The following is a 72089-nucleotide window of genomic DNA, read 5'->3' as shown; positions in this document are numbered from 1 at the left end:
CTCTGCAGGTGGGGCTCACGAAGCTTTTGTTTTCAGGCATAGAAACCACACTCTTCCAGGCTATTTTTTTTTTTTTTTCTTATTTGAGAATCAGTGGATTTTTTTTTTTCTTATTTGAGAATCAGTGGATTTTTTTTTTTTTTCTTATTTGAGAATCAGTGGACAGGCTATTTTTTATTAAAGCAGAAAAACAAACAAAAACCCTCTACCTACTGAAAATGTTCTCATGCCATAAGAAAACCATTTTTTTTTAAAATCACATAGCAGATTGTACTGTGTTTCCCCAAAAATAACACCTATCCATAAAATAAGCCCTAGCAGGATTTCTAAGCATTTGCGCAATAGAGACCCTACCCTGAACAAAAGACCTAGTGATGGGCGTGGCTATGCGGGGTATCTGCACAACCCATGCATTTTGTCGCAGAGAGGTAAAGAAGACGAGCAGCCCTTCTCATCTGCCCCATGAGAGCTCCATTGCTCAACATTAGAGATTGAGGCCAATGGTTCTAAAGGAAATAGAGTCACAAGAAATTCAGGATGGAATTCGGGCTTTGGAGAGTTATGATGATGTTCTAGAAGAAGACAACTTAGCCATATTTGAATAAATATAGATTGTTATACCATACTTAAAAAGAAATAACACATCCTCTGAAAATAAGTCCTAGGGTGTCTTCTTGAGGAAAAATAAATATAAGACCCTGTCTTATTTTGGGGGAAACTTGGTAGTGCCAGAAAGACCTTCCTAAAGAGAGCTGACCCACAGAGCCATAGTTAGGTGAACCTCTATTAAACCCGTCTATTTTACAGGGCTGTTTATCAGTATGAATGTGTTAATAACACAACTGCATGTGCTCACAGATAGGTGAATAAAATTAATTTCTGAGCTGCTGGGGTTTTCTAAAAATAATTATTATATTCTTGCATGTGTTTTCAAATTTGCTGGAGGATCCCAAGACAATATGGAGTTGAAAGAAAAGGGGGCAGCCAATGCTCCTTTTCAATTACATTGTCTGGTTTTCTGAGTAGGTCAATGAGTCTCAGAATTTATCTTTTCATTTGGGCTTTATTTCTCACATTCACATTCTACTTTAACTTTTTTTGCAAAAAAAAAAAAAAAGTTTTAGGGAAATTATTGATTCCATAAAGCAAACATCAGAAAGAGACACAATCAAAGTTTTGTCACCAATGCAAGAGAGAGTATCTGGACAAGAGGAAGAAAAATTAGTAAGTTTACACAAAAATGAAAACACCTCCCTCACTGTCAAGTCCTCCTCTCCCGGGCAGCTCTTGAAGGTCACCTTGCCACAGGCTAAGATAGACTCTTGAACAGGGTGATACATTCTTTTTTTTTTTTTTTTTTTTAACATACCAAACATCTGTTTCAAAGGTGATACATTCTTAACACCAGTCCAGGTGAGCCCAGAAAGGAGCAAAACAAGACATAAACTAGGTTCTCAAGAAGATCCCACTAGGCCGGGTGTGGTTGGCTTACACCTATAATCCTAGCACTCTGGGAGGCCAAGGCGGGTAGATTGCTCAAGGTCAGGAGTTCAAAACCAGCCTGAGCAAGAGCGAGACCCCGTCTCTACTATAAATAGAAAGAAATTAGTTGGCCAACTAACATATAGAGAAAAAATGAGCCACGCATGGTGGTGCATGCCTGTAGTCCTAGTTACTCGGGAGGCTGAGGCAGGAGGATTGCTTGAGCCCAGGAATTTGAGGTTGCTGTGAGCTAGGCTGACGCCACGGCACTCACTCTAGCCTGGGCAACAAAGCAAGACTCTGTCTCAAAAAAAAACAAAGAAGATCCCACTAAATTTTAATGTACTGCACTTTCTCTTTGGGGCCAAATCCATTTGTGGATTGCAACTTCCAAGCGTATTTGTGTCTTTCCTTTCCAAGCACTAGAGGCAACTCACCAACATCTAACCACAGACAAAACTTGAAAATACTTAGCTGTGACCCAACTATGTGCCGGAGTTCCAGATGATCTTTAAAATTAACCTGTTCTCCGAATTCTCTTAAAAGGTCAGTTTCTTATACAACTGACCCGCCACTGTGCAGCAATGGCGCCATCTACAGAAATATGTTGGGCGGAAAAAGGACAACTGGGTAGGAGCTGGAGTCTGAAGTGGGAAAGGGAATGGAATAATACATATATTTTTTCAAGTGTAGCACTTCACTGTCTAATTTCTGAAAGATTTTGGTAGGATAATAATGTTATCTTTAACATTTAAAGGGCAGCCTGGTATTTTTCACTTTCAAGAGTTTACTTATTTTTATCTTTTTTTTTTTCAGAATATTGTGGGGGTACAAACATTTGGGTTACACGAATTGCTTTTTGTAACAGTTTGAGTCAAAGTTTTAAGTGTATCCATCACTCAGATAGTGTGCATTGTACCTGTTAGGTGTGAATTTACCCAACCCCTCTCCCCCACACACACCTGCTTGATTTCTGTTGAATTTAACTGCCATATGTACACATGAGTGTTTATCTGTTAGTTCCAATTCAGTAGTGAGCATATGTGGTGTGTGTTTTTCCATTCTTGTGATACTTCACTTACAACGATGGGCTCTAGTTCCAACCAGGTTGTTACATGTGATATTAGTTCACTATTTGTTTAATCGTTGAGGAATACTCCATGGTGTACATATACCACTTTTACTAATCCATTCATGTATTCATGGGCACTTGGGTTATTTCCACATCTTTGTGATTGTGAATTGTGCTGCTATAAATATTTGAGTGCAAGTGTCCTTTTTATAAAATGTCTTTTTTTCCTTTGGATAACTACCCAGTAGTGGGATTGCTAGATGAAATGGTAGTTCTACTTTTAGTTCTTTGAGGTATCTCCATACTACTTTCCATAGAGGTTCTACTACTTCCCATAGAGGTTGGTGGTTGAGTCCCACCAACAGTGTATCAGTGTTCCTTTCTCTCTGCATCCACACCAGCATCTGTTATTTTGGGATTTTTTGATAAAAGCCATTCTCACTGGGGTTAGGGGATACCTCACTGTGGTTTTGATTTGCATTTCTCTGATGAATAGAGACACTGAGCATTTTTTCTTGTTTGTTGGCCATTAGTCTATCTTCTTTTGAAAAGTTTCTGTTCATGTCTTTTCCCACTTCTTAGTGGGGTTGTTTGATGTTTTATTGCTGATTTGCTTGAGTTCTTTGTAGATATTGGTTATCAGCCCTTTATCAGATGTATAGCATACAAATATTTTCTATTATTGTCTATTTGCTCTATTCATTGTTTCCTTAACTGCAGGAACTTTTTAATTTGATCGGGTCCCATTTATTTATTTTTGTTGTTACTGTGATTGCCTTTGGGGTCTTCTTCATAAATTCTTTGCCTAAGCTGATATTTATAAGAGTTTTGTCAACCTCTTCTTCTAGAATTCTTATAGTTTCATGCCTTAGGTTTAAATATGTCATCCATGATGAATTAATTTTTGTGAATGGTGAGAGGATAGGATCCTGTTTCAGTCTTCTACATGTGGCTATCCAATTTTCCTAGCACCATTTATTGAATAAGGATTTTTTTCCCCAATGTATGTTTTTGTCTACTTTGTCAAAGATCAGATGGCTATATGAGGATACTTTTATATCTGGGTTCTCTGTTCTGATTCACTGGTCTATGTCTCTGTTCTTATGCCAATACCATGCTGTTTTGGTTACTATAGCCTTGTAGTATAGCTTGAAGTCTGGTTAATTGACTTCAATTTGACTCCCAATTTGTTTCTTTTGCTTAAGGTTGCTTTGGCTATTTGGGGTCTTTTCTAGTACCATACAAAGCATAGAATTATTTTTCCTAAATCTGTGAAAAATGATGTTGGTATTTTAATGGGGATTACATTTAATCTGTAGATCACCTTGGGTAGTATAAACATTTCAACAATGTTGATTCTGCTGATCTGTGAGCATAATATGTTTTTCCACCTGTTTATATCCTCTGCTATTTCCTTCCACAGTGTTTTGTAGTTCTCCCTGTAGAGATCTTTTACCTCCTTACCTAAATATATTCCTAAGTATTTTATTTTCTTTGTTGCTATTGTGAAGGGTATTGAGTCTTTGATTTGGTTGTCAGTTTGATTATTGTTAGCATATAGGAATGCTACTGATTTGCATACATTGGTTTTGTAACCTGAGACTTTGCTGAATTTATTTATCAATTCCAGGGGTTTTCTAGATATAAGAGCATATCATCAGCAAAGGGTGATAGTTTGAGCTCTTCTTCCCCCATTTGGATACCATTTGATTTCCTTCTCTTGTCTGATTGCTCTGGCTAGGACTTCTGGCACTATGTTGAATAGAAGTGGTGATAGTCAACAACAATCAAATTGAGAACCAAATCAAAGACTCAATTCCCTTCACAATAGCAACAAAAAAATTAAAGTACCTAGGAATATACTTAACCAAGGACGTAAAAGACCTCTACAGGGAGAACTATGAAACACTGAGGAAGGAAATAGCAGAGGATGTAAACAGATGGAAATCCATACCATGCTCGTGGATCGGCAGACTCAACATCATCAAAATGTCTATACTACCCAAACTGATCTACAGATTCAATGCAATACCTATTAAAATCCCATCAGCATTCTTCACAGATATAGAAAAAATAATTTTACACTTCGTATGGAACCAAAGAAGACCCCGAATATCAAAAGCAATTCTAGACAACAAAAACAAAATGGGAGGCATTAATATGCCAGATATCAAACTATACTACAAAGCTGTAGTAATTAAATCAACATGGTATTGGCACAAAAATAGGAATATGGACCAGTGGAACAGATGTAAGAATCCTGATATAAAACCATCCTCATATAGCCATCTAATCTTTGACAAAGCAGACAAAAACATAAGCTGGGGAAAAGAATCCCTTTTCAATAAATAGTGCTGGGAAAACTGGATAGCCACCTGTAGAAGGCTAAAACAGGACCCACACCTTTCACCTCTCACAAAAACCAACTCACGCTGGATAACAGACTTAAACCTAAGGTATGAAACTATTAGAATTCTAGAGGAAAAAGTTGGAAACACTCTCCTAGACATCGGCCTAGGCAAAGAGTTTATGAAGAAGTCCCCAAAGGCAATCACAGCAGCAACAAAAATAAATAAATGGGACATGATCAAACTAAAAAGCTTCTGCACAGCCAAAGAAATAGTCATGAAAGTAAACAGACAACCTACAGAATGGGAGAAAATTTTTGCATCCTATGCATCCGATAAGGGACTGATAACTAGAATATACTTAGAACTCACGAAAATCAGCAAGAAAAAATCAAATAACCCTATTAAAAAGTGGGCAAAGGACTTGAACAGAAACTTTTCTAAAGAAGACAGAAGAATGGCCAACAAACATATGAAAAAATGCTCAACATCTCTAATCATCAGGGAAATGCAAATCAAAACCACAATGAGATATCATTTAACACCAGTGAGAATGGCCTTTATCAAAAAATCTCCAAACAATAAATGCTGGCGTGGTTGCGGAGAGAGAGGAACACTCCTACACTGCTGGTGGGACTGCAAACTAGTCCAACCTCTGTGGAAAGCAATATGGAGATACCTTAAAGCGATACAAGTGAATCTACCATTTGATCCAGCAATCCCATTGCTGGGCATCTACCCAAATGATCCAATGACACTCTACAAAAAAGACACTTGCACTCGAATGTTTATAGCAGCACAATTCATAATTGCAAGGCTGTGGAAACAGCCCAAGTGCCCATCAATCCAAGAATGGATTAATAAAATGTGGTATATGTATACCATGGAGTACTATTCAGCTCTAAGAAACAATGGTGATATAGCACATCTTATATTTTCCTGGTTAGAGCTGGAACCCATACTATTAAGTGAAGTTTCCCAAGAATGGAAAAACAAGCACCACATATACTCACCAGCAAATTGGTATTAACTGAATAGCACCTAAGTGGTCACATAGGTACTACAGTAATAGGGTATTGGGCAGGTGGGAGGGGGGCGGGGGGCAGGTATATACATACATAATGAGTGAGATGTGCACCATCTGGGGGATGGTCATGATGGAGACTCAGACTTGTGGGGGGAGGGGGGAAATGGGCATTTATTGAAACCTTAAAATCTGTACCCCCTATAATATGCTGAAATAAAAAAAAAAAAAAAAGAAGTGGTGATAGTAGGCAACCTTATCTGGTTCCAGTTCTAAGCAGGAATGCTTTCAATTTTTGCCCATTCAGTATGATGTTGGCTGTGGATATGTTGTATATAGCTTTTATAATTTTGACTTTGAGGTAAATTCCAACTATGCCTATTTTGAAATGGGTATTTTCTGTTTGCTCACCCAGAATTACCCACCCTGCACCTCTGTGCTCCATGGCTAGATCAAGAAGCTCCTTTGATGTTCAACTATGTTTTGGGAATCGAGCCCATTAGCAGATCAGAGGAGGAAGGAGTCAGGTCAGTATATTTATGGTCATGGCACTGTCCATGAATGGTAGCATGGGTTGACTCCATTCCTCTACTTGAGGTTATATCTCCTTTTTTTTTTTTTTTTTTTTTTGAGACAGAGTCTCGCTTTCTTGCCCAGGCTAGAGTGAGTGCCGTGGCGTCAGCCTCGCTCACAGCAACCTCAGACTCCTGGGCTCAAGCAATCCTCCTGCCTCAGCCTCCCGAGTAGCTGGGACTACAGGCACGAGCCACCATGCCCGGCTGATTTTTTATATTATATATATATTAGTTGGCCAATTAATTTCTTTCTATTTTTATGGTAGAGACGGGGTCTCGCTCAGGCTGGTTTTGAACTCCTGACCTTGAGCAATCCGCCCGCCTCGGCCTCCCAGAGTGCTAGGATTACAGGCGTGAGCCACCGCGCCCGGCCTATATCTCCTTTTAAGCAGTTCTCTCTCTCTACTTCTCTCTCTCTCTCTCTCACTCACCTTTTTTTCCTTTTGTCCTCCTTCTCCTTCTTCCCTCTCTCTCTTCCTCTTCCATCTTCTTGTCTCTCCTTTTGGTCCAGAGATGGGAAGAGTGCTTTGTTGTTATTAGCAGCTAGGTACAGTAATCCTTTTGTTTTTCTGTACCAAACTCACTCCTTTGTAAATAGTCCCTTTACTTATCACTCCTCAAATTACTCAGTTTGAATGTGCCAACTGTTTCCAGACAGCATCCTGAATGATAAACATAGCCTCATGAGGTTTGCCATACAAACATACTTTAGAAATTACTTTTGAAGAAAGCTTTGTGGGGACTTCTAGTAAATATATGGGAGACAAGGGTGAGTAAATAATCTATTTTTAATTTCTAAAAGTTTTACTAATCCAATTTTTCCTCTTTGTAACAGGCTTTATTTATGGTTTTATAAAAGCAATATCTTATTTCATCTCTATGAGAATACTAAATAAAATGTATTTTTTTTCTTTTTCTTTTTAATTTTTTTAATTTTTTTCACCCAACATGAATTAAAGTGTACTTCTAAGTTTGCTTTTGTTACTTTGAATTATTATATTATTCTAGATTTAGTTTTCTATTTATCTTAGTCTTATTCTTTCATTTTTCAGGGTTTTCTAAAATGTCTAATGATCCTTTAAGAATGCAGGAATGAAGGCCGGGCGCGGTGGCTCACGCCTGTAATCCTAGCTCTCTGGGAGGTCGAGGCGGGCGGATTGCTCAAGGTCAGGAGTTCGAAACCAGCCTGAGCAAGAGTGAGACCCCGTCTCTACTATAAATAGAAAGAAACTAATTGGCCAACTGATATATATATAAAAAAATTAGCCGGGCATGGTGGCGCATGCCTGTAGTCCCAGCTACTCGGGAGGCTGAGACAGAAGGATCGCTCGAGCCCAGGAGTTTGAGGTTGCTGTGAGCTAGGCTGACGCCACGGCACTCACTCTAGCCTGAGCAACAAAGTGAGACTCTGTCTCAAAAAAAAAAAAAAAAAAAAAGAATGCAGGAATGTGAGGCTAACCAAAAACTCTGTATACATAGGCTGAAGCTGGCTGGCTTTGATTTAGGGTGAGTGGGTGTGGATTCAGTCATCATGCTTGGGCATCCCAGTATTCCAGAACACTAGGGTGCCTGACAATATTCACACTAACTTCTGTAATTTGCCCCAGACTCTTCCTTTAATTTCTTTAAAGAAGAAATGTATGTGTATGTTTGGGTAAGGTGTTAGACACTAAGGGATAAACTCCTACCAGATGGCTATTCTGTTCACGGTAGATGACCGAATAGACAGGGAAAGATAACTGTTCTGAAGGCATATCATTAATGTTCTCCCATTTTCACCTCTCTTGCTCACTCTCCAATGCAGTTATCATCTAAAAGATTCCCAGTCTCTCTAGCATTCAGTTGATGTACATAATTCCTTCTTCCTCTTGTGGACTGCTCTGGGCATAGCCTGTGACTTTCTCTGTTTTTTGTCTATGTGTTTGTTTTTCATGATTACAATGTTCATAATCAACATCCAGGGGATTTTTTAATGAAAACATTTCTTAAAAATCCTCATTCACTATGACTACCCTCACTTTTTCATCATTTTTGTGGGTTTGTACATTTGTTATTCTTTTAGTATCATTCTGGTAGGATCTCAGTAGGGAGGAGAGATAAATATGTTTACACAGCCTGCCATCTTAAATAAGAAATCATTCCTAATTATTTTTGAACCTACTCAAGCTGGTGAAATTTAGAGAACATCTGTTACACTTGAAATATCTACTCCCTACAGAGAAGAGATATTGAGAGTTTCTCAGATGTTCTTTTTCCTTGAAATCCCTTTATTAAAAATCTTTGCAGTTCATTAAAAGTTAATTTTACAAATAGTTTATTTATATGTAAATTTTCCTGAGTTAACACAGTTTTGTAAACATAGCAAAAGCCAAGGATTCTGGCATAGTGACCAGAAACCACAGAAATCAGAACAAATAATTTCATTTACTTCTGTCATCTCATAATTCTAATGATTCATATAGGGCCATTTTGTCATTTTATCTCATTTATTTCCAATTTTTTTCTTACTTAGATAAATCATAATCTCAGTTCTGGAAAACGAAAGTTTTGGCGAACAAGAATAGAAAGTGGGCTGAGATCTAGGCCAGTAAAGCTACATCTGTTTTTGAAGCTTATGGATTCACCTGATTTTTATGATTTTCTTTCCCCTCTTCTCTCATTTACCTTTTCAGCCTTATCTGGTTCAGAGTAGAAAGGATATTCTTGATCTTGAAATGGAAAGAGAGTGTGTAGGTTTGACACATAGCAGAGCTCCAAGAATATTTGTTGAACAAGAGAATGAGAACCACATACTGTCATTCTACATCTTTTAATGTATGGGTCTGTTTGTTTTGTTGGTTTTTTTTTTTAACATGTCAAGGACTCTTGTACAAATGCGGCATTTGAAAAGTAAGTGAAGTGCCTTTTTACTCTACTAACAGTAATAATTTATTAATTATTTAAAGAGCCTGCTGGTCTTATAGATAATGGAATTAAATGACTCCAGGTTAAACTTTAGGACAATAAAGCAGAAAATCATGATAAGCCTACTTTGGTGAGCTAAGACTATAAAAATAACTCTTTATGGAGTGATAAAGAAAGGAATTTTATTTTTATAGACTAAATGGGAGTGGAGGAGACCAGGTTAAACATTAGGAAGAACTTCTTGAATGTGTAGCTTTCACATTTTATTAGAATTACTTCACCTGCCACACATGGCAATAAATATTCTTTGAAAATATAGATCATATGGATATAATATCTGTTATTTGCCCATTCCTCTATTGGCAAGTGCTCAGAGTTTGTTTTTGGTTTGTTTGGTTTTTTTCTATTTTTGAATTATTGTCTCTATTTTTGAAAAACAGTACACACAATTTTAAAGAATGTATTAAATACATTTAGAGAAGGACTTTTGATAATGTATTTTTTTTCTTTTAAAACTTCCCTGTTACCGAAAGAAGAAACAATCCATAATGATAAAGTGGCCAGTCTATGAAGGAAGACGCAAGAATGCTACATGGGCATGTACCTGATAAGACAGCCTTAAGACATCAGCAAAAGCTTGCAGCTGTAAAGGGGGAAACAGACAAATACCAACTGCAGTGGACGACTTCAGTACAGCTCTCAGTGACTGACAACGTAAACAAACACGAGATCCCAAGTCAGCAGTGCTGAGTGATAGGGAGGTGCGTGCACTCTGTTTGCACAGCTTATCTGTGCTCTCTGGACTTGCTCTAAGTCTGTGGTCCCCAACCCCTAGCCCATGTGGTCTATTAGGAACAGCAGGAGGTGAGCGGCGGGAGTTTGAGAGAAGCTTCATCTGTATTTACAGTCGTTCCCCACCGCTCGCATCACTGCTTGAGCTCTGCCCCGCCCCCCACTTCCACGCTTACCCCCTGCCGTCCATGGAAATATTGTCTTCCATGAAACCAATCTCCAGTGCCAAAAAAAGGTTGGGGACTGCTGCAAGTGATCCTGGATGTACTACTTCCATCTTGTTATGAATTATTTCTGAGACTGCCCAACCTTAAGACTTGCTAGGTATGACAGTACCCAAATCATGATAAGAAGTTTTGTCTATGTGGTCACTGGATGGTAAGTCACTTGTTCTTTCTGTGGCAGATGGGAGGAATTTGCTCCAGAAATCTAGGGGTATACACTGCAATTCCTTAATTAAGACCTGTCAGAGGCTTCACGTGGTGTCTTTATCAAACACAGATATTTTAGTACTACAAGATTGTATGGGTCATATAATCCCAAACAACAGGCTTCTTCTTCTTCTTTTTTTTTTTTTTTTTTTTTTGAGACAGAGTCTCACTTCTGTTGTCCGGGCTAGGGTGCCATGGCATCAGCCTAGCTCACAGCAACCTCAAAATCCTGGGCTCAAGCAATTCTCCTGCCTCAGCCTCCTGAGTAGCTGAGACTACAGGCATGTGCCACCATGCCTGGCTAATTTTTTCTATATATTTTTAGTTGGCCAATTAATTTCTTTCTATTTTTAGTAGAGACAGGATCTCACTCTTACTCAGGCTGGTCTCGAACTCCTGACCTCAAAGGATCCACCTGCTTCAGCCTCCCAGAGCGTTAGGATTACAGGCTACCTACCGCCCCGGAAACAGGCTTTTCTTATGCTGCATTGGATCTTCTAAGTTATATGGTCCAAATGACAGGCCACTTTTATCACAACCTAGATCTATTGCAGAGCTCTTTCTAGCCCTGGGACATGCTCACATCTAGCGGCCTACCATTTAACCAATAAAAGGGTCAAAACAGGATTCCCTAGAGCAGAATATCAAACCCATAGAGGCCTATCAAGCATTGCCCTTCTTTGTTAGTGGTAGGAAGTCCAAACATAACCAATGTGAAGTTTCACCCATGTGGCAGCCTCTAAATCTTTTTAAGGTTTATCTCTGTTCCCTCTCACTGTTTCCCACACATGTTCTATCAAAGTAAAAAGTCCTCACCATTATTTTTTTTTTGCTTTATCAAATCTAAGTAATATAATGTCATAAATATAGAGGACCAATATGATCTTCTGTGGACTATGCAGACAGTTCATGTCCCTTTGGACTATACTGTGAAGGAACAGGCAAATAAACGCAATCTTGGTTAAGACAGTGGAATTTCTACCGCTGTCCAGCCCATGTGAATGTGAACTGCTGCTGATTCTCCTTTTGAATAGGCACTGAAAGCAATGCATTTACCTGATCAATAGCTGTATACTGCTATTATCTGCTCTAGTAAAGATACCACATCCAGGCTGGGCGCGGTGACTCACGCCTATAATCCTAGCATTCTGGGAGGGCAAGGCTGCTGAATCACTCAAGGTCAGGAGTTCGAAACCAGCCTACGCAAGAGCGAGACCCCGTCTCTACTAAAAATAGAAATAAATTATTTGGCCAACTAAAAATATATAGAAAAAAATTAGCCAGGCATGGTGGTGCATGCCTGTAGTCCCAGCTACAGAAAGGACTGCTTCTGAGGCAGAAGAATTGCTTGAGCCCAGGAGTTTGAGGTTGCTGTGAGCTAGGCTGATGCCATGGCACTCTGGCCCGGGCAACAGAGTGAGACTCTGTCTCAAAAAAAAAAGATACCACATCCAGTATAATACAACATTTGGAGCCACTATTGAAGTTTGTGGTAGTCTCCTGTCATTCTTTATGATCCATCCAGGTTTTGCATGGGTCAGATTAGTGAATAAAATGGGGATATGATGGATATGTATATACTGTATCATTTAAATATTTGACAACAGCATCAATCTCTGTTGATCACCCTGGGACAAAATATTGGTTTTGATTTACTCTCTTGGCTGCTGGTGGTGAGAGGAGGGTTTCCAAAGGTTTCCACCAGGCTTTTCCTACTATGGATCTTATTCTTCAGGTCAAGGAACCAGTAGGAGGAATTGGTGTTTTTACATTGCAAAATGAAATTCCTTTATGTACTTTTAAAAATCAAAGTATAATTTGCATATGATAAATTCACCTTTTGAAAGTATACAAGTCAATGAATTTTGACAAATGTATTAAGTAACCATTACCAGAATCAAGATATAGCACATTTCTGTCATCCAAAAAAGTCTCTCGTGCCTCTTGCATTCAATTGCCTAGACTTAACTAGCCTCAAACAACCACCTGCCTGTTTTATAGTCCTATAATTTTGCCTTCTCTGGAATTTCGTGTAAACAGAATCATATAGTCCTTTCTGCCTAGCTTCTTTCACTTTGCATAATACTTTTGAAATTGATCCTTACTGTTGCCTGTATCAATAGTTGGTTCCTTGTTATTACTGAGTAACATTCAATTGGATAACGTTTTTTCTTAATATTTTTTTAAATTTATTTCAAGATAGTATGGGGGTACAAACATGTTGGTTAAATCTTACAACTTTGCCACACCTAAACCATGATTTGAGGCATGCCTCTTCCTCCTTACAATGCTCACTGCCTCCCTTAGTTGTGAGTTTACCCACCCCCAAATCCCCTATCCCTGAAGAATATTACTACCATGTGAGCACCTTAGTGTTGATCAGTTAGTGCCAATTTGATGGCAAGTACATGTGGTGCCTATTCTTCCATTCTTGTGATACCTCACTTCAGACGATGGGCTCAAGTTCTAGCCAGGAAAACATAAGAGGTGCTAGATCACTGTCGTTTCTTATAATTAAGTAATATTCCATTGTATACATAAACCAAATTTTATTAATCCACTCATGGATTGACAGGCACTTGGGTTGTTTCCACATCCTTGCAATAGTGAATTGTGCTGCCATAAACATTTGGGTGCAGATGTCTGTATTATAGACTGTCTTATGCTCTTTTGGGTAGATGCCTAATAATGCTATTGCTGGATCGAATGGTATTTCTATTTTTAGCTCTTTGAGGTATGTCCAACAAAGGTTGCACTAATTTGCAGTCCCACTAGCAGTATAAGAGTGCTCTTGTCTCTCCACATCCACGCCATCATGTGTTGTTTTGGGATTTTTTGATAAAAGCCAATCTCAATTGGATAACTTCACCACAATTTGTTTATCCATTCGCCAGTTGGTAAACATTTGGGTTGTCTCCAGTTTGGGTTTATTATAAGCTAAACTTCTCTGAGCATTCATGTACAAATATTTGTATGAATGTATGTTTTAATTCGTCTTGGGAAAATATCTTGGAGTATAACTTCTGGGTTGTAGAATAAGTGTACAATTTATCAGCAAATTGTTTCTAAAGTAGCCATGTCATTTTATGCTCCCAGTTGAGAATTCCAGTTGCTCAACATCCTTGCCAACACTTTTAACTATTCTATTCAGTATGTAGTGGTAGTAGGTATATCTTACTGTTGTTTTGTTTTACATATCTCTGGTGACTACTGGTTATTGGAGATTTATATTATCTTTTTAGGTGAAGTGTTTGTTCAAATAACCTCATTATTGAATTATAATAGTTCTTTATAAATTATAGATATATGTTCTTTACCAGATATGTTTTTGCACAAGTTTTCTTATAATTGGTGGCTTGTATTTTCATTTTCACAGTAGTATCTTTTCAATAGCAGAAGTGATTTATTTTGATGAAGTTAATTTTATCAATTTTCTTTTAGGCTTCCTGCTTTTAGCGCCCTACGAAATCTTTGCTTAACCCAGGGTGCAAGCATTTTCTTCTATGTTTTATTCTAAACATTTTATAGATTTAGCTCTTATGTTTAAAACTGTGAGCATTACAAGTTAATTTTTATATGTAGTGTAAGAATCAAGGTCCTATTTTTGGTACTTGAATCCAATTATTCCAGTACCTTTAGTTTGAAAGGTTGTCCTTTCCCCATTGAATTATGTTGCCACCTTGGCCAAAAGAAATTGATCATACATTTGTGCATCTACTTCTGCTATTCCTATTATTTTGCATTTAGCTAGATATCATCCTTAGACCAATGCCACATTCTTTTGATTTAGTTTACTATAAGCCTTCTATTAAAACATTAATATTATAAGCCTTGCAATTGGGTTCCTTTTAAAATGGTCTTAAAACTAGTAATTAGTCTTTAATCAAACTAATATAAATAATGCTGGTGTCCTGACCCATACTAAGCTACAAGTAAAGGGGCTTTCCTTCACAGCACGGTGGAAAGGGACAGGAACTGCCTGGATATTCCACACAACATCGTATTATTTTGTAGAGTAGAGAAAAGTTACAGACCTATTTTTGGCATAATGATCGACAATGAAATAAAAAGCTTAGAGGTCTGAGCAGTGAAACATACCTTTTTACTGCTTTCATAGACATTTTAAGCAAATGCTAACGAATGAAAGACTAGTTTTCAGGGCCAGGTGCAGAGGCTCACGCCTGTAATCCTAGCACTCTGGGAGGCCAAGGCAGGAGGATCGCTCAAGGTCAGGAGTTCGAAACCAGCCTGAGCAAGAGCAAGACCCCATCTCTACTAAAAATAGAAAGAAATTAATTGGCCAACTAATATATATAGAAAAAATTAGCTGGACATGGTGGTCCATGCCTTTTGTCCCAGCTACTCGGGAGGCTGAGGCAGGAGGATCGCTTGAGCCCAGGAGTTTGAGGTTGCTGTGAGCCAGGCTGACAACGCGGCACTCTAGCCAGGGCAACAGAGTGAGTCTCTGCCTCAAAAAAAAAGAAAAAAAAAAAAAGACTAGTTTTCTGTACCACTCGCCAACCCTACTTCCTGGATCCAAAGAAATATTTTCAATTCTCACTCTAAGTACCAAATAGAGGAAAATCAGATGGAATAAAATGACAGCCTATGACAGAGAAAAAGAGGGGGGAAAAGCAAATGCCTGAGAAGACAAAGGGGTTAAAAGACTCAAGGGACTGTGAAGTCAAGGAGAAGAGAAACAAAGGCAGTAATTAGGATTCCTTTTGCACATGCAGGGTGAACTCTCTATGGGCTCATAAACTATGTTACACCTATGTCCGGACTTAGTGTCCAGATGGGACTCAGAGCTTCTTTGGCTAATAGTATGAAATTCTCAGTAACAGACTGGAGCATATTTCTCTTCTGAAGTTTTATACACAGCGAAGGGATTATATATCTACAGGACAAAAACAAATGTGCTATGACTACTTCTGTATCTAAAATGGTTTCAGTGCAATGTGAGCAACATTTTTTTAAAAAAGCTTTCATGAGATACCTGGAAATCTGACAATAAATATTTAGGATATCATAGAAAATCTAAATGTTTTTAGATCAAGCCCTGCAATATTTAGGAATTAAAAAAAGAACTCTAACCTCACCAATTAAATGATCGATAACAGTGTTGATTTACCTCTGTTTCATGAAGTCACATTTAGAGCCTGTGTACACCAAATTTAGAGTCATAGGAATATTTACTGATTAAGTAAGTATAACCAAAATCAGTGAACCCAATTAATTTTTAATGGTTTGATGATACTCATTGTTTTGTTACAGGGTAACTAGACATAATAGGTAGATCGTTTACAGAAATATCCCATAATTAGTCCACTTCAATACAAACCAAATGATCAGTTTCTCTTCACTTTGTTAATTTTCTGGCATCGGCCAGGCGCCGTGGCTCACGCCTGTAATCCTAGCAATCTGGGAGGCCCAGGAGGGAGGATCGATCGCTCAAGGTCAGGAGTTCGAAACCAGCCTGAGATAGACCCCGTCTCTACTATAAAAAGTAGAAAGAAATTAATTGGCCAGCTAATATATATATAAAAAATTAGCCAGGTATGGTGGCACATACCTGTAGTCCCAGCTACTCGGGAGGCTGAGGCAGGAGGATCGCTTGAGCCCAGGAGTTGGAGGTTGCTGTGAGCTAGGCTGACGCCACGGCACTCACTCTAGCCTGGGCAACAAAGCGAGACTCTGTCTCAAAAAAAAAAAGAATTTTCTGGCATCATATTGACAATTTTTCCGAATTCTACACACTATTTCATTTTTGTCTTTTTCATTTGTGCTTTATTGATGCATGTAAAATTAAATGCGTATATCTTGAAGGTCCTAACAGCCTGAGTTCTTTGGTTCTTAAATATTAAAGCTTTACCAGTAAAATATCCTGAGAGTTCTTGAGCTTCTCTTCCTTTCTGTTGACTGGCAGGGAGAATAAGTGGTGGAAAACTGGAGGCAGAGGAAACATTTGGCCTTGAGGCCGTGACTGGACTCTGGGTCTCAGATCCTGAAGGGGAGCGACTGGGTGCTGTGACGTAATGTAGCCTCTGAATCCAGGACATTTGAGAGCCTGAGAGAAGACTGAAGCGAGAGGGCGTGTGTAACGGAGGCTGAGGAAAAGAACACGGTTTCAGGACTCTGTTGTTGTACCTAACCCGGCTCTTGGGGCTCAGCCTTGGGTACTGTAAAATATAATGGTCTTGGAGTTGATTCATTCCTCCATCTATTAACTACACAGAAAATCCTTTTCATATGAGAAAAAGTCTTTCAGCTCACGCCTGTAATCTTAGCACTCTGGGAGGCTGAGGCGGGCGGATCATTTGAGCTCAGGAGTTCGAGACCAGCCTGAGCAAGAGCGAGACCCCGTCTCTACTAAAAATAGAAAGAAATTAATTGGCCAACTAATATATATATAGAAAAAATTAGCTGGGCATGGTGGCACGTGCCTGTAGTCCCAGCTACTCGGGAGGCTGAGGCAGGAGGATTGCTTGAGCCCAGGAGTTTGAGGTTGCTGTGAGCGAGGCTGACCCCACGGCACTCACCCTAGCCCAGGCAACAGAGCGAGACTCTGTCTCAAAAAAAAAAAAAAAAAAAAAAAAGTCTTTCATCCCACTAGTGAAAATAAGAGGTTTAAAAATATAAATAAAAATATAAATATTAGGGATAATTTGGTCTAAATATATTACAGTCAGTTAATAAATGAGGCTCCCCAAACTCTCTTCTTTTGATTAGAGAAACCAGTCACAAAACAGGCATGAGGGGCGGGGCGGGCAGAGCTGGGGGCAAGTCTCAGAGAGGAAAAGGGGACGGGAAGAGGAGGTCTGAGACCCGAGGAGCTGCGACAAGGCTTCAGAGATTGAAGGTGTGTAGCATAAAAGACCTTTCCCCGCTCCTGTGTCATGTTGTCCTCGCAATGACTGTGTGACGTGGAGGAAGTATCAGCTCCAGTTTGCACAGAACACGTGGGCTTAACAAGGGCAAGTGACAGGCCGGTCCTCACGGCAAGCCGGCAAGGTGCGGGGCGGGCTGCCAGCCCCGACTGAGGGCCCAAGACCCATCAGTCCACGCGACCGTCACTGGTTCTGTCTCTTCTTATTTTTTCTTTTTTCACCCCAGTTAGAGTGCCATGGTGTCAGCCTAGCTCACAGCAACCTCAAACTCCTGGGCTCGAGTGATCCTCCTGCCTCAGCCTCCCGAGTAGCTGGGACTACAGGCATGTGCCACCATGCCCCGCTCATTTTTTCTATATATTTTTAGTTGGCCAATTAATTTCTTTCTATTTATAGTAGAGGACTCCTGAGCTGGAACACTCCGCCCGCCACGCAAGTCAGGATTTTAAATAGGGAACACTCATAGGATATCAGCCCTTGGCCCAGTGTTCAAACAGCTTAGAGAGAACGGAGGACTAACATGGGAGAAGAATCTCAAAACCTGTCCTTCTGCTCCATAATTATGAAAGATTTAGTCATAGTCATACGTAATCACCTACCACGTAATGACCTGGCGATCTTAAAGACATGAAATGAAGATATGAAATGTTTGATATTGGATTACCCATGCGTCTAGCACAAATGTCAACGATCCATTGTCTATTCTAGCAGGAAATGAACCAGAATGTCTATCAAATGAGAACGACAAGCACTCACTGTATTCGATCATCATGTGAACGACATGGAAAGGTCCCAGCACACAGCAAAGAGAGCCACCACCGTCACCATCATAATGACAGCTCGCTTCTCCTTCCTAAACCCACAAAGGAACACTGTATTGGTTAACCCCTCCTTGGCAGATGTGTTGGATTGATAGCAAGGCTATTAAATAAAGCTTCAGCCTAGCCCACTCAACCAAAATTTTTCAAAGAAGTTCCCTATAGATTATTGTGGGCTGATTATCATCTTTTTTTCATCGACATTCCCTTATATTTCTCACATCATACACATCCTTATGGTGTCTGGCAGTTACAGATGGTTGGCACAGATCATGTAATTAATTCTCCCAATGAGCTATTTGACAATTACAGAAACTGAGGCACAAAAAAAAAAGGTTAAGTTACATGCAGATGGCTCGTAAAAGATATATTTTGGATGTGAATTTAGGCAGTCTAACTTTAGAGACTAAGCTCTTAGTCACTTTATTTTAAAAAGCCTCAGGCCTGTGGTAATCAAATATCAATATTTATGAAATATGGGAAGCCGTAAGGATAGAACGCAAATCCAACACTTTATTATATATCTAAATAATCTGATTGGCCGGAAGTTCAAGCTAAGTTTTTCCATTACTGCTGTAAAGGAGATTCACGCCAACAAGAGATCTACACATTTGCATGGTGTTTTAAGATTGGAAAAACCTATACTCATTATCTCTTAATCCAAAATGGTAGCCCTTTCTTCTGAGGAAGAAGGAGAGCTAACTCAGCAATAGGGCCAGGGGCCCACACACTGAGAAGGAAGATGTCTTTGTACAAACTGGGCACAAGAGGTCACTGCACACTTGAAGAAATGAAACAATCCTACCAACTCACTAGACTTCTCTATACAAGGCTTTGTTTTTGCCTTGTTTTTAATAGTCATTCGGTGTAGATTATAAAATAAATCGTATGAACTACAAATACCATAGCAGCAAATTGCATTTTAAAATGTCCATGATAATTGCAAGGCTGTGGAAACAGCCCAAGTGCCCATCAATCCAAGAATGGATTAATAAAATGTGGTATATGTATACCATGGAGTACTATTCAGCTCTAAGAAACAATGGCACATCTCATATTTTCCTGGTTAGAGCTGGAACCCATACTATTAAGTGAAGTTTCCCAAGAATGGAAAAACAAGCACCACATATACTCACCAGCAAATTGGTATTAATCGAACAGCACCTAAGTGGTCACATAGGTACTGCAGTAATAGGGTATTGGGCAGGGGGGAGGGGGGCGGGTATATACATATATAATGAGTGAGATGTGCACCATCTGGGGGATGGTCATGCTGGAGACTCAGACTTGGGGAGGAGGGGGGTAAATGGGCATTTATTGAAACCTTAAAATCTGTACCCCCATAATATGCCGAAATAAATAAATAAATAAATAAATAAAAATAAAATGTCCATGAACAGATAAAATCAGAAAAGGAAGCCCTTAGGCAAAGTTAAAATATTTCAATAATAATCATTTAAAATACGATAGCATGCTCTGATTTCCAGATGGTTTTCATGCATAGCATCTCGGGTATTTTAGCATCATCCTTGGGTGGGAGGAAGCCGGATGGATGTTGCTATTCTCCCGTGTGCATATGGAAAAGAAGGGGCCCTGGAAATGAGACTGATCTATGTCTTGTGTCCGGTGTGTGACAGAGAGGAGGGCACGCCCAGGACAACAGGGTCCTGACAGCCGCCCACAGCTTTTCCTACTATGTCATATTTACATAAAAATGAAAAATGTATCTATGTTCTAAATGCCAAGTTCATCTTTCTACCTACAGCTGTAACTTCCCCTTTGATATGAAGCTGGTGATCTTGGTCTTCTGCCACACAGAAAACCTCAGGACAGCCAGGGCCTTAAATGTGAATTAGTGATGATGCTCTGACAAAATCCCCTAGGCGTCCTGAGGTCCCTGGCAACTGTCCCTTCTAGCACAGCTACTTAAAAATATTTTAAACAGAGGTGACTATTTCAAGAAACAGACCTGACCATCTTGGACATTTCTTTTCCATGAATAGTTCGAAGCACTGAACCATCCCCCACTCTTTTCTTTATCCAAAGTTCATAACCGATTTTACTGTACAGGACAAGCGTCACCATCAGAGGCAGGAGGAAGAGGATGACAAGGATGAAGGTGGTGTAGATTTTCTGGTGCACGGGGCTGGTCCACTCTTCCAAGCAGCAGATGTGTTCTTTTTCATATAGGAAGTCATACTTAATCTTTACAATAAGAATACTTCAAGCCAGGCGCAGTGGCTCACGCCTGTAATCCTAGCACTCTGGGAGGCTGAGGCGGGCGGATTGCTCGAGGTCAGGAGTTCGAAACCAGCCTGAGTAAGAGCGAGACCCCGTGTCTACTATAAATAGAAACAAATTAATTGGCCAACTAATATGTATAGAAAATTAGCCGGGCATGGTGGCGCATGCCTGTAGTCCCAGCTACTCGGGAGGCTGAGGCAGGAGGATCGCTTGAGCCCAGGAGTTTGAGGTTGCTGTGAGCTAGGCTGACGCCACGGCACTCACTCTAGCCTGGGCAACAAGCGAGACTCTGTCTCAAAAAAAAAAAAAAAAAAAAGAATACTTCAGTTAAAATAACCAGTAGTCAGCACCAAAAGAACAGAAAGCAGCCAAGTATTCCTGTAATGCAGCATTTATTAAGCTCTTTCAAATTTGCCACTGGTACATATTTCAAATGAGATACAATTTTAATTATTCTCTTGTTGTGAAATGTGGTTTTTCTATTAATATTTAACTGCTGAATGTCTTAAGAGTTTTTTGCTATCTTTCCTATTTTAAAGGAATTGAGCTTCATTTTTTATCTTTCTCAACTTTTATTTTCACTAGTCACAAGTTTTCAATTGGCTAAAAAAAGCATTACACTTACCCAAATATATATATATTTTTTTTTTTTTTTTTTTTTGAGACAGAGTCTTGCTTTTAAATACAGCATGATGTGAAACGTCCATCTTTACAAGTTTCTGCTGCTGCGGTACTGACCACTGGGGGGCAGCATCAAGCATTATTTTATAACTTCCCTGCTCGGTGTTCTATGGGGGAAGATTTAATGCCAGGCAATGTAACTTTTAACCTAGTGAATATGGCAACTAAAAGGAGTGGAGCAGGACCAGAACCCACGGCTGTTTGATTCCACAGTGCATGCTCATTTTCAGTGCACCAAACTCTCTCTACCCTTCTATATCTCCCAGGATGTGAAAACCGGCTGTTATAAGATTTCTATTACCCTTAATAGTCTGCGATCTCTCTGGTTTGACATGAAATGTATTTCTCTGAAATCCAGCCACAAGAAGAACAAATGTAGTTTTGCAAAGACCGGTACAAACAATAAGCATTTATGCGAGTACTTTAGAATTCATCATTACAAATCCTTAGTCTTGAGATAGGAAAGGAAACAAGTACAACTTCTGCTAAATCTTCTTAAAGGTGCAGACTGAAAAGGCAACGGCAAAGGTCAAGTTCATTCACTGACCTTGCCATGATCCCTGAGCCGATGGAGAAGGCACATCTCCGGCCCTACCGGGAGCTGGCAGTCTGGAAGCTAGTCCACTGTGGGGGACATAAACGTGCTGGGAGCCTCAGTGGGAGATGCCAACAGGCTAGCCCAGATCAGGAGCGGTAGACAAGGAAAATCCCATCCAGTCTCATCCTGAAAAGCCTCGTGCAGGGCTTGGGCTCAAGAGCTCAGAGTCCCCATTAATTGACTTGGTCCAGATACTTCTGTGGCCAGCTCTGTCACACACGTCTGTCTGCCCTGAGTGGCTGCCTCTGGAAGAACTTCCCGTTAAGCAGTTGAGCCTTCCCAAGGAGCCTGGTGGCTAACAGGGCCACAAATGTCACCACTGCCCGGTCACACTTCCGCAGATGCAGTCAGTAAGGAGACAACCAGCGCCCATGGATCCAGCAAAAGCAAGATCCACGCAGTGTCAGCTCCCGGTCCCCAAAGTCCCACGGGAAGACACCAGACCTGGAGGGCAAGGTGACCGGCAGCGTGGGAAACAGGCTGTCCTGCCAGGGAGGAGACACTCAAACTACAGCCAAGCAATTTCTCAGGCTTGCACGACAGCCCATGGCTCCAACTTTAAGCAGGGGCACGGCGGGGAGTCCTGCACCCCAAACTGGAAGACGGGGGTGAGAGACAGGGATAAGAAAGTGCCTCCCAGGGACTCCTCAGCGGGCCTTTTCCCTCTTGTTCTAGGAGCCATCTCCAGGCCTTTGAGTAGGAGGGACACCGCCGTCCCCACCCGCACACCCTGCCATCATGGGGCACACGACTAAGGCCTGGTGGGGGATTTCCCAGCTTGGGTCACATGACTGTCCTGTAGGCAAGAAAGCAAGGCCAAGCCAGCTGGGATCCCCACAGAATTCTCTGCAGTGACCAGGAAGTGTCCTCTCTCACCGCCTAAGATAGGATGTTTTTTTTTTTTTTTATTTTTGAATTTATTTTGGTAAAACACATATATAACATAAAATGTATGATTTTATCCATTTGTAAGCGTGTAATTTGGGGGCATTAATTACATTCTCAGTGTCATACAACCATCACCACTATCTGTTCTCAAAATTGTTTATAACCCCAAACAAAACTGTAAGCGTTAACCAATAACTCCCCATTCCTCATCCCTCTCGCCCCTGGTAACCTCTCATTTCTTTTCTGTCTTTAGCAATTTGCCCGTTCTAGATAGTTCATGCAAGTGGAAGCATACAATATTTGTCCCTTTGTGTCTGACTTATTTCATCTACCATAATGTTTTCAAGCCGCATTCACACTGTAGTAAGTATCAGACCTTCATTCCTTTTTTATGGCTGAGTAATATTCCATTTTATATGTATATATACACACACATGCATGCACACATACACCACATTTTGTTTATTTATTTATTCATTGATGGACATCCAGGTTGAGATAGGAAATTTTTTTTTTTTAATGTAAGCCTATAATTCCTGGGGTCATCTTTCACACCTGGACAAAAGACAGCCCAAGAATGCAACCACAATACAGAGGAAAGTGAAGCTGGCCACCAAAGAGAGTGTATGAGCCACTGTGGGAGAACCTAAATCCAGTGCCTAAAGCCAGCCCTATCCCTGAGCTTTTCAGTTCCAAAGGCAAGATATTCCCTTTTTTTCTTAAGATAGTTTAATGTGGGTTCCTCTCCTTGCAAACAAGAATCCTAATAAATCAACCACTGGTGAAAGAACATGCTTAGCTATGTTCTAGAAAAGCACATTAGAGAGGGGATTTTTTTTTTTATGCCTCCTAAGTGCACAATGAAATTTTTCAAACTTCCTCATTGCTAAATCTGTTCCTGTTGTTATTTTAATTATAAACTGCTGTTGCCCTATGTAGACAAACTTTTATACAAATCCTGTTGTTGTTACTGCCACTCTCCCACCTCCCAAGAAAATTTAGTGATTTTCCTGACGTGTGGCATCTTTTCTTCTCAAAGTGTGCACATAATCCATTCTAGGGAAGCTCACCATGAGTCTAGCCCCACGGCACAGTTCCTGACTTTACTTTCAAGTCACTGTTGCTATTGGTTCTCTCTTTGATTGATTGATTGATTGATTGATTGATTTTATACTCCTTAACTTTAAAAAGACTATTTTTCATCAATAGCTTTCATTATTCCTGTTAAAGGATTTTTTTAAAGCCCCATAATACTGTTGGTTTTACATGTGTAATTTTCTCAGGAACTTTAAAATTTCTGAAATGTCATAGAAAAGTGAAAATTATTATAATAACAAATATAACCGATGTTTTCTAACCACTAACTAAAAAATAAAATAGAACTGAAGAAGTTTCAGGTTAAACCCACTGCTCTGAACTGGCCCCCAAAATTAAGACCTTTTCACTAAATAAAAGTTCAACAACTTCCTGGCCAGGGGCAGTAGCTCACGCCTGTAATCCTACCACTTTTGGGAGGCTGAGGCAGAAGGATCACTTGAGGCCAGGAGTTCAAGACCAGACTGAGCAACATAGCAAGACCCCCGGTCTCTACAAAAAATGTAAAAATTCGCCGGGCTTAGTGGTTGTACACCTGTCGTCCCAGGTACTCAGAAGGCTGAGACAGTAGGATTGCCTGAGCCCAGGAGTTTGAGTAGTGAGCTATGATCATACCACTGCACTCCAGCCCAGGCACCAGAGCAAGACTCTGTCTCCAAAAAGAAAAAAAGAATTCAACTTCTTTAACCCATTTCATATTTATCAGCTCTCGATCTCAAAAAACTCCCCAAAATATTTCATTCCATGTACAGTGATTGCTTTCTTTTCTTCCCTCCCTCCTTCCCTTCTTTCCAGTAAAATCCCTTTTCTAAAATTCATATAAAGTCATATGCAAAACTCTTATTTATGAAAAAGAGAGATGGGAATTGTTTTGCTACAGCTTGGGAGCATAAGCTACTCCATCACGCACCCACACCAGCCATCCTGGCTCTGGGTGAAACAGACTGAAAACCTCTGTTGTGAGGTGTGCTAATTTCTATGAGGTCATTAAATATGAAATGTCCGATTTCGAATCAAAAGTTTAATTATTCCTCAAGTATTTTTGAGATACTTGTATTTTTCAAGTATTCTGACCCACTGCTATTTTTTAAATGTAATGTATATGTGGTAGGCTCTGCGCTATTTAAAAACTTTACATCCATTATTTCTTTTAATCTTTCTAACAGCCTGAGTCTTGGTGCTGCCAGCATTGACGCTAATTCAGTGGTTCCCAACCTTAGCTGCAAATTATAATCTTTTCTAACTTGGGGAACTTTGGAAAACTCAATATCACTTATCTCAATCAGAGCAATTGAATCAGAATCTCTAAGGGTGGAAACCCGGCACCTGTGTTTTTAAAAACTCCCCAGGAATTCTCAGAAGAGCCACTGAGAAAATTAATTTTCTATATTTTCTTACCCGAGTACTCTTCCAATGTAGTATTATAAATGCATTTGGATGAGTATTTCTCCTGATGACGACCCCATTGCTTAGAATATTTTTGGAACTCCTTTTTTGAAAATGTTTTTAGTTAATTTGCCAGCCACCACTAGAAAATCCTTTCACTGCCCACAGCAGGACTTCAGGGAGACTCAGAGAGCTCTGTGCCCAGCTGGGGAGACCTGCCTTCCCTTGGTGTGCCTGTACCCACGGCAGGAAGAAAGTGGGCACGGAGCCCTGTGGGGTCCTAGCCAGGCCACTGCCCCATGCCCTCCCCCAAACATTCCCTACTCACCTTACGGATGCTTAGAGTCATGAAGGAGGCTAGAATTAGAACTGATTTTCTACCTTCTTCTTTCCCTCTCATCTCCCACCATTCCCCACATACAAACTGTATACTCTTGAAATGCCTTGCACGGTGTTCTTGGAATACAACCATCTTCCTCCTTTCCTCCAAACTTCAGACTGATCCCTGTTTCTAGAACACACGCCATCCCTCTCTGCTGGGAACAGTCTCAATTTGTCTTTGTGACCCAGCTCGAATATTACCTCCTTGGGGAAGCCTTCCTGACTCTTCCTCACTCCTACAACAGAGTAGATCCTCTTCTACCAAATTCTATTTTTGCTCATTTGGGGTATCTCCTTATTCTCTGAGGCGCAGAGGGCATAAATAGCTTCATTTTTCTATTCCCAAGGTAGAGTGCTTTGCCATATTGGAGATCCCCAATAGCTTTGTAAAATAACAAATTCTGAATTAATTTTCAGCTCAGATTACATTCTCTTGAACTCCCTTTTGTCAATTGATTGAGAGTTTTATGATTATTATCCTATCCTATAACGTACAAGCTCATTCTCTTTCCATAACTATCTCCAGCCCTCCTGTAGGCTCTCTCCTCTCCCTTGAACTTCAATTTTGGTATAGTTCACTTGATATATAAAAACATTATTTATTCTATAAATCTGGTCCCAGATAAACAGAGGCCACCTCCAATTAAACAGCCCTAATAGAATTAATACCTTACATTTTTGTGACATGACCCATTTTTTCCAAAGCACTTTTACTAACACACTTTATTCTCACACTAACCCTACAAAATACATGAGCAGCATATTACTTTTATTAAGTATTTAGAAGCTGGAGTGGCATACTCTCCATGAAGTAGAAAGCAAGGAATAGAGAAAACTTGAGAAAAACCTTGGCAGGGAACAACTAAGCCCTCCGTAGGGGACATGCACTAGTGGCCTTCCCAGCATCATTCCCAGTATGGCTGGGGCTAAATCTCTGCCTCATTCCACTTTCAAATCTCTCTAATCCCCAATATTTTACAGCAAAAGTGAGGCCCATGCATGCTGAATTAACATGTATTCGAGCCAAAATGGTAATTCAGGTCTTTTGATTCCTGGTATAAGCTCCCACTTAGCTTAGTTACTTTCATCTCTTCAAATGAAACTAAACACACCCAGCAGTACAAACATGCCTCATAAATCTGCTTTCACAAACATTTAGAAACGAAAACACTTGTGCCTTTTCTTCAAAAAACAATTCTGTATAACGATCAAAAATCTTCCCATTAATTTTATGGAGTCAGTTGCAAAGGGCAATTTTACTCAAATGCAATTATATTACGCAATTATTAAATGCAATTGTTATGTGTCCAGAGTACATAAGAAAGTCTCTAACCCATAAGTCAATTTCCAGCTTTCCGCGTGATGTGTCATTTTTCAAGTCTGTGCTCTGTACCCAATGTTTAATGCTTTTGAGAAATATTTACATTATGGATGAGGGGGGAATCCAAGATTTCAGCATCCTGACCTGCTAACATTAAACACAGTGCAAGTTAAGGAAAGGAAAGCAAGGCCAGGGAAATAACCTGAAGATCTCAAATTGGGGGTGGTAGGATGAAAGAAACACCCTTCCAGGAGTTTAAAAGGAATTAGCAATGGGGTGAAAATGGCAGAGCTTGGAGGCGCAATGATCCATTTCTCTCACCTATCCAACCGTTTTCCGGGAATTTTGATGTTATCACAAGAATGTACCCAACTCTGCAAATGGGGGTACAACCAGTACTTTCTGGCCAAGGTGTAGCCTTGTAAGCCTTGTAAGCCTTAGTGATGGTGACAATGCTTGTGGGGTTACAACAGGAGACTCTCCAGCTGTGTCTCTTTGGGAGGACTGATCGTTCGGGAAACATGGTGTCTATTTTGTTTCCCATCCTCCACGTACTGCTCCTACCTCGGTGACTCCAAATGGCCTCTCTGTAATGTCTGCCCTCCCTTCTAAGGACAGAGAATTTCATCTCTCCTTTATCAATCAAGAGGGCACATGTTTTCTGTGTTCCTTCTTCCCGAAGGACTTGTCAATACAATTTTTAAAAAGAACTAATCCTTCAAAAGTTTTTAAGCCTATATGTTAACAGATGCTTGTGGGTACAAGAACCTGCCTGGAAGCCACGCCAGTACCAGGGAAGTGACCTGGAGGCTGGGGAAATGAAGGGAGGAGATTTTTAACCTTATTTTTTATTATTTGAAATATTTCAATCTTGCTTTTATTAAGAAAGATAGAAAAAAAAATGCAGAGAGGAGTGCGACTTCCCACCTCGCCGCCCCGGGCCTTTCCAACCTAGGCGTCCCAGCGACACGGAGGGAACGCAGGACCGAGCGGGGGCGGGAAAGCTCTCCTCCCCGCGAGCGCGGCCACCGAGTCCCGGAGCAGGCGGGGGCGGGGCGAGCGCGGGGCGGGCGGGCGGGGGCGGGGGCGGGGCGAGCGCGGGGCGGGCGGGCGCGGGGCGGGCGCGGGGCGGGGCGAGCGCGGGGTGGGCGGGGGCGGGGCGAGCGCGGGGCGGGCGGGGGCGGGGCGGGCGGGGGCGGGCGGGGGCGGGGCGAGCGCGGGGTGGGCGGGGGCGGGACGAGCGCGGGGCGAGCACGGGGCGAGCGCGGGGCGGGCGGGGGCGGGGCGGGCGGGGGCGGGGCGAGCGCGGGGTGGGCGGGGGCGGGGCGAGCGCGGGGCGAGCGCGGGGCGGGGCGAGCGCGGGGTGGGCGGGGGCGGGGCGAGCGCGGGGTGGGCGGGGGCGGGGCGAGCGCGGGGTGGGCGGGGGCGGAGCGAGCTGGGAGCGAGCGCGGGGCGGGCGGGCGGAGCGAGCGCGGGGCGGGCGGGGCGAGGGCGAGCTCGGGGCGGGCGAGGGCTGGGGACGAGGAGCGGGCGCGGCCTCCCTTACCCCCGCCCGTCGCCGGCGATGTTCTGGAGCGTCGTGACGGGACGCAGAAGAAGGTGTCGAGCAGGTCGCTCAGCGCCAAGGAGCAGACGAGGCGTCGGGGACGGTGCGCGGCCTCGCCTCGGGCCGCCAGCGCGGAGAGGAGCGCGCCGCCAGCGCCGGGGCCACCTCCCGTGTCATCTTGTATCGCGCAGCCCTGGGGCCAGGCCGCTCCGCGGTGGCGTTGAGCGCCTGCATGCGTCGCCCACGGGGCCCGCCGCCGCCCCTGCCCCTGCCGCAGCCCCTGCCCCTGCCCCTGCCCCTGCCGCCGCCCTTGCCCCTGCCCCTGCCCCTGTCCCTGCCGCCGCCCCTGCCCCTGTCCCTGCTGCCGCCCCTGCCCCTGGCCCTGACACTGTCCCTTCCGCCACCCCTGCCCCTGTCCTTGCCGCCGCCCCTGCCCCTGCCCCTGTCCCTGCCGCCGCCCCTGCCCCTGCCGCCGCCCCTGCCCCTGGCCCTGACACTGTCCCTTCCGCCACCCCTGCCCCTGACCCTGCCGCCGCCCCTGCCCCTGCCCCTGACACTGTCCCTTCCGCCGCCCCTGCCCCTGACCCTGCTGCCGCCCCTGCCCCTGCCCCTGTCCTTGCCACCGCCCCTGACCCTGACACTGTCCCTTCCACCACCCCTGCCCCTGACCCTTCCGCCGCCCCTGCCCCTGTCACTGCCGCCGCCCCTGCCCCTGTCACTGCCACCGCCCCTGACCCTGCCCCTGGCCCTGACACTGTCCCTTCCGCCGCCCCTGCCCCTGACACTGTCCCTGCCGCTGCCCCTGCCCCTGCCGTCGCCCCTGCCCCTGTCCCTGCCCCTGTCACTGCCGCCGCCCCTGCCCCTGCCGTCGCCCCTGCCCCTGTCCCTGCCGTCGCCCCTGCCCCTGTCCCTGCCGTCGCCCCTGCCCCTCCCGTCGCCCCTGCCCCTGTCACTGCCGCCGCCCCTGCCCCTGCCGTCGCCCCTGCCCCTGTCCCTGCCGTCGCCCCTGCCCCTGTCACTGCCGCCGCCCCTGCCCCTCCCGTCGCCCCTGCCCCTGTCACTGTCGCCGCCCCTGCCCCTGCCCCTGCCCCTGCCGTCGCCTCTGCCCCTGCCCCTGCCCTTGCCCCTGTCCCTGCTGCCGCCTCTGCCCCTGCCCCTGCCCCTGTCCCTGACCTTCTGCGGCGGGTGGCGTGGCACCCAGCGCTCCTCGGGCGGCCGCAGTGCCCCGCCGCCACGCCGGGCACCCCAGCCTGTCCGTCCGCGGTCCCCGCCGCCGCCCCGTCCGTGCGCGCGGGCGAAACTGGGTGCTGTCTGCCCACGTTCTCACGGCCTCGCCTCTTGGGAAATAACGTGGCTGCCCCAGCACACAGGATTTGTTCTGAATTATTTTCTGTATTAAAAACTGATTTGAGAACATTGGGAATTGCAAAAAGTACAGAAAGGTCCCGCGTACAGTCCACATTTCCTCCATCGATCACATCTTACTTAACTGTGGTACAACACGAAAGCAGGACTGTGACACTGGTGCGACCCGCGTGTATAGTTCTGTGTCCTTCCGTCACCAGAGGAAACGCCTGTCACCACCACCAAAATCAACAGTAATTGATCTGAAACCCCTCTATCCACGCAAAGATCTCCCAGGTGCAACACGGTCACACCCGGCCCTTAGGCCACTGCCCCTGCCCTGGCAATCAAGTCACCCGCGTGCAGCCTTTGGAACTGACCTTTTTCCACTCAGCAAAATGCCCTCTAGATCCACCCAGGCTGTTGCACGTACCAATAACCGCTCCTTGTTATTGCCGAGGATGCGCCACAGTTTAACCGTCACCTGTTGTAGGACATTTCGGTTGATTCCAGTTCGGGGCTATTACGAATAAAGCTGCTATAAAGAATCATGTGCAGGCCGGTCGCGGTGGCTCACGCCTGTAATCCTAGCACTCTGGGAGGCCGAGGAGGGAGGATCGCTTGAGGTCAAGAGTTCGAGACCAGCCTGAGAAAGAGCGAGACACCCCCCCCCTACTAAAAATAGAGAGAAATTAGCCAGATAACTAAAAATATTTAGAAAAAATTAGCCGGGCATGGTGGCGCATGCCTGTAGTCCCAGCTACTCGGGAGGCTGAGGCAGGAGGATCGCTTGAGCCCAGGAGTTTGAGGTTGCTGTGAGCTAGGCTGATGCCACGGCACTCTAGCCGGGGCAACAGAGTGAGACTCTGTCTCAAAAAAAAAAGAATCACGTGCAGGTTTTTGTGTGGACATAGTTTTCATTTTTATGGGAAATGCCAAGAAGTTTGATTGTTGAGTCTGTGATGTATATATTTAATTTTTAAAGAGATTGCTGAACTACCTTCCAGAGGGGTTGTACTCTTTTACATTTCTGATAGCAATGCATGAGAGATTTAGCTTTTCCACATCCTTGTCAGCATTTGGTATTGTCACTATTTGTCTTAGTTTAGCTGTTCTAGGTGTGTAGTGACATCTCGTTTGGGTCTTAATTTGCATTTCCTTAATGGCAAGTGATATTGAACATGTCGTGCTAATTTGGCATCTCAATGTCTTCTATGGTGAAATATATTTCCATGTATTTTGTTCATTTTCTAATTGAATTGTTTGGTTTATTTGCTGTAGAGTTGAGGTTTCTTTTTACATTCTAGATACAAGTCCTCTGTCAAGTAAATGGTTTGCAAATATTTTCTTCCAGTCTATAGCTTGTTATTCATCTTCTTAACAGAGTCTTTGACAGAACAAAGTTTTTAATTTTAATGAAGTTGTATTTATCTAACAACACTTCACTAAACCCTGTATCTCAAAATTTTTATCCTATGCCTTTTTCTGAAAGTGTTACAGTTTTACATTTTGTTTTGGGCTCTCTATTCTGTTGGCTTGATCTATGTGTCTGTCTTCCATAGCTTTGATTATTGTTGCTATATAATAAGTCTTGAAATCAAGTAGAGTAATTTGTCCTATTCTTATTTTTCATAATATTGTAGCTATTCTAGGATCTGTGCCTGTACATATACATTTTCCAATAAGCTTGTCTATGTCTACAAAAACCCATGCTGGGAATTTGATAGGAATTAACATCTTTTCTATGTTGAATCTTCCAATCCATGAGCAAATATGTGTCTCCATATATTTAGATCTCCTTTGATTTTTTAAAGGTATTTTACAGTTTTCAGTATATAAGTTCTGTATATATTTTGTTAGATTTGTACCTAATATTTCATTTTTTGGAACATTTTTACTGTATTGAATTTCTAATTTTGCTTCCATGTATTCATTACTATATAGTATATAGAAATGCAATTTATTTTTATGTTGATCTTGAATCCTGCAATGCTGATGAATTCACTCAATTTTACAAGGTTTTTAAAAATAGATTTCTTAGGATTTCTTATATGGACAATCATGTCATCTGAGAAGAGGGTCAGTTTTATTTATTTATTTCTGATCTGCCTTTTATTTCTTTTTTTTTTTTTTTTTTTTTTTTTTTTTGCCTCATTGTGATGGTTGGAGAATTCAGTACCATGTTAAATGGCAGTAATGAGAGTGGACATCCTTGCCTTGTCCCCCAATTTTAGGGGAAGGCATTTAGTCTCTTTCACCATTAAGTATGATACTAGTTGCTGATGTTATTTATCAACTTTAGGAAGTTCCCTTCTATTGTTAACTTGAGAGATTTTATCAATGCAGTTGAATTTTGCCAAATAATTTTTCTGCATCAATTGATATGATCATGTGATTTTTCTTCTTCAGCCTAATATGATGGATTATATTGATTGACTTTTGAATATTGAATTATCTTTGAATATCGGAAATAAACTCCACTTAATCACAGCGCGTAATTCTTTTCATATATTGCTGAATTCTGTTAGCTATGGTTTTTAATGATTTTCTATGTATATCTTCATGAGAGGTGTTGGTCTGTAATTTTTTCTTTTTGTACTTTTTTATGATTTTGGTATTAAGGTAATATAAGGTTCATAGAATGAATTGGGAAGTGTTCCTCCCTTTCCTATTTTCTGGAAAAGATTGTGCAGAGTTGGTGTTAATTCTTTAACAGTTTGGTAAAATTCTCTAGTGAAACCATATGGGCCAAGAGATTTCTTTTGCAGGAGTATTTTATTTTATTATATTTTATTTTATCTTATTTTATTTTTATTATTTTTTGAGACAGAGTCTTGCTCTGTTGCCTGGGCTACAGTGCCATAGTGTCAGCCTCACTCACAGCAACCTCAAACTCCTGGGCTCAAGCGATCCTCCTGCCTCAGCCTCCTGAGTAGCTAGGACTACAGGCACATGCCACCACACCCAACTAATTTTTTTTTTTCTATTTTTAGTTGTCTGGCTAATTTCTTTCTATTTTTAGTAGACATGGGTCTCGCTCTTGCTCAGGCTGGTCTCTAACTCCTGACCTCAAGCGATCCTCCCACCTCAGCCTCGCAGAGTACTAGGATTACAGGTGTGAGCCACCGCACCTGGCTGGGAGTTTCTAAATTACAGATTTATTTTTGTTAATTGTATAGGGATGTTCAAATTATCTGTTTCATATTCAGTCAGCTGTGTTTTTTGATGAATTGACAAATTTCATTTAAATTTATGTGTGTAGAATTATTAACAGTATTCTCTTATTCTTTTAATGTCTGCAAGGTTTGTAATGGTATCCCGTTTCATTCTCGAGTCGGTAAGCCTGGGGGGTCACTTGTGCTAGCGTTCTCTCTCTCTCTCTCTCTCTCTCTCTCTCTCATCAATCTATTTAGAAGTTTGGCAATCTTATTGCCATTTACCAAGAATCAGTTCTTAGCTCCATTGATTTTTCTCTATTATTTTTCTCTTTTCAATTTCATTGATCTCTGTTCTTATCCTGTTTTCTTCCTTCTACTTCCTTTCAGTATGTATTGCTGCTCTTTTTCCAGTTTCTTGAGGTGAGAGCTTAAATTATTGACTTGAGACGTCTCCTCTTTTCTAGTGTAAGCATCTAGTGCTGTACACTTCCCTCAGCACTGCTTTAGCTTTCCTCTCAGCACTGCTTTAGCTTTCCTCTCAGCACTGCTTTAGCTTTCCTCTCAGCACTGCTTTAGCTTTCCTCTCAGCACTGCTTGTTTTTATGTTGTATTTACATTTTTATTCATGTCAATGTGGGTTTCTTTCATTTCCTTTTAGATTTCTTCTTTGATTCATGAATTAATTAGAAATGTGTTATTTTGTTTCCAAGAATTTAAAAATTTTCTGCCATTTCTGTTTTCTAGTTCGACTCCATTGTGGTCAGAGAACATTCTTTGTATGTTTACAATTTTAAATTTGTTGAGATTTGCTTTATGGCCAAGGATCTGATCTATTTTGGTATGTCCTCCAAGGGCATTTGAAAATAGTGTGTATTCACACTGTAACTATTGAAGGAGATCTAAGGGAAGAAGATGCCCTAATGGTGATGGTTAAGCACCAATCATAGCCCTTTTAGAAGCAATAGTTCACATCTGTGAGTCCAGTTCTCTGGGCTGGGCCCTGATTGGGTAAAAGAGAGCAGCCCCAAATGATGCAGGGGCCACAAAGATGGAAGACATGCCCTGCTTCTCCCTGGTCCCTGGTGTTGGGACCAAGGAAGACCAGCAGCATCGCTGCACACTGATCCTAGCCCCAGGTGACCCAGAGAAGAAACCTCAGGACTTTCTTAGAGGCCAGAGAGAGTCCGGTATGATCATATCCAATTCCTCGTGCTATGGGATAAACATTTCTGTGAATAGCAATAGCACGATGTCAGCCCCAGGGCTACTCGGTACTCTTTGAAACAGGTAAAGGAATATAAGGGAATTGAGGAAATGTGAGAAACAAACATCAGATCTCTTGGTGGCTCCCTGGAATGTTTGAAAAGCCCTAGTCCTGCTGAGCCAATGTAGGAGAATTGTTCATTGAAATAACGTATGATTGAAGTTAGGGTTGATTGGAGCTAAGTATTAAAAAGATGACATTTGTCTTTAAAGTTTCAAATTCTCTTTGGTCTTCCTCCCTTTACTGATGTTGTACCAGTCCCCACTTCCACTTCACACCTCTTCCGTCCTAATCTCCACAGCCTACAACCCACTCCATCTCACCCATCCACTCCACTTACCTCCCCAGTGAAAACAGCACTATTCAGGCAACCCAATGCTGATCTCACAAAATACTCCCAAGACTCCTGACCTTTCCTTCTCCCCCCCAGAAACTCTTAGTGGCCTACTTCCTCAGATCCCTGCTTCTTGTTAGAAAATTACATAAGTAAGTGAATATTTATTCCTCAATTCAATAATTTTTAGATGTCTGCTGTATGCCAGGAATTGTGCTCATACTGAGAATAATACAGCGAAGACAGACCCAGCTCTTGCCCTTAAAAGCTAACCCCTACAATGCAGGGTGCCATAGCGTGCCCACGAGGGCCGACAACTCAGCTCAGCCTTTGAGGAGCTCGTTGTCTAGTTCAGGGTCAGCAAACTACAGCCTGGGCCAAACATGGTCCACTACTTGCTTTTGTACAGCTTATGAGAGACAATAGTTGTCACATTTTCGAATTATTGAAAAATAATCATAAGGAGAATAATTTTTGTGACACAAGAATCAAATGAAATTCAAATTTTAGTGTCTATAAAAATAATAAAGTTTTACTAGAACATATCGTGCTCATTTATTTACATACCATCTATGGCCTCATTTGTGCTACAATGATAGTTGTGTATTTGCAACAGAGACTGTATGGATCTTGGGGATTTTTAAACACTACTTTTCTCAGAGTTGTGGCTGCAGTATATTTTTGTTTAAATTTTACTGTAATACTTTTTTTAAAACTCTATTCTAAATCTAATCGCCTTACATAGGAACCTTAACAGTGATGACTACACGGGAGTGGAGTGAGTACACAGCAGTGAAAAGCTTTCACTTTGGACTGTGTGCTTTTATATAAAGTGTGTTTTTTTCATAACAAACTTGTAATTACAAATATTTAAGAATACAGTTAAATTAGATAGAAAAGTTAAGTCAACCATCGTTGAAGCTTGATAAACACACAAGCAGTTCAGGCAGACTGCAGCTGGGCCCCACATGACCCCCACTCCTGCTCAGCCAGACAGCTAACCCAGAAATTCCTCTCACAATTTCTCCCTCGCCGGATTGTCTGTTTTTAAATTGTTCTGGGTTCAGTCTAGTGGATGTCAGGATGAGTGCAAATCATCAGTAGAAAAATTTAAGTTTCTTAATGTCTGGTATGGACAGTCAAGGCATGGTTATTTTTACACACTTAAAACACTCTTGTGTGTGTGCACACACACTTGCCCACAAAATTGCCAGCTTTTTGAGCTCATTTTTAATAAAAAGGAATAACTAGGTAAAACACAGGAGAAAAAGGAGATAATTTCATTTCTGTTGTAGTAAAATTTATTCCTGCAATTATGGTTATTTTACCAATTTTGTAGGTGTTCATAGTGTCTGGGTATAATCCCAGGCCCTGGGATTATAGTTCGACTCTTTTGCACCCACTAAGAATGCAAGGATACAATGAAGTCCCTTTGTGGCGAACAGTCCTGAGAGATCTGTGCAAACATTCTGCTCCTTCTCCTCCCTTTTCCTTCCTTCTTCTTTCATTTCCAGTTGCCCACTTAAGACTTGGGTCCTTCATAGTGACCCCACCTAGCTATCTGTTGTCCTGAGTTTTAGCTCAGAATTAGCTGGGCAGCAGAGGGCGGACCACCCATGTTCCATGAGAGTTTAGAGCTGCAGTGCCCGCACTGGCCAGCAGGGGGCGGACTGCCTGGCCTGCCCCCTGAGTGCATAGGGCTGCAGTGCCCACGACGGCCAGCAGGGGGTGGACCGCCTGGCCTGCCCCCTGAGTGCATAGGGCTGCAGTGCCCACGACGGCCCGCAGGGGGTGGAATGCCTGTCCTGCCCCCTGAGTGCATAGGACTGCAGTGTCTACGACGGCCAGCAGGGGGCAGGCTGCTGAGCCAGCCCCGAGTACTTAGGGCTGCAGTGCCCGTGACGGCCAGCAGAGGGTGGACCACCTGTCCTGCCCCATGAGCACATAGGGCTGCAGTGCCCGTGACGGCCAGCAGAGGGTGGACCACCTGTCCTGCCCCCTGAGTGCATAGAGCTGCAGTGCCTGTGACGGCCAGCAGGGGGCGGACTGCCTGGCCTGCCCCTGAGTGCATAGGGCTGCAGTGCCTGCGATGGCCAGCAGGGGGCGGACTGCTTGGCCTGCCCCGAGTACTTAGGGCTGCAGTGCCCACGACGGCCAACAGGGGTGGACCGCCAGTCCTGCCCCGTGAGCGCATTGGGCTGCAGTGCCCGTGACGGCCAGCAGGGGGCGGACTGCCTGGCCTGCCCCTGAGTGCATAGGGCTGCAGTGCCTGCGATGGCCAGCAGGGGGCGGACTGCTTGGCCTGCCCCGAGTACTTAGGGCTGCAGTGCCCGTGACGGCCAGCAGGGGGTGGACCGCCTGTCCTGCCCCCTGAGTGCATAGGGCTGCAGTGCCCATGCTGGCTGGCAGGGGCGGACCGCCCATAATGCCCTCTGCGTGACACGATGTGGCGCTGCGCGTGGGCTGCCCCGTCAGTCAGCCGCGACTGTGCCAGTGAGTGAGACATTCCCTCGTCCAGACCTGAGGCCCCAGGGCGAGCGAGGCCTTCCTCTCTCCAGACCTGGGGCGACAGGGAGCGAGATGTTCTGTCGCAGACCTGAAGCCCCGAGGGCGAGTGCGACCTTCCTGTCCCAGCACCGGGGCACCACGTTCCAGGCTGCAGCCGCCTGCTGAGGGCAGCCAGCCCTCAGAGACCCGGGCGGGGCTCCACGCGGAAAATTGGAAATGGGGAACCCACCGTTTCCGCCACACCGAGGTCCCCCACACCCGGAACGTGGTGGCCGGGCGTGACGTCCACGCGGCGGCCTCTCCGCGCTGATGGCTGTCAGACCGTCACCTGGGCGCGGCTGCACTGCTGTGCTGAGCCGGATGTCGCTCTCGCTCAGTCTCCTGCGTGTCATCTGCGTGCTACTGGCAGGGTGACGATGTGGTCGTTCATAAATGTACTTTCCTTCCAGTAATTCCGTACTTCCAGGGAACGGGCAATAGCGGCACGCAGTGCTCTTTGTCCCGCCTCTGAGACTCCCCAGCGTCTCTGCTGGGCGACATCTGCTGCTCCCGCCAGGTACTCCCGCAGCAGGGACACCCGCAGCAGGGACGCTCTCCCGGGTGACCACCATTAACACCCAGACCGGGAAATACACGTTCTCCCTGACATTCCAATACGCTAGGCCCACTTCGCTGCCTTCCCGAACTGGGAGGAAAATGTCTTTCCTGGCCGGGCGCGGTGGCTCACGCCTGTAATCCGAGCACTTTGGGAGGCCGAGGCGGGAGGATTGCTCAAGGTCAGGAGTTCGAAACCAGCCTGAGCGAGACCCTGTCTCTACCAAAAATAGAAATAAATTAATTGACCAACTAAAAAATTAGCCGGGCATGGTGGCGCATGCCTGTAGTCCCAGCTACTCGGGAGGCTGAGGCAGGAGGATCGCTTGAGCCCAGGAGTTTGAGGTTGCTGTGAGCTAGGCTGACGCCACGGCACTCACTCTAGCCTGGGCAACAAAGTGAGACTCTGTCTCAAAAAAAAAAAAAAAAAAAAAAAATGTCTTTCCTTTAGGTTCCAGTTTTCTTTTTTTGGAACTGTCTCTGAGCCTGTCCCTCAGGTTCCCGGCATTGGCAGATCTAAAGAACACAGACGACGCCAAGGTGAGTCAGGGCGGTGTTTCCTCCTGTGCAGAGGCAGACCCTGCATTCCCGGCAGGGGCGCCCTTTCTTTTTTTTTTTTTTTTTTTTGAGACAGAGTCTCGCTTTGTTGCCCAGGCTAGAGTGAGTGCCGTGGCGTCAGCCTAGCTCACAGCAACCTCAAACTCCTGGGCTCAAGCGATCCTCCTGCCTCAGCCTCCCGAGTAGCTGGGACTACAGGCATGCGCCACCATGCTCGGCTAATTTTTTTCTATATATATTAGTTGGCCAATTAATTTCTTTCTATTTATAGTGGAGACGGGTCTTGCTCTTGCTCAGGCTGGTTTCGAACTCCTGACCTCCAGCAATCCGCCCTCGGCCTCCCAGAGTTGCTAGGATTACAGGTGTGAGCCACCGCGCAGATGCCCGCCCCACTAATGATCTCTGCCTAATGATGGCGAAACACAGTCAGATGTCATCACGTCACTCTCCTGATAATAAACTTTGCCAGTGGTTTCCTACTGGCCTTGGGAAAATGACCACAGCATTGACCATGGCCTGGAGCCCTGAGCCTGGCTGCCGCCCTCTCCCGCGCAGGCCACCCCGACTGCCTGCAGTGTACTCTGCTCTCACTTTTAGGGACACAGCAGGGTTTCGGAGTCTCAGGGATTTTATGAAGATTCCCTCGATGCATCCACCCAGTAGACACCCTTACCAAATTTTCAAAGGGTTTGTCCAGCTAAATCCTTAAACTCACAGCAGTTTGTAGTATCTAACAGTAGAAAAGTTCATAACATGATTTTTCAAATGACAAAAAAAGATTATTATTTGGTATATCAACTCTGAGAATCACCTTCAATTTATATATAAACCAACAAAATAGTAACTAAAAACAGCGTTCATATTTAGATAATTTGTAAATGAAAATTAAATCTCACTGCCAAATGAAAGACAAATGGCCCAATTGATCATGGAAATTTCATAAGAATTTACTGAACCACACATATTACCTGGCTGTGTTCTCTAGTTGTGTGTGTGTGTGTGTGTGCACGCGCACGTGTGACTGTACACCAGCTGCAAGGTATTTCGGGTTTAAACAACTATGCTTACATCACCCATCGATATAGTTAAGTGATAAAGTCCTAGTCCATATTATGACAATGTGTATAAATTCTTGAAAGCATCTTTTAAAGTTTCACCATTTGAACCATTTTTAAATATATAAATAGAAAGCAGTACATCAGCAGTGTTGTACAACCATCTATTTATTAATAGTTTGAGGGTTTTGTTGTTGTTGTTGTTGTTTTACCTCTGAAGGAAACTCAGAACCCATTAAAAAGTCACTTTCTTTTACGTCTCCCCCAAGCCCCTGGCAACCACGAATCTACATTTCATCGCTGTTATTTGCCTGCTCTCGACATTTCATATAAATGGACTCATATAATATGTGGCCTTTTGTGCCTGGTTTCTTTCACTTAGGATGTTTTCAAGGTTCATCCACGTTGCAACATACATCAGTAGTTCATTCCTTTTTTCCTTGTGATTCAATACATACAGCAGTCACCATTTTTAAGTGCACACTTCAGTGGCCTTAACCACATGCACATTGTTGTGTAATCACCAACATCCATCTCCAGAATTTCTTTCATCTGCCCCAGGTGGAACTCTGTCCGCATTAAACGCCGACTTCCTATTTCCTCTCCCCCCAGCCTCTGGAAACGACTCTAGGTAGCTCATAAGTAGAGCATACTGCATTTGTCCTTGTGTGCCTTGGCTGTTTCACTTAGTATAATGACTCAAGGTTCATCCATGTTGTTACATTATGTCAGAATTTCCTCATTTTTAAGGCTGAATAATAATTCATTATGTGGGTGGACCACATTTTATCTACTCACCTGCCAGTAGACACTTGTGTTACTTCCACCTTTTGGCATTGTGAATAATGCTGCCGTGTACATGGGTGTTCATGTCCCTGCTTTCAGTTCTTCTGAGTATATACCAGAAGTGGAATCACTGTGCTGTAAGTTAATTACATATTTAATTTTTGAGGTTCTGCCATATTGTGTCCATAGCAGCTGCTCCATCTTACTTTTCTCTTTCCTTTTTATGACTAGATATATCAGGTTATGATATGCCTAATTTTGCTCATCCATCCATCTGTTGATGGACATTTGGGTTTTTTGCACCTTTTGGCTACTGTGAACAGAACTGCTATAAATATTCATGTACAAGTTCTTGCTTGAACACCTGTTTTCTAATCTTTGGGATACATACCTCAAAATGGAATTGTCGAACCATGGTAGTTCTACTTGTAAATTATTGAGGAAACACTCAACTATTTTACACACAAGCTGTACCATTTTATATTTCCACAAGCAGTGCTTAAGTGTATGCAGCTTTTCTGCATCCTTCCCAACACATATCTTTAATGTTTTTTTTAAAATATCTTGTCTAGTGTGCGTGAGTGGGTATGTCATTGTGCTTGGAATTTGAATTTCCATAATAACTAATAATGAGTGATATCTTCTCATGTGCTTGTTGGCCATTTTCCTGTCTTTTTCTGTGCAGTATTCAAGCTCTTTGTCCATTTTGTACTTATGTTGTTTGTCATATTGCGGTTGAGTCTTAAAAGTTAGTTATATATTCTGGATAGCAAATCCTCATCAGCTATATAACGTGCATCTGTGGGTTGTCATCTTACTTTCTTGGTGACGTGTTTGGATTCCCAAAAGTTTTTAAAATTTTCTCTTTACTTGCCGTGCTTATGGTGTCAGATCTAAGAAACCATTGTTAAACCCAATGTTTTGAAGGTTTATCTCATATTTTCTTCTAGAATTTATGTATTTACATTTTACATTTAGGCTTTTGGATCATTTTGAATTAAATTTTGCTGTTTGTGTGATGTAAGGGTCCAATTTCATACCTGTGTGTGTGGATAGTTCTAAACAACACTTGTTGAATTTAATGACCTCAGGCCTTGTCCAGAATCAATTGACCACAGAGATACGGATTTATTTCAGGACTCAGTTCGATTTCATTGATCTAGATATGTGTACCCTCATGCCAGTATCATCCTGTTTTAATTGCTGTTGCTTTGTAGTAAAATTTAAGATTTAAAATTGGGGAATGTGAACCTCCAAGTGTGTCTTTCTTTTTCAAGAGGGTTTTGGTTATTTGTGGCCCCTTAAAATTCCATTTGAATGTTATGATTAGTCCACACATTTCTGCTAAAAGGCTATTTTGATGTTTGTAGGAATTGCATTGAATTTGAGATCAATTTGTGTAGTATGGCCATATTCAAACATATTAAGTCTCCAGTCTCCAACATGGAGTGTCTTTACATTTATGTAGGTTTTAATTTTTTTCAGTAATATTTTATAATTTTCCACATACAGGTTTGCACCTTGGTTAAGTTTTTTCCTAACTGTATTATTGTTGTGGATGTTATTGAAATGTAATTTTTTCTGAATTTTATTTCCAGGTTGTTCATTACTAGTGTACAGAAATAAAACAGATTTCTGTGTATTGATATGTTGTTCTGTAACTTAGCTGTATTTGTTTGCTAGCTTGATTTTTTTTAATTATTTAGGGTTTTCTATTTTTCAGATCATGTGATTTGAAGTCTGTGAATAGTTTTAGTATTATTTTCACATATGGATGCCTTTTATTTCCTGTTCTTATCTAATTGTTCTGGATAGAACTTTCAGTACAATCTTATTTTTTTAATTTCAAAATACTAATTAAGGTTGCAGAAGTGTTTTTGTTACCTGGGTGTCTTGTATAATGCTGAAGTCAGGGGTTTTAGTGTGTCCATCACCAGAATAGTGTTCATTGTGAGTAAGTTTTTATCTTACAACCACTCTCCCTCTTTCCCCCCTTATAGGTTTTTGATGTCCTTTATATTGCTTTGTGCTTCTATGTATCGATCTAGTAGTTCCCACTTATTATTGAGAACATATGGTGTTTGGTTTTCCATTCCTGAGATAGTTCACTTAGGATAATGGTGTCCAGTCCCCTCTACATTACTGTAAATGACATTAGTTAACCCCCCCCCTTTTTTTTTTAGAGATAGGGTCTTGCTCTGTTTCCTGGGATAGAAGTCAGTGGCATGATCATAGCTCACTGCAACCTCACAGTCCTGAGCTCAAATGATTCTCCTGTCTCAGCCTCCTCAGTAGCTGGGATTACAGGGACATGCCACCATGCCTGGCTAATTTTTCCTTTTTTTTTTTTTTTTTTTTTTTTTTTTAGAGACTGGGTCTCACTCTTGCTCAGGCTGTTATTTCATTCATTTTCATGGCTGAATAGTACTTCATAACTTATATGCATATATATATATATATATATATATATATATATATATATATATACACACACACACACACATATATACACACATTTTTGTCCCCTCATGAATTGAAGGGCACTGATGTTGATTCCACATCTTTACAATTGTGAATTGTGCTGTGATAAACATTTGAGTGCAGGATAAAATGACTTCATTTCCTTAGGGTAGATACCCAGGAGTAGGATTGCTGGATCAAATGGTAGGTCTACATTTGTTTTAGGACCCTCCATACTGTTTTCCATAGAGGTTCTACTAATTTGCAGTCCCACCAGTGTATCAGCATTCCTTTCTCTGTGCATCTGTGGCAGCACCTATTGTTTTTGGAGTTTTTAATAACAGCTATTCTGATTAGGGTAAGGTGGTATCTTATTGTAGTTTTAATTTGCATTTCTCTGATGATTAGTTATGTTGAGCCGTTTTTCATGTTTCTTGGCAATTTGTCTATCTTCTTTCCAAGAACTTCTATTCCAGTCTTTTGCCCACTTTTTGATCAGGGTGTTTATTTTTTCCTTCATGATATGAGTTCTTTGTATGTTCTTTGCGAGATGTATAGTTTGGAATATTTTCTCCCATTCTGTAGGTTGTCTATTCATTCTGTTGATTATTTCCTTTGCTGTGCAGAAGTTTTCTAATTAAGTCCCATTTATTTATTTTTGTTGCTGCTATATTTGTCTTTGTGGTCTTAGTCATAAATGATTTGCCTAGGCTGATGTCTAAAAAGTTTTTCCTACTTTTTTCTAGAATTTCTATGGTTTCATGCTTTTCATTTAAGTCTTCATCTTGAATTGATTTTTGTATATGGTGAGAGAGGGGTCCTTTTTCATTCTTCTGCATGTGGCTATGGAATTTTCCCAGCAATATTTATGGAATAGGGCTTCGTTAAAGTCAAAAATCAGTTGGTGGTAGGTAGATGGCTTTATTACTGTGTTCTCTGTTTTGTTCTCTTGTCTATGTCTCTAGTTTTATACCAGTACCATGCTGTTTTTGTCACTCTAACCTTGTAGTATAATTTGATTTCACGTAATATGATGCCTCCAGATTTGTTGTGCAGTGTAATGTTGAATGCAGAAGTTAAAGTGAGCATATTTGCCTTGTTCCTGATCTTAGCAGCAAAGCTCTCGGTGCTCACCATTGAGACGCTGTTTGCTGTGTATTTTGCATAAATGCTCTTTAATTTGTTGATAAAATTACATTCTATTCCTAGCTTGTTAGCTTTTTAGAAAATAAAATGGTGTTGGATTTTGTTTAAAGCTCCTTCTGTAAGAATTGATATGATGATGTGATATATTTCCTTCATTCTGTTAATATGGTGTATTATATAGATGACTTTAGCATGTTGAACTATTCTTTTTTTTTTTTTTTTTTTTTGAGACAGAGTCTCGCTTTGTTGTCCAGGCTAGAGTGAGTGCTGTGGCGTCAGCCTAGCTCATAGCAACCTCAAACTCCTAGGCTCAAGCAATCCTGCTGCCTCCTGAGTAGCTGGGACTGGAGGCACATGCCACCATGCCCGGCTAATTTTTTCTGTATATATTAGTTGGCCAATTAATTTCTTTCTATTTATAGTAGAGATGGGGTCTCGCTCTCGCTCAGGCTGGTTTCAAACTCCTGACCTCGAGCAATCCACTCGCCTCGGCCTCCCAGAGTGCTAGGATTACAAGCATGAGTCACCGCGCCCGGCCTGAACTATTCTTGATTTTCTTGAATAAAGGCCTCTTGATCATGGTATATAATCCTTTCCATGTGTTGTAGAATTGGCCTTTAAACGGCATGGATTTGAATAGTGTGGCTTCACTTATATGCAAATTTTTTAAAATAGTTAACATTTGGATCTCTCTATATTGGAAGGTTCTGACTCTACAACCTAAAAAGGATCAAAAATCTAGCATTTGGGGGATGTGAAATCTCAGTATACAAAAGACCAACTTTTCAAATCCATGGGTTGCAGAAGACTTTCAGCAGAACGTGAGGATGCTGGGTTGTTGGTAATGGAAGTAGTGTAAGAACCAATCCTCTTCCATTACTGAAGGAGTAATTGTACTGTTACTTTGTTAAAAGTACACATCTATGATGAGAAAAGATATTGGTGTGTAGTTCTATGTCCTTATGATGTCATGCTTTTGTTTTCTTTATTATGGGTTACCATTATAGTTATGGTGAAGGGTAGGATAGAGGTTGTGGTTGGGGTAGGGTTAGCATTAAGAGGTTAGGGTTATAAGATTAGGGGGTTAGAGTTAGTGGTATAGGGGTTGTGTTGGGGTTGAGGATGGGGTAGTGGTAGAATAGGGTTAGGAGGTTAAGGATAGGGTGAGGGATACGGTTATGTTTACGATTAGGTAGTTAGAGTTAGTATTGGAGGCTTAGGGTTAGGATGAGAGTTAGAGATAGGCCTACAGTTAGGGTTAGCGGCACTGGGTTAGAGTTAGGATTTGGATGAGGGAGTGGTAAGGAATTCAAGGTTAGAGGCTTAAGGTTGGAAAGCTAGGGATGGAATATTAGGGTTAGGGATAGAATATTAGAGTTAAGGTTAAGGTTAGGGTGTAGAGTTTAGGGTTAGGGTTTAAGGTCGGGTTTAGGGGTTGGGATTGGGATTGCAGTTAGGGGTTAGTGTTAGCACTTTGGGTGAGGGTGAAGGTCAGGTGCAAGGATGGAGTGAGTGTGAGGGATGAAGGATTGGATTGAGGTTTTGGCATGAGGGGCTGAGGTGAGAATGAGGATTAGGGGTTAGGGTTATTAGGGTTATGGCTATGGTTTTTAGGATTGGGGTTAGGGTTAGGTGGTCAGGGAGAGTATTAGGGTTAGAAGGTGGGTTAGTGGCTGGTTTGAGGGTTAATAGGTTAGTTGTGGGGTCAGGGTTGGGTTCAGGGTCAGGGGTTAGCATTAGGGTTTAGGAGGCTTGGTAAGGGCGTTATGGTTAGGTTTGGTGGGTTAGGGTTAGATGATTTGGGGTTTAGGGTTAGAGTTTAGGGTTCAGTATTAGACTTGAGGCTGGGTTAGTGTTAAGAGTTGGGGTTAGGCATTAGCAGATAAGGCTTGGGGATGGGTTTAGGGTTAGGGTTTATGATTTAAGCTTAGAGTTAGGGTTAGGGGTTAGAGGGTTGTGGTTTACAGTTTAGGGTTAGAGAGTTTAAGGTTCTGGTTTTAGGGTTAGGATTTAGGGTGTTATGGTTTTAATATTGTTAGGGTCCTGATGTAAGGTTAGGGTTATTTAGGGTGTAGGTAGGGTAGTGGTTGTGGTTTGGGTCCTTGGTCAGGGGTCAGGGTTGGGGGTTAGAGGCTTAGGGCTTTAGGGTTGGGTATTGGGGTTAGGGTTATGGTTTAAGGCCAGAGTGTTAGGGTTAGAGGATTAGAAGGTTAGAGGTTTAGGTTTAGAGTGATAGGGTTACGGTGCTAGGGTTACAGTTACCGTTTAGGGTGTAGGTGTGTAGGGTTAGTGGTCAGTATCAGGGTTTAGTTGTTTAGGGCTTCAGGGTTTGGTGGTTAGTTTTGTGGGGTAGTATTAAGGTTTAGGGTTAAGAGGGTTTGCATTAGGTTTTAGGGCTAGGTTGGTATTAGGTTAGGTTTAGGCTTTAAGCTTTAATGTTACAGGGCTAGAAGTAAGTGTTAGGGATAGGTTTGGGTTTGGGTTAGGGTTAAAGTTTAGGGATGGGTTTAGTGTTAGGGTTTAGGGTCGGGGTTAGGGTTTACCTTGTCACTAGAAGGCTCAAATAAAGTATCACAAGAAAAAGGGCTCTGCTGCCTAATTCTCATATGCTCACTCACTAGGCCCTTTTAGAGCTCACAGCTTCCCCAGCCTTCAGCTCCTGCTGGGCACCAAGGCCAGTTGGCAGCTGGAGAGAATATGGTATGTTAAGATTAGGTGAGGTTTTCTTTGGCAAGAGACAGGAAATAAAAAAACTTTAGAATGGCAAGACACAGGTGGGATCACTGGATCCCAGGAGTTTGAGGTTTCTGTGAACTAGGCTGACGCCACAGCATTCCACTCTGGGCAACAGGGGGAGGGGAGGTGAGGGGAGGGGAGGGGAGGGGAGGGGAGGGGAGGGGGGGGAGGGGAGGGGAGGGGAAGGAGGGGATTCTACCTTGCAAGTAATTTATTAGGCCAGATGTCTCATCATTAATTCCACCAACAACATAAAGAAGATAAAACTTTAGAGTCCTTTAGTCTCCCACAGAATATAGACATCTTGATTATTAATGATCCTACATTAGAAAACATTCATATAAAAAAGCAAATATGAAAGCATATTGAGTGGCCAGGCGCAGTGGCTCACACCTGTAATCCTAGCTCTCTGGGAGGCCGAGGCGAGAGGACTGTTCAAGGTCAGGAGTTTGAAAACAGCCTGAGTAAAAAGTCAGACCCCGTCTCTACTAAAAATACAAAGAAATTAATTGGCCAACTAAAAATATGTTTAAAAAATTAGCCGGGCATGGTGGCACATGCCTGTAGTCCCAGCTACTCAGGAGGCTGAGGCAGAAGGATCACTTGAGCCCAGGAATTTGAGGTTGCTATGAGCTAGGCTGACACAACGGCACTCTAGCCTGGGCAACAGAGTGAGACTCTATCTCAAAAAAAAAAAAAAGAAAAGAAAAGAAAGAAAGAAATCATATTAAGTATAGGTTCTAAGCTGCCTAATCATAATGATCATACCATGAAACAATACAAAACTCTTCATTTATTTCTTCCTTCATTCAAATATCTAATGGATTGTTATATACCCAGCCTTATGCCAGGAACATCTGATATACGGGTTACCAAAAACACATTTGGTTCCTCTTCTCCTGGAGCTTAGTCTAGTGGAGAAAGCAAACATAAGTAAAACCATTGCCCACACACATAAAAAAATGTTTACCTAAAAACTGGGACTAGGTAGAAAATTATTCTGTAGCAAATGGTGGTTGTTAAGTAGCATAGCAGCAAATGCAGACCTGCATTTCAGGATGAGAAAACTATACTGCAGCTAAATGAAATTACAGTACAGAGAGGTATTTAAGGTAACAGAACCAAATTACTACATTAATACAATGTTAACATTCTTCTAATTCTTATGAAAGTACCAAGGAATTTTCAGTGATTACAAATCCAAGGTAAATTTTATCGCTGATGTCCTCAGAGCGCCCTGGTCTCGCCATAGCCACTCTTCTCTCCATGGCCCTGCCAAGCCTTCAGAGCCAAGTCCACCAGCTTCACTGTCAACACGGTTGGCCACCTGTTTCAAAAGGGGAGACTCTACCCACCTGATTGTCTAGTTTCAGCTGTCGAAGCCTCATGGTCTCATCCTCAAAGGGACTATTTTTTAAAAACTAAAGGAAAAAAAAATCATGTAAAAAGCAAATCACCTCCACAAGCCCGGCCAGGAGACTCCAGCCCACCTGACTGCCGCCGCGGGCTCCCTTAGCCTGTTCTCGCTCAGGACTGGAGGAAGCCGCCCGCCCGCCACCCAGCGCCCAGCCCCCCATCACCAGCCCGCCCTTCACTCGCCGGCACCTGCAGCGGCCTGTCGCTGGGTGCGACCGTCATATCGGAATCCGAGTCCGAAGGCTGCCCATCTTCCGTGTCTCCGGCTGCCTGCGGCACGTGGAGGGCGGTGGGAGGAGAGCACTGCCGGCCACGCGGCAGGAAGGCCCGGCCCGCGGCGGCTCTCGGGCGCCCCCGCGTGGCCAAGGCTGAGCGAGAACGGTCACCTTTGCAAAAATTCGAGCTACCCCTGGAAAATGGATCCTCGGTAACCTCTATCCTTTTCTTCCAAAGTTTGTTTTCCTGCAAACACAAGTATACGCACGGACCGCGGTCGTCTGGGATTCCTCCCTGGCCTCACACCTGTCAGCCGGATGCTCTGGATGACCTCCCTGTTTCCATTCTTGCTCCTCCACAATCCACTCTACGTGTAGCTTCCAGGGCAGCCTTTCGGGCAGTACAATCGACTTATGCATGGACACGGAACCCGCGGATACGGAGGGCCCACTTACTATGCCATTTTACATAAGGGATTTGAGCATCCACGGCGTCCAAGGACTCCGACGGCAAACCGTACCTGAGGTCACTGCCCCACTGAAATCTTCCAGAGGCTTCCTTCCTGCCAAGTAAGGCCCGAGTGCTCAGCATGGCAAACAAGGCCCTGTGATCTGGGCATCTGGCCACTGGCTCTGGTCTGTGCCCCTGGATAGCTGTTGGACGTTGCCATTCATCAGGCACCTTTGTTCTTTCCAGGTGAAAGGCGTTTGCAGTTGCTGTTCACTCTGCCTGGAAGGGGGCTTCCCCACCCCCACCCGAGTCCTCGCACAGCTCCTCCTGCGTGATTCAGGTTTCTGATTGAATGCCACCACAGAGAGGCCTTCCTGGGCTTTGTTCCATCATCCTAACTAAAACAGGATCTCCTACTGTCACTTTGGAACCCTTTATGTGTTTCTTCATAGCATTGATGGTTTTATATGTATTTGTTTTATTTTTTGAGTTCCCCACTAATATGTCTGTTTTATTCACTGTTTTTCCCCCAGTGTTTAGCCTAGTGACTTCTTACACATGATAGGTGACCAAGAAATATTTGAAATGTTTTCTACATAAATGGGATCTTATTATTTGTACCTTTTATTGTTCTGCAATCAGCTTATAAATAGAAACTATGTAGCAGTGTATCCTGGACACCTTTCCATGCCTGAATATAAAGATCTAGCACCTTCTATTGTTTATTTTTTATTATTATGGGTACATAATAGTTGTATATCGTTACAGGGTACATGTGATATTTTCCTACAGGCATACCATGTGTAAAAAACAAATCAGGATAATTGGGGTATCCATCACCATTTCAAGCATTTATCATTTCTTAGTGTTAGTAACATTCTAATTCCATTTTTTTAGTTATTTTAAAGTATAGCATATAACTTATTGTTTACTATAGTCACTTTTTTGTGCTATCAAATATTATTCATTCTACGTAATTATCTATTTTTTTGCACCCATTAATGGTTCCCACTTTAGCCTCCCACCGCCACCTGGCTATTCTTCCAGCCTCTAGTAACCATCATTCTATTCTCTAGCACCTTTTTGATGACTCCCTGGTATTCGTTGCATGGAGGTACCATCATTTATTTAACTAGTCTCAAATAATGCACATTTAGACTATAGCCAGTGTTTCCCAATTACCAAAGTGTTGCAATTAACATGTATTTTTACAAACTTGTTTTATTATTTCCTCAGGATACATTTATAGACTATAAGGAAAAGAATGAATAGGGATTTTTGACATGAGAATTTAAAATCTGGAAAGGAAATTAGAAATCACCTGGTCCACCCTTTTGCCTCGTTGGCCTCCTGAGAGCAAGATGGGTCACCAGCAGCTCTATTGGAGCCACCCGAGAAAATTCGGCCAGGGTTCTCACGCTTGTTGTATCTGCTCAAACCAGCACTGTCTGATCCTGAAATACAGCCTCAATATGTGCCAACAGTGTTTCTATCAATACGCGAAGGACATCGGTTTCACTAAGTTGGACTAAGTGATCTTCTTTGAATGGATTTTCCACGGCACCCACAAAGTACCATGCAAGCTCTTTGTATATAAAATAAAATTTAAAAGAAACTTAAGGCCAGGCGTGGTGGCACATGCCTGTTGTCCCAGCTACTCGGAAGGCTGAGGCAGAAGGATTGCTTGAGCCCAGGAGTTTGAGGTTGCTGTGAGTTAGGCTGATGCCATGGCACTCTAGCCCGGGCAACAGAGTGAGACTGTGTCTCAAAAAAAAAAAAAAAGAAAAAAGAAAGAAACTTAAAAAAAAAGAGAAATCACCTGGTCCAATCCCTTACGTTAACAAATAAAGAGAAATTACCACACAGCTAAGCCATGGAAGAGCTGAGCCTTGACTCCCTGTTTCCTAACATAGACAACTTTATCCTTTATCTTTCATACTTAGAATTACAATCCACCTGTAATTTATTTTTGTGTTATATATAATGTTAGATAGGTGCCAAATTTCATGCTATAGTTGACATTTTTGCTATTTTTTCTTTTCTTTTCTTTTCTTTTTTTTTTTTTGAGACAGAGTCTCACTTTGTTGCCCAGGCTAGAGTGAGTGCCGTGGCGTCAGCCTAGCTCACAGCAACCTCAATATCCTGGACTCAGGCAATCCTACTGCCTCAGCCTCCCAAGTAGCGGGGACTACAGGCATGTACCACCATGCCCGGCTAATTTTTTCTATATATATTAGTTGGCCAATTAATTTCTTTCTATTTATAGTAGAGATGGGATGTCACTCTTGCTCAGGCTGGTTTCGAACTCCTGACCTCGAGCAATCCGCCCGCCTCAGCCTCCCAGAGGCTATTTTTTCTTTATCACATATCTATGTATCCCTCTATCCTTCAATCCATTTTATTTTTTTTTTAGCACTAAAACAAGATACAGATAATCAGTACTTTTCACCCCATACACTTGAACACACATACCATTAACTATATTTCAATGTACTGGGCATCTCTGGGCATTACTGGGGCATCACTTGGCATCACTGGGCATTGCTGGGCATCACCTGGCATCACTGGGCACCAATGGGCATCACTTGGCATCACTGGGTATCTCTGAGCACTACTGGGCATTGCCTAGCATCACTGGGCATTGATGGGCATCACTGGGAATCGCTGGGTGTCACTGGGCCTTGAAGCGCATTGCTTGGCATCACAGGGAATCAAAGGGCATCGATAGGCATCACTTGGAATATCTGGACATCACTGGGGATCGATGAGCATCGCCGGGCATCACTGGGATTCACTTGCTATCACTGCGCATCAGTGGGCATCGCTCAGCATCACTGGATATCGATGGGTATTGTTTGGGCACCAATGGGCATCACTGGGCATAGATTGGCATCACTGGGCATTGCTGGGCATCACTGGGCATCGATGGGCATCGCCTGACATCAATGGCCATTGCTGGGCATCACTGGGCATCGCTTGGCATTACTGGTCATGGCTGGGCATCGATGGGGATCACTGGGTATTGATGGGCATGATTTTGCATATCCAGAAATCACTGGGCATCGATTGGCATTGCTGAGCACTGATGGGCAACACTGGGCATCGCTTGGCATCACTAAAAATCGATGGGCATCACTGGGCATTGATGGGCACCCTTTGGCATATGTGGGAATCACTCAGCATCACTTGGCATATCTGGGCATTGCTTGACATGGCTGGACATAAACCAAGTGAACAAAACAGAGACCCCAGAAATAAAACCGTCTACCTACCACCAACTGATTTTTGACAAACCAGACAACATACACTGAGGAAAGCAAGCCCTATTCAATAAATAGCAACAATAAAAATAAATAAATGGGACTTAATTAAATTAGAAAACCTCTGTACAGCAAAGGAAATAACCAACATATTGAATAGGCAACCTACAGAATGGGAGAAAATATTTATAAACTATACATCTGACAAAAGATATCCATAATCTACAAAGAATTCAAACAAATCGACAAGAAAAAAATAAACACTCTCATCAAAAAGTGGACAAAAGACCAGAAGAGAAGTTTTTGGAAAGAAGATAAATGGCCAACAAACATATGGAAACCTGCTCAACATCACTAATCATCAGAGAAATGCAAATTAAAATTACAATAACATACCACCTTACCCCAATCAGAATGGCCATTATTAAAAAGTGAAAAAACTGCCGGGCGCTGTGGCTCACGCCTGTAATCCTAGCTCTTGGGAGGCCGAGGCGGGCGGATTGCTCAAGGTCAGGAGTTCAAAACCAGCCTGAGCAAGAGCGAGACCCCGTCTCTACTATAAAATAGAAAGAAATTAATTGGCCAACTGATATATATATAAAAAATTAGCCGGGCATGGTGGCGCATGCCTGTAGTCCCAGCTACTCGGGAGGCTGAGGCAGAAGGATCACTCGAGCCCAGGAGTTTGAGGTTGCTGTGAGCTAGGCTGACGCCACGGCACTCACTCTAGCCTGGGCAACAAAGCGAGACTCTGTCTCAAAAAAAAAAAAAAAAAAAAAAAAAGTGAAAAAACAATTTGCTGCTGTGGATGCACAGAGACGCACAGAGAAAGGAACGCTGATGCAGTGGTGGGACTGCAAATTAGCAGAACCTCTATGGAAAACAGGATGGAGAGAGCCCTCAAAGAAACAAATGTAGTCCTACCATTTGTTCCTGTAATCCCACTGATGGGTATCCACCCAAAGGAAATAAAGTGATTTTATCCAAAAGACACTTGCACTCGAAATGTTTATCGCAGCACAATTCACAATTAAAAGATGTGGACTCATCGTCAGTGCCTTTCAATTCATGAGGGGATAAAGAAAATGTGGTATATAAAAATCATGGAGTATTACTCAGCCATAGAAAGAATTGAAATATCAGCCTGAGAAAGAGCTAGACCCAGTCTCCAAAAAGAATAGAAAAATTAGCCAGGCATGGTGGCATGGGCCTGTAATCCCAGCTACTGAGGAGGCTGAGACAGGAGGATAGTTTCAGCCCAGCAGTTTGAGGTCGCAGTGAGTATGATTATGCCACTGCCTTCTCTCCCAGGCAACAGAGTGAGACACTGTCAAAAAAAAAAAAAGAAAGAGGAAGTAAATAATGTCATTTCCAGCAATGTAGAGGGGACTGGACACCATTACCCTTAGTGAACTATCTCAGGAATGGAAAACCAAACACCACATGGTCTCAATAATAAGTGGGAGCTACTAGATGGATATACATGGGCACAGAGCAATATAAAGAACATGAGAAACCAAGAAGTTGGGTGGGAGGGAGAGTAGGTGTAGGATAAAAATTTGCCCACAATAAACACTATTCTGGTGATGGACACACCAAAACCCCTGACTTCAGCCTTATACAAGATATCCATGTAACAAAAACACTTGTACCATCTTAATTAATATTTTGAAATAAAAAAATAAGATTGTACTGAAAGTTCTATCCAGAACAATTAGCTAACAACAGGAAATAAAAGGTATCTACATGTGAAAGGAGACGTAAAACTATTCACAGATTCCAAATCACATGATCTTAATATAGAAAATACTAAGGAATTCAAAAAAATTATTTGAGCTAGCAAACAAATACAGCTAAGTTACAGAACAACATATCAATACACAGAAATCTGTTTTATTTCTATACACTACTAATGAACAACCTGGAAATAAAACTAAGAAAAGAATTACATTTGAATAACATCAACAACAATAATGTGCTCAGGAAAAAAAATAAACAAGGTACAAGACATATACAGGGAAAACTACAAAATATTACTGACAAAAATTAAAGAAGGCCAGGTGTGGTGGCTCACGCCTGTAATCCTAGCTCTCTGGGAGACCGAGACGGGCGGATTACTCAAGGTCAGTTCGAAACCAGCCTGAGCAAGAGCGAGACCTCGTTTCTACTATAAATAGAAAGAAATTAATTGGCCAACTAATATATATAGAAAAAATTAGCTGGGCATGGTGGCGCATGCCTGTAGTCCCAGCTACTCGGGAGGCTGAGGCAGGAGGATTGCTTGAGCCCAGGAGTTTGAGGTTGCTGTGAGCTAGACTGACGCCACGGCACTCACTCTAGCCTGGGCAACAAAGCAAGACTCTGTCTTAAAAAAAAAAAAAAAAAAAATTTAAAGAAAATCTAAATAAATATCAAGACACTCCACAGTCATGGACTGGAGACTTAATATGTTTGAAGATGGCCATACTACACAAAGTAATCTCAAATTCAATACAATTCCTACAAAAATCCAGAAAGGTCTTTTGCCAGAAATGGATGGACTGATCCTAACTTTCAAATAAAATTCCAAGAGAATGTCAATAACCAAACCCTTCTTGAAAAGGAAAGACAAACTTGGAGGTTCACACTTCCCAATTTTAAACCTTAAATTTTACTACAAAGCAACAGCAATCAAAACAGGATGACACTAGCATGAGAGTACACATATAGATCAATGAAATCAAACTGAGTGTCCTGAAATAAATCCATACCTATGTGGTCCATTAACTTCAGACAAGGGCTGAGGTCATTAAATTCAACAAGTGATAATAGACAACTATCCACATGCACAGGAATGAAAGTTTACCCTTAAATCACACCACATAGCAAAATTTAACTCAAAATGGTCCAAGCACCTAAATGTAAGAGGTAAAAACATAAACTCTACAAGGAAATATGGATATAAATCATCATGACCTTGGATTTAACAATGGTTTCTTAGATCTGACACGAAAAGGAAAGGAAAGTAAAAATTTCCTCAAAATTTGAAACTTTTAGAAATCCAAAGACACCACCAAGAACATAAGATGACAACCCACAGAGGCATGTTACTTATCAGATAAGAGTCCATTACCAGGCCGGGTGTGGAGGCTCACGCCCATAATCCTAGCACTCTGGGAGGCCGAGGCGGGCAGATTGCTTGAGGTCAGAAGTTCGAAACCAGCCTGAGCAAGAGTGAGACCCCGTCTCTACTATAAATAGAAATAAATTAATTGCCCAATATATGTAGAAAAAATTAGCTGGGCATGGTGGCACATACCTGTAGTCCCAGCTACTTGGGAGGCTGAGGCAGGAGGATCGCTTGAGCCCATGAGTCTGAGGTTGCTGTGAGCTAGGCTGACGCCACGGCACTCACTCTAGCCTGGGCAACAAAGTGAGACTCTGTCTCAAAAAAAAAAGATTCCATTACCAGAATATATAATAACTATTAAGACACAAGGTCCCACACATCTTCCCAGCCTCAGCTCTGGTGACAGGAAGGCCTCACCCACTCTCGGGGCCTCAGGTCTGGGGATAGGAAGGTCTCACTGGTCTACAGGAACTCAGGTCTGGGGACAGGAAGGCCTCACCTGCCCTCAGGGCCTAAGGTCTATGCACAGGAAGGTCTCAACCACCGTCTGGGGCTCAGGTCTGGAGACAGGAAGACCCCAGTCACCCTTGGGGCCTAAGGAAAGGCCCCTGGGGACGGCACCCTCACTCGCCCTTGGTTTCTCAGACCTGGGAATGGGAAGGCCTCACTAGCCCTTGGTGCCTCAGGTCTGGAGAGGAGAAGGCCTCGATCACCCTCAGGTCCTGAGATCTGAGGGCAGGAAGGCCTCACTGGTCCTCAGTGCCTCAATTCCAGGGACAGGAAGACCTCTCATGCCCACAGTTCCTCAGGTCTGGGGCTGAAAGACCTCACTCACCCTACGGAACTCAGGTCTGAAGACGGGAAGGCCTCACTGGCACTCAAGGCCTCAGGTCTGGGGCTGGGAGGGCCTCACTGCCCCTTGGGGTCTCAGGTCTGTGGAGGAAAAGTCTCACCGGCCCTCAGGAACTCAGGTCTGGGGACGGAAGGACGTCACCGGCCCTTGGGCACTCAGGTCTGGGGACTGAAGGACCTCACTGGCCCTTGGGCACTCAGGTCTGGGGACTGAAGGACGTCACCAGCCCTCAGGAACTCAGGTCTGGGGACGGAAGGATGTTACCGGCCCTCGGGAACTCAGGTCTGGGGACTGAAGGACCTCACTGGCCCTTAGGCACTCAGGTCCTCAGGAACTCAAGTCTGGGGACGGAAGGACGTCACTGGCCCTCAGGAACTCAGGTCTGGGGGCGGAAGGACGTCACTGGCCCTCAGGAACTCAGGTCTGGGGACGGAAGGACGTCACTGGCCCTCAGGAACTCAGGTCTGGGGGCGGAAGGACGTCACTGGCCCTCAGGAACTCAGGTCTGGGGACGGAAGGACGTCACTGGCCCTCAGGAACTCAGGTCTGGGGGCGGAAGGACGTCACTGGCCCTCAGGAACTCAGGTCTGGGGATGGAAAGACCTCACTTGCCGTCCTGTCTCAGGACAGGAAGGGGATGTCCCCAGGGCTGGGACAGGAAGGTCTCATCCTAAGGTCCTCATGTCTGAGGACAGGGAGGTCGCACTGCTTCGGGTCCTAGGCCAGCTGGCTGCAGGGAGGCGGCGCCAGCAGGGCTGCTCTAACATGGCGGCACTGCGTCCTCTCGTCCTCTCACGCCACGTGCAACGCGCGGGGCATGACGGGCGCTCCGCCCCTGCCCGCCCACGCGGGCTCTGCAGCTCGGCGCTCGTGGCGCGGGGTGACTGAGGCCAGCCCGCCCTCCTGGCTGTGCTGCGGCACCAGTTACATTCCGAGTTCAGCGGATTCAGAGCCAGGACTTGGAAATTCAAACTCAGATGGGCCCACTGTCCTGTGTCTTTCAGAAAAATGGTGAGGGAGGAAAAAATTAAAGGGAAAGCAAAGCGAATGAAATAAGTGTACATATAAACATTATAACTTATATCAAATTCATTCATAATCATCCCCAGACTTAAATTACAATGCAAAACTATAATGATTCCTGAAGAAAACATAAAAGAAAATTATGTGGCCTTGGGTTTGGTGATGAGTTTTAACACAGGACAGCAAAATCTGATCCACCACAGAAAAAATTACAACATGGCTGTTACAACATTCAATATTTATACTCTGTGAAAGACCACGTTCAGAGAATAAAAACAAAAGCTACAGAATCATAAGAAATATTTGCAAAATACATATCGGAGGAACAATTCACATTCTACATATAAAAGAACTCTTAAAAAGCAGCAATGACTTTCTGCTCCAGACGCCCAAGATGCCGTAGGGAAAGAAGGCCAAGGGCAAGAAAGTGGCTCTGGCCCCCACGGTGGTGAAGAAACAGGAGGCCAAGAAGGTGGTGAACCCCCTGTTCAAGAAGAGGCCGAAGAACTTTGGCATTGGACAGGACATCCAGCCCAAAAGGGACCTCACCTGCTTTGTCAAATGGCCCTGCTACATCGGTTTGCAGAGGCAAAGAGCTCTCCTCTACAAGCGGCTTGAAGTGCCTCCTGCCATTAACCAGTTCACCCAGGCCTTGGACTGCCAAACAGCTACTCAGCTGCTTAAGCTGGCCCACAAGTACAGACCAGAGACAAAGCAAGAGAAGAGGCAACGACCGTTGGCCCGGACTGAGAAGAGAGCTGCCGGCAAAGGGGATGTCCTCACTAAGAGACCACCTGTCCTTCAAGCAGGGGTCAACACTGTCACCACGTTGGTGGAGAACAAGAAGGCTCAGCTGGTGGTGATCACATATGACGTGGATCCCATCAAGCTGGTTGTCTTCCTGCCTGCCCCGTGTCAGAAGATGGGGGTCCCTTACTGCATTGTCAAGGGGAAGGCCAGGCTGGGCGTCTCGTCCACAGGGGACCTGCTCCACCGTCACCTTCGCGCAGGTTAACTCAGAAGACAAAGGAGATCTGGCTAAGCTGGTGGAAGCCATCAGAACTACAATGACAGATACGAGATCCATCGTCACTGGGGAGGCAACGTTCTGGGTCCGAAATCTGTGGTTCCCATCACCAAGCTGGAAAAGGCAAAGGCTAAAGAATTTGTCACCAAACTGGGCTAAATGTACACTGTTGTCTCCTGTACATAAAAATAATAAAAGTTATCCTTCAGCCAGAAAAAAAAAAGACAAAAACCCCAATTAAAAAGGGGTAAAGATCTGAACAGAGACCTCACCAAAGAAGATACATAGATGGCAAATAATGATACAAAAAGATGATCAGCATCATATATCATTAGAGAATAGATTACAACAATGAGATACCACAGCACACCTGCTAGAATTACTAAACTCTAAGAAAAAGGACAAACCATTGCTGGAGGAAAGACAAGAACTCTCATTCATTGCTGGTAAAGTGCATAATGGTACAGTCCCTTTGGAAGACAGTGTGCAAGACTAGAATATGCCACCCCAAGATATACCTCTTTTTTTGTTGCTATTGTTTTGGACAGGGTCTCTGTCACCTAGGCTAGAGTGCAGTGACATGAGCACAGCTCACTGCCACCTTGATCTTCTAGGATGGAGGGACCCTCAGCCTCCCAAGTAGCTGGGACTACAGGCATGAGCCACCAATGCCAAATAATTTTTGTGTGTGTGTACAAATCAATCCTTGCTATATTGCCCAGGCTAGTCTTTAACTCTTGGGCTCCAGTGAGCCTCCTGCCTTGGCCTCCCAAAGTGTTTGGATTATAGGCATGAGCCACCATGCCCAGCCCAGCATAAGGATTATTTTGAGCTGATTCTTTTGAGACACTACAGACACAGAAGCTCTGAAAGGAGGCTGGAAGTTACCTTCTTGTAAAGGAAATTTACATCTATAAAGGAAACCTACCTCTGTTTGTAAAGGTGTCTCCCTCTCATATCAAGAGGATGACTAAATCATGAGAAATGCTTATCAATGCAGAAGGCACCACTTAAGTGTGAACAACAAACCTTGCTCTTGTTTACCTTGCTTTTCCTGGTTACCTCCCCACTACTGACCCCCACAACACCCACTCTTTCTTTGTTGAAGTTAGTATTTAAGCCTGAACTCAGACCCACCTCTTGGGGATTTACTAATTTTTCTTGGGTGTTTCCCATGGATACATCAAGAAAAAAATTATTCAATTATATTTGTTATAGCCTGGTAATGTAAATTAAAATAAAACCCTAAGCCCCATGCCAACTGAATAGGCCCCCTCTTAACCAAGCAAACCTCAGAAAACCCTTAAAACTGAGTTCCAGGAGTTTAGATACAATTGACCAGCATTAATGTTATTTAAAAAAAAAAAAAAAAAAAAAACAGAGATCATTAAGAGTAACAAAACAGATTCTTTTTTTTTTTTTTTTTTTTTGAGACAGAGTCTCACTTTGTTGTCCAGGCTAGAGTGAGTGCCGTGGCGTCAGCCTAGCTCACAGCAACCTCAAACTCCTGGGCTCGAGTGATCCTTCTGCCTCAGCCTCCTGAGTAGCTGGGACTACAGGCATGTGCCACTATGCCCGGCTAATTTTATATATATATATATATCAGTTGGCCAATTAATTTCTTTCTGTTTATAGTAGAGACGGGGTCTCGCTCTTGCTCAGGCTGGTTTTGAACTCCTGACCTTGAGCAATCCGCCCGCCTCGGCCTCCCAAGAGCTAGGATTACAGGCGTGAGCCACAGCGCCCGGCCACAAAACAGATTCTTTATGACAATAAGATACTAAATTATTAACAGGACCCAACCCCAACCCTAACATGCTAACCCTAACCCCAAAATATCTGGGCTGCTTGGATTCAACAAATCACAACTGTTAAAAATGAGGCTAACATCCAGGAGAAACCAGTGAAGGAATAAAGTAACAAAGAAGATAACTGATTTTTATTTTTATTTATTTATTTTTAATAAATGTCCATTTTTTGTTGTTTGGGGTTTTTTTAATTTATTTTTTGAGACATGGTCTCGCTCTTGCTCAGGCTGGTCGGAACTCGCAAGCTCACCGGATTCTCCCACCTCGGCCTCCCAGAGTGCTAGGATTACAGGCGTGAGCCACTGCACCTGGCCTGAAAATTAATTTAAAAAAAAAATGAAAAAAAAAAAAAGAAGCTAACCAAAAAGCTTTGGAAGATGTTTATGTCTCAGAAATGGGAAGAGTCAACAGGACTCCTGATGATGGATAAGAACTAGGAGCTGGCCAGTCTCTGAGAAATATGTTGAATAAAATTTAAGAACAGTCACAGACTTTGAAAATTGCAGTACAATGGTGTCTCCTTCTCTTGCAAGAGGCGGTAAGTGATTGAGCTGAGCATATTGCTGGGGGCTAGACAGCAGGCTTGAGACTTAGCAAGCCTCCAGGAAAAAAAAACGCCCAAGCCACACAGCACAATTGGCCTTGGAGGTCAATGCCACAAAATCCCTATCAACAGCCTTGTCTAGAGAAGACTGCACGACTACAACTGCCATGGGTAATTTTGAGAAAACACATTAAAAATTAAAATAACTTTGTTTTTAACTATGATTTTTTTTTCAGAGACAGGGGCTTACTCTGTCACTCAGGCTGGAGTGCAGTGGCACCCTCATAGCTCACAGCTTCCAACTCCTGGGCTCAAAGGATTCTCCCACCTCAGCCTCCCATGTAGCTGGGACTACAGGCGCCACTACCATGCACTGCTAATTAAAAAATATATACATTTTTTTTGTAGAATTGAGGGTCTCACTATGTTGCCCAGGCGGGTCTTGAACTCATGGCCTCAAGCAATCCTCCTGCCCCACCCTCCCAAAGTGCTGGGACTACAGGTGTGAGCCTGTAGGATTTTATGTTGTTTCAACTTATATAGGGATTCAGTAGAGAAATAAAAAATGAATAAGTATTGTTCATTCTTGAAAGTAAAAATAATGACATTTTCAATTTAGGAAAATTTCCTTAGGCAGAGTTTTCCTTTTATGACAATATAAAAATTTTCAAACTACAGTAAAGAGAGTAGCATAATGAATATCTACATACACAGTACACACACTTAATAATTACTGATATTTTGCCATATTTGCTTCATGTTTTTGTACTGTGAAACATTATAAGTTGCAGACATCACAAAATTTCACTCCGAAGTACTTCAGTATGCACCTATAGAAAGCAGACGTGATCTCCTATAAAAGCACAATAACACATTGTACCTAAAAAACTCAACAGCAATTCCTGTGTATCATCAAATACTTTGGGTGGGGTTTTCCAAGAACCAATAAACCTCGGGAGGCGGGGATCTGAGCCACGAGCACGTGCCCATGAGAAACAATATTTACACGGCCGAGAGTCTATGAGTTTCCTGCGAGAAACAGCAAAAGAAATATCCTCTTTGTACAATGAAGGGGAAAAAACTATTTTTTCTATAAAGCCATAAGGGTGTGGGCAGTATGCACCTAAAATTATGCACGAGATCTTCCCTGGAGAGCCATGTGGGTGGAAATGCATGCCTGCATTTTGGTGTTGGGAATCCGTGAGGATCACTGAGCCTGAGGCTGCATCTCTGCTCCTCCCACCAGTGCAGACAGTGCAGTCACCAGACAGTGAGAGCTGCCACCTCCCACAGGCTGGCCTCCGGCAGACCACATGTGGAGCTGCATTTGCTGTGGCTGCTCCACTGTCTTGGTGAAACCATCACAGTGGTCCTGGCCTTCAAGGCCACCGCAGCTGGAGGAGAGTGAGCTGGCTGGCGTCAAGGCACCTATGTGCCACCACCCCCATCTGCTCCTCACCCGAGTGACGCTCAGTGGGGTGCGGCTGGGAACCCCACCCTGTCCACTGACACACACACACCACCCCCAAGCCTGGACACGTCCTCCTCACGCGCAGTGAGGGCTGCGTCACCGCCTGCTGCAGCGACCTGGGCCACCCAGGCTCCTTGGCCCCGGACAGCTTCACCGCCACTTTCCTGGCCGGGAGCCTGCCTGACGCCTTTCGTGGGGCCAAGTTCCCGACGTCCAGTAGCACCTGGGTGACCTTCCTCCCTGTCTACCACAGCACCAGGGAGGTCACAGTGGCCACGGGGCTCTTCCCCAGCTTGGCCTCTTGTGCAGGGCTCCCCGGCACCTTCCTGTCCCCATGTGCTGCACTGTCCTGCTAAGGCCTGACGGCAACTCCCACAGGCTTAAGGAACAGAACAGGTGCTCGGTGCAGGTAAAATGTTGTTAGATACTTAGATCACCCATTGCAAAGAGATGCTCAGTAAAAAGCCGAATGTACTCTACCCTCCCCTTGACAAAGTAAGCTCTGTGTGCTCTGTGACAGACACAGGGACCCCAGCCCCTCCATCGTCAGTTTCAGGAGCGTGGCCCCCACACGCATGGGCCTACACAGCCTGGTTCATGCCAGAGGGACCAGGTTTGGGCCTACAGGACCCAGGGAGTGCAAGGGGGCTTCCTGCAGGGGCCCCAGGAACCCTGGGGACGTGTGCAGCTGGGAGTGGCACCGCAGAGAGGGGAGGGCTGGAGGGCAGGGGTCCCCTCGGTGGAGAGACGGGCTCTGAGGCCTCGGGGCTGGAGCAGCGCCTAGGGGATAGCAAGAGGAAAGAGCAGGCTGCGGGGAAGGGGGTGAGAGTCACGCTCCAGCCCAGACCCTGTGTGTGATCCCACAGGCCCGGGCAGAGGTTCTGGGTGAAGACCTCCTGCAAGCTGGTGCCCCTGCTGCCCGGCAGTACTGTCACTCGGTGGGGCTGTCACTCCCATCTGCGTCTGTGGCCTCACCCAGGGCCACGGGCCTTCCAGGCCACTCTAGCAGAGCCTCCTCACTGGGGGGACCTCGAGGCTGACTCAGCGCAGGCCCCGCCTCCACCGCACCCCACCCTCAGCAGCCAGAGGACCCCCGAGCTCGCTGAGCCCCGCAACAGGGGAGGCCCCCTCTGCTGCAGGGAACACTGTCCTCAGAATGGCCACAGGAACAGAGGCACCGATACCACGTGTCAAACAAATGCCCTATTTTACTAAAAATCCACATGTACATTACATCTTACAAAAACAGCATCCATCTGGTCTCTTGGTCCCTTCCCTGACCCCATAACAGAAAGGGGGAATTCAGGGAGCTCCGGGGACAGACCCCTCAGATACTTGGGCTGGCACAGCACCCCAGCCCCTGGTCCAGTGCAGGGAGCCGCTCACTGCCGCCGTCGGTCCACCTGTCCCCCTGTCCAGAGCCCACTCGGCCTCCCCAGGGCAGGCCCCTGGCCTCAGCCGGACGCGCGGCCAGTCCCCGCCTGGGCGGCCCCCTCAGGTGGAGAGCGGGTACCCATAGTGGTTGCGGTCAGCCTCGCCCAGGGTCAGCGTCAGCGACAGGCTGGGCTTCCGCTCCAGCTCTTCCTCCTCCGGGCAGTGCTGCGGGGGCCGGGCTTTGAAGAAGTCTGAGACGTAGCGGACCTGGCAGAGCGGAGGGAGGTGAGAAGCGGGGTGGGGCTGGGCAGGGACTGGGAGTGAGCGGGGTGGGAGGAGAGGGGTCCTGGGTGGGGGCGGGGGGCCGAGAGGAAGGGTTACCATGGGGTGGGCAAGAGGAAGAGAGCCTGGGATGGAGGAGTGGGACTCTAGGGGAGGGGGCCCAGGGCAGGAGGGGGGAGGGGGCTCAGGGTAGGAGGGGGGAGGGGGCCCAGGGCAGGACTGGGGTGGGGTGTGGCTCTGGACTAAGGATGGGGTCCAGGAGCTCACCGTGAGGCCAGCCACCAGCGCCCCCTGCAGGAGGCCAACAAGGACGTCGCTCCAGTGGTGTTTGTGGTCAGACACTCGGGTGTAGCCCACATAGAGTGCAAAGGCCACCAGGGAGAACTGAACTGTGGGCCGCAGCAGCCTTGCCCACTTCCAACAGAGCCGGGCCTGCACGTAGAGCTGGGGCAGGGCGAGGGTGAGTCAGCCTGGGCACCCGCCAGGCCCCACACCCATTGCACTGATGGCAGCACCAAGGCCCGGAGAGCACAGATGGGGTGGACCCAGGGCCTCTCGTCCTTATGAACCAACCAGTGAGCCTCTCATCACCACTCCCACCCACCCCACCTTACAGATGGGAAAACTGAGGCCCAGGGAAGGGAAGGGAGTGACTTAGCCTTGGTTTCCTGTGGACAGACTCACGGCCAAGAACACCATGCAGTACATCCCGAAGGAAGAGTGTCCCGAGTAGAAAGACAACCTAGAGAGGAAGGCCGTGGGCTGGCATCTTTAAACCCCTCCCTGGTCCCGCCCCCCTGGCTGTCTTCCCCAAAGTCTGGGAGCTCCTCGCTGGTCTCGGACACTTTGCAATCCCAGGAGAGAGAGCTTTTCCAGTTCCCTGACAATGGAACAGAGTTTCTGACCCAGGACTGTGAGGCCTGACTGCACAGCCACGGCCGATGACTGTACACTGCGTGCCTATGACCCCCTCGTGAACATCCGGGACTCCTCCCGGAGCGTGCAGCTGGCCGCCCCGCTCAGTGTCAAGTCCTGTTGCCTGAGTCCTCTTTGAATCACGTGTGCCTGGCTCTGGCCGGCTCAGCCTGCTCCCCTTTAGGAGAAATAAAACTCTCCTTTCCCAGCAGCATAAACCTCGTCCATGATTTCTGAAATTAACACAACTGTGTCTAGCAAACAGTTAACACCAGTTTTGTCTGCGCTCTTTTCTTTACAGGATTATTTCCTGTCTATGGAACTGAGGGAAGTTTCATGTTTTCTGTCTATATAAACTCAAGATTGAGTAAAAGACATCAATGCAAATGGAGAAAACAGCATAGCAAGAACCTCCAGGCCCGGTGAGGTGTAATCCTAGCATTCTGGGAGGCCAAGGAGGGCAGATCGTTTGAGCTCAGGAGTTTGAGACCAGCCTGAGCAAGAGCAAGACCCCGTCTCTACTATAAATAGAAAGAAATTAATTGGCCAACTAAAAATATATACAAAAAATTAGCCAGGCATGGTGGCACCTGCCTGCAGTCCCAGCTACTCGGGAGGCTGAGGCAGGAGGATCACTTGAGCCAGTAGTTTGAGGTTGCTGTGAGCTGGGCTGGGCAACAGAGTGAGACTCTGACTCAAAAAAAAAAAAAAAGAAAGAAAGAAAGAAACTCCAAAACCAAAGAAAAAACTAGTGAAGGGTCACAATCAATGGCAACCAGAGGAAAACCCGAACCCTAACCCGATGAAGATAAGATAAGCCTGTGGAATCTCAGAACAAACAGCTTTGTGGCATTTTAACTCTTCCTGGTCTGTCGCCTTCCACTGCCCTGACTGGTGTGACCCTAACCCTAGCAGACAACATGCCCTGTACAGGCACCAGAAACAGGTTTGCAAAGAACTGCAGCTGTTTGTTTTGACTATGTCTGGTGGCTCCAGGGCTGGCCTTTACACCACCTAAGGGCGCATTCTCTCAGTGTGAAGGGGGGAGGCATTTGTATGAAACATTAAAGGCATCAGTCACTGCCTCGGGCCATGGCAAGCACTTGAGGCACAGAAGAGACAGGTTGGAAAATCAGGTGCTCTGAGAATTCAGAATCTAGAAGGCCAGAGCTGGGCAGGGGCTCAGAAGATACCAGAAAGGCCCCAGTAGTCACAGCTCACTGGCTCTGCACACAGAAGAGGTGCAAGTTAGGGCAGACTGCACACTTGCTCACCTGTTGAATTTTTGTCCCAACACAGAGCCTTTCTGCAAACCCTGGGAGATTTTTTTTGAAGGGGGGCTCGGGTGTCTAGGGAAATTATGCAATCGCTAGCTGACCACTAAGCTAACAGAAAGTCATGGCCACACCTGACAAAGATTACAGACCATAAAATTCGTTCAGAAAAGTCATTACACAAACAACAATAACTACAACAAACAGCAATAACACACCCTATGGAAGGAGAGGAGTAGAATCCTATTTCCAGAGTTGCTACATTATAATATTCAATATACTCAGTTTTCAACAAAAAAATTAAAAGGCATGTGATAAAATAAAAGATGTAGCCAATACACAGAGAAATAATCTATTAATAGAAACTGCCCCTGAAGAAACTCAGACATTGGACTTACTAGATACACACTTTTTATTAGCCATTTACAGTATGGTCAAAGAGCTAAAGGAACTGTAAGAACAACGTCTCAGGCCAGGTGTGTGGCCCACATCTGTAATCTCAGAACTCCGAAGCAGGAGGATCGTTTGATGCCAGGAATTTGAGACCAGCCTGGGCAACATTGTGAGACCCTATCTCTATATAAACTAAAACAATTAGCCAGCCTAGCGGGTGGATCGCTTGAGCTCAGGAGTTCAAAACCAGCCTGAGCAAGAGTGAGACCCCGTCTCTACTAAAAATAGAAAGAAATTAGTTGAACAACTAAAAATATATAGAGAAAAAATTAGCCGGGCATGGTGGCGCATGCCTGTAGTCCCAGCTACTCGGGAGGCTGAGGCAGGAGGATGGCTTGAGCCCAGGAGTTTGAGATTGCGGTGAGTTAGGCTGACGCCACAGCACTCTAGCCCAGGCAACAGAGTGAGACTCTGTCTCAAAAAAAAAAAATTAGCCAGGCATGGTGGTGCACACCTGTAGTCCCAGCCACTCAGGAGGCTGAGGCAGGAGGATGGCTTAAGCACAGGAGTTTGAGGCTCCAGTGAGCTATGATTGTGCCACTATACCCTAGGCTGGGCAACACAGCAAGATCCTGTCTCTAAAAAAATAAAAATATATATAATATCTGAAATAAAAATCCCCGACAGCATGTCTGAGCAAGCAAAAGAGAGTGAACTCAGAGATAGGTCAACGGAGATGATTCATTCTGAGAAGCAGAAAGAATGAAGAAAAATGACAAGCTTCAGACACCTGTGAGACACCATCCATCATAGCAACATACACCTAACAGATATTCCAGGAGAGGAGAGAAAGGAGCAGAAAGGATATTCGAAGAAATAATGGCTGAAAACTTCCCAAGCTTCATAAGAAACATTAATCCATACATCCAAGCAGCTCAATGAACTCCAAGTAGGATAAACCCGAAGGCAGCCACACACAGGCACGTGATTATGAAACTATCAAAAGATGATGCCAAAGAGAGACTCTTCCAGGCATGAGGGGTGACTCTTCCAGAGCGAGGGGTGACTCATTCTGCACGAGGGTCCCTCAGTAACAGCAGCGGCTCAATTCTCAGCAGAAGTCAGATGCCACATTCAAAGTGGGGAATGAAAACACAGCCTGTCAACCAAGAACTCTGTATGTGGCTGGCAAAGCTCTAAAAATGAAAGAGTAATCGAGACGGTCCCGGATAAACAAAACCTGAGAGAATGTAGTGCTAGTATACTTGCCCTGCGAGAAATTCTAAAGGGAATCTTTCAGGGAGAAACGAGGACACTAGACAGTAACTTGAATCCACAAAAATAACAAACACCACTAACGGTAACTCTATCGTGTAAAAGTCAGTATTAACGCATTTTTGATTTGTAACTCCCCTTTTATTCCTGTATGATTTCTAAAAAAACAACTGCATAAAACAGTAATTATAAACTTACGTTGATGGGCATACAATGTATAAAGATATAATTTGTGACAATAACATCACTGGGGTCCAGACCTATATAGTCTGTGTAGTAGCAAGCTTTGTATATAATATTGAAATTTAACTGTCATTAATCTTAACTACATTGTTATAAATTAAAATGGTCATTGTAATCCCTACTAAAAACATAACTCAAAAGACTCACTTTAAGGCCGAGGCGGGCGGATCGCTCAAGGTCAGGAGTTCGAAACCAGCCTGAGCGAGACCCCGTCTCTACCAAAAATAGAAAGAAATTAATTGACCAACTAAAAATATATATATACAAAAAATTAGCCGGGCATGGTGGCGCATGCCTGTAGTCCCAGCTACTCGGGAGGCTGAGGCAGTAGGATCTCTGAGCCCAGGAGATTGAGGTTGCTGTAAGCCAGGCTGATGCCACGGCACTCACTCTAGCCTGGGCAACAAAGTGAGACTCTGTCTCAAAAAAAAAAAAAAGACTCACTTTAGATCCAAAGATACAAATAGGTTGAAAGCACAAGAATGGAAAACAAAATATTCCATGCAAACAGTAACTCAAAGAGAACCAGAATAACTATACTAATATTAGACAAAACAGACATTAAGACAAAAATTGTTAGGAGAGACAAAAAATCACATATCATTCATAATGATAAAAGGGTCCATCTATCAAGAAAATATAACAATACACAGAGGTAAATGCTGGACAGAGCCCCAAAGTACATGAAGTGAAACTGACAGAACACTCTGACACGGACCAACTCCGAAAACACAGAAAATAGGTTAGTGGTGGCCCAGGGTTGGGGGGTGACAGCAAATGGGGACGGGGTTTCTCTGGGGTGTGATGAAAACGGTCCTACATTAGACAGAACAGGTGAATGCACGACACTCCGAATGTACTAAAACTGAACTGCACTCACTGACATGGATACAATAGTGAATTTTATGGTATGCAAATTTTATTTTAATTGTTTAAAAAGGACAGCAATTCGATGAGAAGTTTAAGGAGCCATCAGTAGAGATGGTACAAAGCCGGGGCGGAAGCCAGTGTGCAGGGCCTGAAACTCAGGGCGGGGGTCCCCTGCCTGTGGCCTCCCAGGGTCCAGAGGACCACGGGCACCCAGGGTCTTGCTCCTGCCCGGCCCCTGCCTGACCAGCGCCTGGGGCTTCTCTGGCCCCCCCCTCCCACAGGAGAGGGGACGTCTGTGGCTCAGCCTCCCCCGGCATGGCCCAGAGTGAAGGCTGCGACCCACACTTACCGGGCCTCGGTGACATTGGCGGGGCTTCCCCTGCACACCTTCTCCACCTGCACGTAGACTGAGCAGTTGACTCGGCTCCAGTCCGGGTCGCAGACAGCCAGGAAGTTGGGCCGCAGCCGGCCGATCATGTACTTGGCCAGGTCTGTCAGAGACTGGCTCACGGCGGCTCCGAACAGGAAGGTCCCCAACACCTTGTACAGGGCCGCCACGTAGTTGTTGAAGTCAGAGCGGGAGTAGAGGCGGTCCGTGTACACCAGGTAGGCTTCCCCCGCAGTCACCTGCAGACGGCAGCCAAAGGGCCACAAGGCTGGGCTGGGGTGGCCATGGGGACTGCCAGCGGTCTTGGCCAGCCCCCAGACCACCCTGAGGCTGCTGGGGGCTTGGGTACTCCAAAGGGGACCCTTGTCCCCACAAGTACCACCCAGGGCAGAGCAGTGCCATCAGCCACCCAGACCTCCAGGGCAGGGCTGTGCCCCTCCCCACCACAAGCCCCTCCCGCCTTACAAGGACCACGGTGGCTGTGATGGTGACTCCGGCCATGAGCCCGTGGGTGATGGTGTCCGGACGGTAGGGGTACCGGATGGAGTCATCGCCACAGTAAAATCCTCGCTTGTAGGGGGCATTCACCAGCGTCAGGATGGCGAAGGGCAGAGAGGCTGGAGCGAGGGAGAGAAGCCTTGGCCTCCAGGTCCCCGCCCTCCACTCCCATCGCACAGCCAGGAGCTTTGCTCGTGGCACATGGAGGCTGCCGCACCGTTCAGGTACCCGTGGCTCCCATCACCCTCAGACAGTCCCCAAACCTCTGCCCAGGCCCTCGTCCCACCCTCACCCTTCTCTCCCCTCACTCACCCTCCAGCCTCCTTTCTGCTCTGTGAACAAACTCAGCAGGCACCCACCCCAGGGCCTTTGCACAGGCTCTTCTCTCTGGCCCAGATATCTTTGATACCTTCTAGTCTCAGCCTCATCCCCTCTCCTGCCTGTCCACCCCTGGCATCACTCCCAGAACAAGAAACGCCTGTATTCATATCCCTTGTCCCCATGTGGAATTATGCAAGCACTTATGTGACACTTGCTTGAATTTCCCGGTCCAGCCGTGAGCACCGGGAGGGGCCCTGCCATGTGCAAGGCTGAGTCCCCGGAACCTGCTTGGGCCTGGCCAGCGCAAGTGTTAGACCAGGACAGACACAGCCCTGGCCTCAGGGAGCCCAGTCCAATAGCCCCGGGGTCAAAGACACCAAGTGATGAGCCCAGGGTGGCCAGGGAGGCAGGAGCCAGCCACAGAGGACTGGGGCAGAAGGCAGCTCCCTACTCCATGGGCAGGTGCACAACTAAAGCCAGGGCCAGCTCCCCAGAGACAAACCAAGATAGGATACCCGTGCCCCAAGTATAACACGGTGTGGCTTCTCTGAGCTGTGGATGGGCTAGGAGGGGCGGGGGTCCTCACCCCCTCCCAGAGGCTGAGTCTGAGGACATAACCCGGTAAAGAAAGCAAAGAGGTCCACCTCGCAGCCTGGGACACAGAGGCTAGGGAGCGAAGAGGAACAGGACAGGGGGAGGGGAGCAGAAGAGGAGCTGGGGGTCTGGGAGGCAGCTGTGGTTTAGATGGGGCTGCGGGGGAGGGGTGCCTGAACGAGGTGACATGGTTCAAAGGGGGTGGCGCGAGAGCAGCCGCAGAGGGAGCAGGCAACGGGGACAGGGTGGAACTGCTCCTACAGGTGGGCGTGGCATGGGGCAAGAGGCTGGGCCTCAGCGTACGAAAGGGTCAGGGTCACAGGTGCTGAGCAACGAAGCCCTGCCCCTCCCGCCCCTGCCCAGCACCCAACACTGACCCCCCCTTCCTTCAGGCACCCTGAGCGCCTCCCTGCCCTCACCCCACCTAAAACCCTGGACAGTGTATGTATTCAAGCTTCTAGAATGGAAGCCCCGGCCACCACCACCCGGCACAGGCGGCAGTACCCGATCTGCTCTCAGCTCGGCCGCCCGCGGCGGGGTGACCTCCCGCAAGCCGCTCGACCTCTCGGGCAGCTGGGCAGGACAGCGGCACCGCCCTCAGGCTCTTTAAGGGGAATGGTTTCATTAGTTTAATGTTGCTTAACGCCTGGCATACATTAAGCGCCACATAAATGTTTAAGTAACACGTGCTCACGAAATGGTACCCGGGGCTGCCTGGCAAACGCCCCACGGGGCCTTCTTGCTGTCACCTGGCCCCCCCAGAAGGGGTCTCCTCCGGGATCCGGGAAGAAGGGCCTGGCCGGGGCGAGCCCGGGCGCAGAGCGGGACCACACTGGGGGGAGGGCGGACGGCGAATGGGCGCCTCCCCACCCCCACCCCGCGGATTCCGGGGCCATTGTCTGCCGGGCCACAGAGCAAACACTCGGCCTTTGTTCCCGGGACCCTGAGGGAGGGACGGGGGGGGGGCCGCTGGGGATGCCCCCTCCCCCAGCCTGGCCCGCAAACCCGCCGGACAGGTTTGGCTTTCACCTGCCCCGAGGCCCCGTGCGCCGCAGCCTCCCCGCCTCTCCCAGGCCCGAGGGGAGGGCGCGCCAGACTCACCCGCCCGCGCCGGGGTTCGAATCCTAGCGCCCCGGTTCCAGGCCGGCGTCAGCCAACCCTGGGGCGGAGGAGTGGAGGTCCTGGGGGTGACCCGCGGCCCCGCTCCCGCCCCGGCCCGCCCGAGTGAATCACCGCGCAGGCCGGCGGGGCAGCGCGCGTACGCCCTTCCGCGGCCCCTTCCTGCCCGCGGGCGCAGGAGCTCGCCCTCGCGCTCCGACCCCTCCCCACCCTCCTGAGCCTGGCAGCGGGGAGAAACTGAGGCGGGGGCCGCACGGAGGCGCAAGGGCGCGCAGGGCGGGGGGCGCAGAGGTAGGTCTGGGCCGCGAGAGGGTCCCCCGCCGAGCTCCCCACCTCCGGGGTCCTGGGGGGGCGCAGCAGTCTCCCCTCTCGCCCTACAGACTTTCGCGGAGACTGGGGGCGTGTCCGTCCTGGGAAAGTCCCCACACACCGGGTCCCCCCGGCTCTTACCGACCAGCAAGCACAGCACGTCGAGCAGCACGAAGACCCACCTCCGCTCCATGTCGCCCCCGCCCCGGGCCGCCCCCGCGACCCAAGACGCCGGTCCCAGCGCGTCCCGTCGCGCCCGGGCCGGCCGCGGGGTCACGTGGTGGCGGAGCCCGGCCCAGCGCGGAGGGCAGGGAGGGCGGGGAGCGGCCGCGACGCGAGGGCGGGGGCGCCGGGCGGGCGGGGCGCGGGCGGACTCTGCCCCGCGGGCGGGAGCGGGGTGGGGCGCGTGTGCGGGGGCCGCGGGGGCCGCGTGTCCTCCGAGTCCCCGTCCGGAGCGGCGAGGGGTCTCGGAGCCGGGCGGGGTCGGCGGAGGCTCGCGGTCACCTGGGGTGGCCGGCGCGGGGCGCGGGGCGCGGGGCGGCGCGAGAAGGAAGACGCGCGGTCGGGGCTGCGGGGAGGACTGCTGGGCGCCCGCAGGACTCGTCCCCCGACCCCGAGCCCCGGTTTCCTCTCCGGAAACG

The 72089-nt window shown here is 45.2% G+C and overlaps 1 protein-coding gene and 2 pseudogenes across 1 annotated transcript; 2 read left to right on the top strand and 1 right to left on the bottom strand.

Annotated features, from left to right (window-relative positions):
- The first annotated feature begins 49850 nt into the window (after window positions 1–49850).
- LOC109730017 (small ribosomal subunit protein uS14 pseudogene) lies at window positions 49851–50065 on the top strand (annotated as a pseudogene).
- Window positions 50066–57137: 7072 nt separating this feature from the next.
- On the top strand, window positions 57138–57929 carry LOC105860828 (large ribosomal subunit protein eL8 pseudogene; annotated as a pseudogene).
- A 4854-nt stretch (window positions 57930–62783) lies between these two features.
- On the bottom strand, window positions 62784–71757 carry PLPP2 (phospholipid phosphatase 2). Its single transcript, XM_012745901.2, has 6 exons — window positions 71590–71757; window positions 69073–69224; window positions 68569–68846; window positions 63934–63991; window positions 63517–63693; window positions 62784–63234 (listed from the first exon to the last, which is right to left on the bottom strand). Exons 1-6 carry the CDS (start codon window positions 71639–71641, stop codon window positions 63088–63090), a joined length of 864 nt encoding a protein of 287 aa, XP_012601355.1. The 5' UTR covers window positions 71642–71757; the 3' UTR covers window positions 62784–63087.
- Between the last annotated feature and the right edge of the window lie 332 nt (window positions 71758–72089).

This window comes from Microcebus murinus, chromosome 27 (assembly GCF_040939455.1).
Source record: "Microcebus murinus isolate Inina chromosome 27, M.murinus_Inina_mat1.0, whole genome shotgun sequence".
In the NCBI taxonomy this organism is placed as follows: domain Eukaryota; kingdom Metazoa; phylum Chordata; class Mammalia; order Primates; family Cheirogaleidae; genus Microcebus; species Microcebus murinus.
Note: the sequence above shows the minus strand (reverse complement) of the source record. Positions and strands in the feature narration are given on the sequence as shown.

Bases quoted from the DNA above. Each gene is read 5' to 3' on its own strand.
- PLPP2 (XM_012745901.2), bottom strand. From the start codon at position 71,641: ATGGAGCGGAGGTGGGTCTTCGTGCTGCTCGACGTGCTGTGCTTGCTG. The intron at 68,847-69,072 runs GTAAGGCGGGAG...TGCCGTCTGCAG, and splicing joins TCACAGCCACCGTGGTCCTT to GTGACTGCGGGGGAAGCCTA. The intron at 63,992-68,568 runs GTAAGTGTGGGT...CTTCCTCTCTAG, and splicing joins GCCAATGTCACCGAGGCCCG to GTTGTCTTTCTACTCGGGAC.